At 39.5% G+C, this 72,089-nt stretch overlaps 4 protein-coding genes across 5 annotated transcripts; 1 reads left to right on the forward strand and 3 right to left on the reverse strand.

Annotated features, from left to right (window-relative positions):
• Positions 1-18: 18 nt before the first annotated feature.
• LOC135464944 (superoxide dismutase [Mn/Fe]-like) lies at positions 19-2,846 on the forward strand. The gene is made up of 4 exons (XM_064742532.1): positions 19-284; positions 1,506-1,609; positions 1,846-2,009; positions 2,264-2,846. Exons 1-4 carry the CDS (start codon positions 21-23, stop codon positions 2,515-2,517), a joined length of 786 nt encoding a protein of 261 aa, XP_064598602.1. The 5' UTR covers positions 19-20; the 3' UTR covers positions 2,518-2,846.
• A 7,933-nt stretch (positions 2,847-10,779) lies between these two features.
• On the reverse strand, positions 10,780-31,967 carry LOC135464552 (protein PALS2-like). Of its 2 annotated transcripts, none has more exons than XM_064741977.1 (15): positions 31,906-31,967; positions 29,463-29,526; positions 24,898-25,019; positions 22,809-22,958; positions 22,523-22,672; positions 20,436-20,514; positions 19,679-19,827; positions 19,245-19,376; positions 17,966-18,074; positions 17,621-17,680; positions 16,412-16,573; positions 15,871-16,073; positions 14,436-14,564; positions 13,972-13,998; positions 10,780-13,035 (listed from the first exon to the last, which is right to left on the reverse strand). In XM_064741977.1, exons 2-15 carry the CDS (start codon positions 29,491-29,493, stop codon positions 12,859-12,861), a joined length of 1,680 nt encoding a protein of 559 aa, XP_064598047.1. In that variant the 5' UTR covers positions 29,494-29,526; positions 31,906-31,967; the 3' UTR covers positions 10,780-12,858. The 2 variants fall into 2 exon arrangements, with proteins under 2 accessions (XP_064598047.1, XP_064598048.1); XM_064741978.1 differs by lacking the exon at positions 31,906-31,967 and adding an exon at positions 31,671-31,690.
• Positions 31,968-37,009: 5,042 nt separating this feature from the next.
• LOC135464563 (obg-like ATPase 1) lies at positions 37,010-52,818 on the reverse strand. Its single transcript, XM_064741989.1, has 12 exons — positions 52,688-52,818; positions 52,112-52,226; positions 50,122-50,207; positions 49,466-49,526; positions 48,602-48,729; positions 47,507-47,682; positions 47,131-47,208; positions 45,967-46,064; positions 44,895-45,035; positions 42,818-42,914; positions 41,826-41,948; positions 37,010-39,466 (listed from the first exon to the last, which is right to left on the reverse strand). The coding sequence occupies exons 2-12, from the start codon at positions 52,213-52,215 to the stop codon at positions 39,359-39,361; spliced, it is 1,200 nt and encodes a 399-aa protein (XP_064598059.1). The 5' UTR covers positions 52,216-52,226; positions 52,688-52,818; the 3' UTR covers positions 37,010-39,358.
• A 16,555-nt stretch (positions 52,819-69,373) lies between these two features.
• On the reverse strand, positions 69,374-71,525 carry LOC135464542 (serine-aspartate repeat-containing protein F-like). Its single transcript, XM_064741967.1, has 2 exons — positions 70,937-71,525; positions 69,374-70,845 (listed from the first exon to the last, which is right to left on the reverse strand). The coding sequence occupies exons 1-2, from the start codon at positions 71,523-71,525 to the stop codon at positions 69,374-69,376; spliced, it is 2,061 nt and encodes a 686-aa protein (XP_064598037.1).
• Between the last annotated feature and the right edge of the window lie 564 nt (positions 71,526-72,089).

Raw genomic sequence — 72,089 nt, forward strand, 5'->3', positions numbered from 1 at the left:
ACAAAATGGCGGCCCCCATCATGACAGCAATCTTCGCATTGACTGCGAAATATTTGTTGATTGTTCATATTTTCCTTGTCGTGATCTCGATAGCAATCGCACCCCCATACGATGGCATGAACGAATACCAGGAAGAATACAAGCTGCCCCCGTTACAGTTCGGTTATGAAGAATTACAGCCTCTTTTGGACGGAGCGACTGTTCGCGTTCACCACACTGGTCACCATGCAGCGTATACAAGAAAGATGAACGGCGCTTTACGGGAATGGAGGAAGGATTCCGAAGTAAGGGAGATGCGGATGGTTAATAAATGATCAGATCAAAAGACAAGTTAGTGAAACAGCAAAAAAAAAAAAACCCTGAAAAGCAGTAAGCAATCACATCCAGTGAATAAGTTTAACAACAGCTTATTTGACATTTGTAAATTTGCAAATTTTTTCCTATTTTACGACAACTAGTCCATGAGATAGTTGCGGCGGTGAGTAACTCTCAGTCGATGAACACAGCTCTGAGATTTACAGAGAGGAACGGCCCCAAATGGGCTGGATAAATCACACTAAGGAACATTTAAATTACCACTGTCCACACTCGCATATAAACTTTCTTAGCATCAATTATGATCCACTGAATGTTTCTACAAATTAACTAGCCCATTCTTAGATTGACCTAACCATAAACAGCCCATAACAATCACATAAATTCACTTAATAGGTACACTTTCAGTGCCACTGTCTTGATCTACATGGTTGTGACCGATCAGGTGACCGGTGTGGCCAATCAAAATGTCATTCAAGGAAGTGTAACTGCACAGTGGTAAATGTTCCTTACCATAAGTCCAGCACATGAAGCTGTTTCTCTTTGTAGCTAGATCGCAACTGTGCTGCTCGAGAACTTATCAAGACTACACATATCAAAGCCGTTCAAATCAAGTCAGATTTTCTTGTAAGGCAATGGTAGGCCTATGAACTAAAACATGCAGAATTTCTCAACGTTAACAACTTAGAAAACAAACATTTTGTAGCCCTCTAGTGCACCCTAACCACTGTTTTGAAAGTTTCTAACAGTAGCTGTGCCAAACTGATTATTCAAAGTTTATTGTATCTCAGTTACATTTCTTTAGCTGTTGATTAGTACACTGCTGGCAGATCAAATCTTGAGTCAGTTAATTTTACTTGATAGTCATTTGGTCAGATAATAATGTTAGAATGTGCATAGAAAAAATAAATCAGAAGTTGTTGTCCATATAAAAACTTTTGGATGTTATAATGTTAACATAATGTTATAATTTAGTTTAAGATCTTGGAATTTTTAAGACTAAGATCCCAACCTTTTTGAAGATCAAAATGAAAAGAATATTTTTTGTGTTTGATTTTCATGTAATTGTATCTGACATATGACCAATTTAGTTCTTCATTTTAATTTCCACTGGTTAACAACTCTTTAAGGCTCTTGTACTTAGTTTACATTTGACCTACTGAGTGTACTTAAAGATTTTCTCTTTATAGGTTGGGGAAAAAGAATTGTCTGAAAGCTCAATTCTTACTGTGTTAAGAAACATTGACCGAATTCCTGAAAAATATCAAACTGTCTTGAAAAATAATGGTGGAGGGTGAGTAATTAAGTCCTTGTTATTATTATTTTAAAACTTGAATATTTTTATATGCAGCATACATTCTGCATAGCATATTCTGTAAATATTTCTTCTAAGGAGACAAATTTCTGGCGTAAAATTTCAAGGAATCAATTTATTATGGATAAAAAACAAAAACAATTGCATCACTGCACACAAATAATTCAAGTTATGCCTAAAAACTTTACAGTAATTAAATGGCTTCTTCTTGACAGATTTGTTAATCACAATATATACTGGTCAAGTCTGTCACCAAATCCCAGTGAGAGGCAAAGGTACCCAGAGGGAAAACTATCGAATGATATAGAGAGGGAATTCGGAGATTTTCAAAATTTTCAACTCATTTTCACCCAAGAGGCTACATCATTGTTTGGCTCAGGTAAGGAAGAGGGAAGTTAGATAAGTTTGTGAAGCATCTTCTTAGATTTGATTCTTACAGATGTAGAGTGGAGAGTGAATTTGATTTCTCACTCTCACTGATTATGAGGTCTTGATGACGATTAGATCATATTGGATAAGAATCACCAAATTATTGCATTGAGTAAAATTGTGAAATCAACAAAAACTAGAAGATTAATAGGTTTAGTATTAACCAGTCAGATCTTTTATAACTGCAGTCCAATCATTTTTCAGGTTATGTGTGGTTGTCAAGAGATCCCATTGATGGCTCCTTGGTGATTTCCAAAACAGCCAATCAGGATTCAGCAATTTCATCAGGACTCTGCCCAATTTTAGTTCTGGATGTGTGGGAACATGCTTACTACCTGAAACACCAAAACAAACGGCCAAAGTACATTGACGACTGGTGGCTGCTAGTTGATTGGTCCAGAGTTTCTCAGCTTGATGATTGGTGGAGAAAAGTGGACTCTGTTCATGATGAATTGTAGTTGTTGTAGATGTATATACACTGTATTTTCTTTTTCGTTAAAAAAAAAATGTTGACGTAAAATTCTATTATGTGTTTTTTGAAGAACAAGGAGTCATCTTTCACAACGGCCATTCCAGCCGTGTTCCTCCTAAAGTTTAACATTTTACAAGTGACTCATTTTGCTTGATTCTTGTTGCTTCACCCACCTTATGAAGCTACTTAATAGATTTTTGTGAATTCTGAATAATTTCTCATCAGATGTGTTGATATCAAAGTGTCATACATTTTCACATACAAAACTGCAGGTGAAATACAGTATTTCAGTACCAAAATCACCAAACAGTAAATAAGGGGGCATCTGCAGCCGAAATGGGTAACATGCCAGCGTGGCGCAATGACCTAGGAGCCTAACACCAATGCGGTTGTGGAGAGTTCAAGTCCAGCTCAAGCTGGCTTCCACTCTGGCCGTACAAGGGAAGGTCTGCCAGCAACATGCAGATGGCCGAGGGTATTCCCCGGCACTGCCCGGTTCCCTTCAGCCATAATACTGGTCATCGTCGTATAAATGAAATATTCTTGAGTACAGAGTAAAACATCAGTCAATAAATAAATACAGTAAATAACTTAAAATTTCACTCATGACTAATTGGAACATTTTAGCAGATTCTGAGAGCTATATAGATTTTAGAAACAGTGTTTTCAGGTTTGTTGGAAAGGTGGGATGATGTTCTATTGGAAAATGTCAGTTTCAGCACTACAAGTTGTAATATATGACATTTAGTTCAAAAAATGCATTTTTTGATGGGTTGAGAGGAACATACATGTATATGGAAAAGCCTGGAAAATTTATGAAAAAGATAGTTCTTTTTTTTTTATCCAATTCCGCCCTTTTTCATTATTTTTAAACTCTAATTATTGAGGGAAGGTGGGAGCGTGGTGTTACAATGTAGATACCCTGAAACCCACACTCCACTTTAATTATTAAAGGGGATGAAATCCCTTATTCTTCTTCCCCTGCAGTGGACTAACAATACCCAACATGTAGCATGGTTCAAGGGCCCGTTTTACACTGCCAATTAAGGACACAATCTGAAACTTTAATCTTCTTTGCAGCACAAAATTCAGCAGAGAATTTGCAGTCAGTATTCAGCACAGAATTTGCAATCAGTATTAAGCACTGAATGCAGCACAGAATTTGCAATCAGTATTCAGCACAGAATTTGCAATCAGTATTCAGCACAGAATTTGTAATCAGTATTCAGCACAGAATTTGCAATCAGTATTCAGCACAGAATTTGCAATCAGTATTCAGCACAGAATTTGTAATCAGTATTCTGCACAGAATTTGCAATCAGTATTCAGCACAGAATTTGCAATCAGTATTCAGCACAGAATTTGCAATCAGTATTCAGCACAGAATTCAGCAATCGGTATTCAGCACAGAATTTGCAATCAGTATTCAGCACAGAATTCGCAATCACAATTCAGCTCAGAATTCGCGATCAGAATTTTATGTATTACAATGCTTAGGTATGAAATCACTTTGCGCCTGAGCTCTGCCAAAAAGTGATGCATTTACAGTGTACAAAGATAGAAAGTCACTCATATAAAAACGCGTGAAGACTATGCACTTTTTATTGCTCAAAATATTGGGTTACACATGATGATACCGACACATTATTTTCTGCCTTCACCTTGCTTTCAACCGCCGATATAAAATTTCCCCAAACACGTCAATCATAACAATCCACCAAAGCCTTGCCCTCTTTCAAAGCAATGATTGACAGTTCACTTGACACATTCTGATTGGTCCAAGAGTTAAAACTGACATGGTAGCACATTTGGTCCTTTAAAGTTCTTATTGGGACAACAGATCCTAGACAAAGCTTGATAAAAAATATTTACAAAATTGCTTTGATCTAGAATGATAATATTTGCATTCAAATGCAATAAGCAGTAACTGTTCCCCTATAAATACATATACTTGAGTATAAATTCATTTACTACATATAATTAGTTTGTAGAGAAAGCTAACTGATTAAGACGGATTTTCTTCACAATTATCTCCTATAATAAAATATGGCAATCTGTTGATTTTCCAAAATGTCTCCTCTTCAAGTGTCCTGAGTAATCTCCCTTTGAACGGAAACCAGCTGGTTTTGTTTTTGGGAAGGCTATCAGTACGTATCTTGTAAGCTTTATGCAGTCTATAATGTTTGGATGGATGACACACATTTTTCATTATGTGTTCTTCCTTGAGGTACAATTCACAAGGAAGGGGTTGTCCCCTGCAAGTTGAAAACACAGCACATAATCATTTTTACAAATATATTTCCCACCTAGCCACTATACATATGGTGAATGACCTAAAATTTCCCATCAAACAGTTTCCTTTTTTTTGAGACAAATAAATGTCATAAAGTACTTTTGGTACTTGCTACTTTTCAAGAACATATTTCTAAGAACAACAGGACTCTCAAAATGAGGAAAAATGAGCAACTTTGTCATCAGCAGATTTTTAGGTACTTTACTGTAATCAGCTTATAATTAAAAAAAAAGAAAAAAAAAGCAATGATACAAGTTAAGGGGAGAAGTGCCATTCTTAGCCCTTCACCAATGAGTTGACTGCAAGTATTTTACGTCTTTTCCTTAAGTGTCATACAAAAAATATCACACTTGGGTTATTCTTCCATCATTTCACTGTTTACAAGAAGTAACATTTGGCCAAAATTGAGGGACTTAAGCCTTAGCTGTGAATGTTGATCCATAAAGGCCACCATTTAAATCAATTATTAAAAAGATCTCTGAAACCCAACAATAAACAATGTTTCTTTCTGAAGTTTTCAAAAGTCTGTCAGGTGATAACCAAAACTTTAAGGGTTTTTCACCACTAAATGCAGGATACCTGTAGACCTGGCAGGAATAATTCCGTACAATTCCCCACCTACTATGACAAAGTGTACAAAAATGACTATGTAATAATCAGCAGAAGTCAGAATGATATTATTAACATGAATTCTAGATACTCTGAAAACTGAACAATACTCAGTGTACATGGAAATGAATAATGCAGAGAACTTCAGTCTGAATATAATTACTATTTCCAGAGTACATTTTTTAAAAAGTGATAAGCATCTGTGATGAGAATGCAACACAAAGTAAATGAATAGTGGAGCTCACGGCCTAATGACAATAAAGCATCTCAGCTATAGCTACTAAATATATTTGTTTAAAAAGCAAAGTGTGCAACAAACTGGGATCTCCTGAAGTTTTTACAGTTTTAAAAACAGTGAATATTTCCACCTTTTTTTTTCGAATAATCATCACGAACAATTATGGTCCAATCAAAGTGTGGTGTTTCCTAGAACCTGAAGTAAGTTCTGATGTTCTGCAAATTTATTTTGATATTGAAATGACATTTTCAAATTCCTTTTCTGTCTAAAAATAAACTTAAGGTTTGATACTCCTGTGTTTTACATTGAGGATATTGCACATGGAAGTTCACCCAGAGAGATTTCCCCTTCACAGAGTGCATGAGCTCAGACTGTAGGCTGCATTTCAGCACACTGCCCAGGCTGTAGGCTGTATTTCAGCACACTGCTCAGGCTATATTTCAGCGCACTGCTCAGGCTGTAGGCTGTATTTCGGCACATTGCTCAAGCTGTAGGCTGTATTTCGGCACACTACTCAGGCTGTAGGCTGTATTTCGGCACACTACTCAGGCTGTAGGCTGTATTTCGACACACTGCTCAGGCTGTAAGCTGTATTTCGGCACACTGCTCAGGCTGTAAGCTGTAGTTTGGCACACTGCTCAGGCTGTAAGCTGTATTTCGGCACACTGCTCAGGCTGTATTTCGGCACACTGCTCAGGCTGTAGGCTGTATTACGGCACACTGCTCAGGCTGTAAGCTGTATTTCGGCACACTGCTCAGGCTGTAGGCTGTATTACGGCACACTGCTCAGGCTGTAAGCTGTATTTCGGCACACTGCTCAGGCTGTAGGCTGTATGTCGACACACTACTCAGGCTGTAAGCTGTATTTCGGCACACTGCTCAGGCTGTAGGCTGTATTACGGCACACTGCTCAGGCTGTAAGCTGTATTACGGCACACTGCTCAGGCTGTAGGCTGTATTTCGGTACACTGCTCAGGCTGTAGGCTGTATTTCGGCACACTGCTCAGGCTGTAGGCTGTATTTCGGCACACTGCTCAGGCTGTAGGCTGTATGTCGACACACTGCTCAGGCTGTAAGCTGTATTTCGGCACACTGCTCAGGCTGTAGGCTGTATTACGGCACACTGCTCAGGCTGTAAGCTGTATTTCGGCACACTGCTCAGGCTGTAGGCTGTATTACGGCACACTGCTCAGGCTGTAAGCTGTATTACGGCACACTGCTCAGGCTGTAGGCTGTATTTCGGCACACTGCTCAGGCTGTAGGCTGTATGTCGACACACTGCTCAGGCTGTAGGCTGTATTGGCACACGGAACTTCATGAAAGACTGTCCAGATGGCATCATCATTGCTGTCAATCATTCCAACCAACATGCCCATGGCTCTAAGAGGACTGGAGGCAGGAGAATTTGTAGCTTTACATTTCCAAATGTCGGATTCAACCAACATTCAGTGTCACACAGCTGCTGAGAGCAAGCATTTCAGTGTCGCACAGCCGCTGAGAGCAAGCATTTCAGTGTCGCACAGCCGCTGAGAGCAAGCATTTCAGTGTCGCACAGCTGCTGAGAGCAAGCATTTCAGTGTCGCACAGCTGCTGAGAGCAAGCATTTCAGTGTCGCACAGCTGCTGAGAGCAAGCATTTCAGTGTCGCACAGCTGCTGAGAGCAAGCATTTCAGTGTGGCGCAGTCGCTGAGAGCAAGCATTTCAGTGTCGCACAGCTGCTGAGAGCAAGCATTTCAGTGTCGCACAGCCGCTGAGAGCAAGCATTTCAGTGTCGCACAGCTGCTGAGAGCAAGCATTTCAGTGTCGCACAGCCGCTGAGAGCAAGCATTTCAGTGTCGCACAGCCGCTGAAGAGCAAGCATTTCAGTGTCGCACAGCCGCTGAGAGCAAGCATTTCAGTGTCACACAGCTGCTGAGAGCAAGCATTTCAGTGTCGCACAGCCGCTGACAGCAAGCATTTTAGTGTTGCACAGCCGCTGAAGAGCAAGCATTTCAGTGTTGCACAGCCGCTGAAGAGCAAGCATTTCAGTGTCGCACAGCTGCTGAGAGCAAGCATTTCAGTGTCGCACAGCCGCTGACAGCAAGCATTTCAGTGTCGCACAGCTGCTGAGAGCAAGCATTTCAGTGTCGCACAGCCGCTGAGAGCAAGCATTTCAGTGTCGCACAGCTGCTGAGAGCAAGCATTTCAGTGTCGCACAGCTGCTGAGAGCAAGCATTTCAGTGTGGCGCAGTCGCTGAGAGCAAGCATTTCAGTGTCGCACAGCTGCTGAGAGCAAGCATTTCAGTGTCGCACAGCCGCTGAGAGCAAGCATTTCAGTGTCGCACAGCTGCTGAGAGCAAGCATTTCAGTGTCGCACAGCCGCTGAGAGCAAGCATTTCAGTGTCGCACAGCCGCTGAAGAGCAAGCATTTCAGTGTCGCACAGCCGCTGAGAGCAAGCATTTCAGTGTCACACAGCTGCTGAGAGCAAGCATTTCAGTGTCGCACAGCCGCTGACAGCAAGCATTTTAGTGTTGCACAGCCGCTGAAGAGCAAGCATTTCAGTGTTGCACAGCCGCTGAAGAGCAAGCATTTCAGTGTCGCACAGCTGCTGAGAGCAAGCATTTCAGTGTCGCACAGCCGCTGACAGCAAGCATTTCAGTGTCGCACAGTCGCTGAAGAGCAAGCATTTCAGTGTCGCATAGCCACTGAAGAGCAAGCATTTCAGTGTCCCACAGCCGCTGAAGAGCAAGCATTTCAGTGTCGCATAGCTGCTGAGAGCAAGTATTTCAGTGTCGCACAGCCGCTGAAGAGCAAGCATTTCAGTATCGCACAGCCGCTGAAGAGCAAGCATTTCAGTGTCGCATAGCCACTGAGAGCAAGTATTTCAGTGTCGCACAGCCGCTGAAGAACAAGCATTTCAGTGTCGCACAGCTGCTGAGAGCAAGCATTTCAGTGTGGCGCAGTCGCTGAAGAGCAAATGTTTCAGTGTCGCACAGCCACTGAAGAACAAGCATTTCAGTGTCGCACAGCCACTGAGAGCAAGCATTTCAGTGACCCACAGCCGCTGAAGAGCAAGCATTTCAGTGTCGCATAGCCCCTGAAGAGCAAGCATTTCAGTGTCGCACAGCCGCTGAAGAGCAAGCATTTCAGTGTTGCACAGCCGCTGTGAGCAAGCATTTCAGTGTTGCATAGCCGCTGAGAGCAAGTATTTCAGTGTCGCATAGCCACTAAGAGCAAGCATTTCAGTGTCGCATAGCCTCTGAGAGCAAGCATTTCAGTGTCGCACAGCTGCTGAGAGCAAGTATTTCAGTGTCGCATAGCCACTGAGAGCAAGCATTTCAGAGTCGCACAGCCGCTGAGAGCAAGCATTTTAGTGTCACACAGCTGCTGAGAGCAAGTATTTCAGTGTCGCATAGCCACTGAGAGCAAGCATTTCAGTGTCGCACAGCCGCTGAGAGCAAGCATTTTAGTGTCACACAGCCGCTGAAGAGCAAGCATTTCAGTGTCGCATAGCCACTGAAGAGCAAGCATTTCAGTGTCGCATAGCCACTGAAGAGCAAGCATTTCAGTGTCGCATAGCCGCTGAAGAGCAAGCATTTCAGTGTCGCACAGCCACTGAGAGCAAGCACTTCAGTGTCACACAGCCGCTGAGAGCAAGCATTTCAGTGTCGTATATCTGCTGAAGAGCAAGCATTTCAGTGTCGCATAGCCGCTGAAGAGCAAGCATTTCAGTGTCGCACAGCCACTGAGAGCAAGCACTTCAGTGTCACACAGCCGCTGAGAGCAAGCATTTCAGTGTCGCATAGCTGCTGAAGAGCAAGCATTTCAGTGTCGCACAGCCCCTGAGAGCAAGCATTTCAGTGTCGCACAGCCGCTGAGAGCAAGCATTTCAGTGTGGCACAGCCGCTGAGAGCGAGCATTTCAATGTCGCACAGCCACTGAGAGCAAGCATTTCAGTGTCAAACAGCCGCTGAGAGTAAGCATTTCAGCCTAACTACTTGGCCATGACCCCTAAATTGTATTACACAGCACAAAATTATCTGTGAAGGAAACCAGATATACAATCTTTGTATACAAGTAAGGCACATCATTACTGGTATTTTACTGACCTACGTGATATGACTGAGTGACCTGTAACCTAATGCACTGTATTCACTTCAAGTCAGTAGAAATGCGTTCTCAGAAGCACAGACAGACACTAAAATGATAATTTTGATAAAAATTTACCATAAAAATTAATCAAAGTTGGTTAAAACTCTTAAGTGGCCCTATAAATGCGTGTGAATTGATTAGAATCACGTAATATGCATCACTTGAAAAACACTAAACTTTAGGTAAAATAGTCACGATATACGTATCTATGGATACTTTGTTGGAAATAATAAGAATGATGAAACGGATATAAGTTGTTCCATGTCTGAGCTACAAATATTAGCACATTAACTTAGCCAATATGAACAAGGGAGTAACAATATATTGGAGCGTAGATATATAGCATGTCAGAGTAACAGCTATACTTACGATGAATGAATAGATATCTGTATCTCCTGAAAAAATTGTTACAAATTTCATACATTGGTTTATGTTCTATTGACAAAAAAAAAAAAATTTAAAAATACATTTTAATTGCAGGAATAACAAGGATCATGGTAATAATCCATGGGGCTGAGAAAAAAAAAATCTAACACATTCTGGTGATGTACAGGGAATATTTACTTCTCACATAGTAGTAGATGAAACGTCACCAATATCGTGGACCCATGACTTGTAATATCCTCCTCGAGAAGAGTGGACGTTCTCAAATGATTACAACAAACGGAACAGCACAAGGTGACTCATGGGCCTCAGTGATGTGCTGTTCTCTCACCAGGAGTAGGCTTGTACATACCCAAATCAACACATAGTGCAGTGGTGTGTGGACAGAGATAACAACAAACCGTGAAACAGAGATGCAGTGTGAGAGTTCCATAATCATTCCACAGGTGCACAAACATTGCACCAGAGGCACACCAACAGCAGGCTTGTGGCTGGCTACTTGGTTGCCTGTAGTGAACTCTTAGTGCAAAACTGTTCCGGTATTAGGAAATTTATTTCATAGACAAACATCACACAGTTTTCTTCATGCAACTAAAGCTCTCTTCACCTTTATTCGTATGACCAAAAGAAAAATGAACAGCATGTTTTTAAAGCAGCCTACATTCATACCACAACCAATAAATGCTTGTCACTCCTACCATAGAAAACAAACAATAGTAGTACCAGTCCCAATCTAGTCAAATATACTGACAATACATGAAGTATTTCATGGTAAGAATGCGCAGACTTCCAGCAGATAGAACTCACAAAAAACATCACAATATTGTTCTTGTGATTGAACATTAATCCAACTGTAAACAAAGTTCTGGCACTACAGAAGACCATCAATATCGAGTTTATAAAAAAATAACATTCTTGTGCCAGGAAATAGATACTAAATATGCTTCACAACAAGCTCGTAGAAATAACACCTCACTTTTTCACAACCATTGTAGAAAGAACAGCCATATTCCCCATGATAACCCACTAATAGCATTATTACATTTTACAGATGTAAATTTTAGCTCACAAGCATGTATTTAAATACTGAGATAATATACATATTTATGTGTGCAATAATGGATAATGGTACATGAGGCTATGTGTAAATTACATTAACTGCCTTCTCATGTTATTTGGAACAAGATATTAATTAACATTCATTTGCATAATTGCTTTTTTAATTTAGGAGGGTTTCAATTGTCACAGCCACAAGACTGTTAGACTTTTAATACATTTCATCCATTTATGAAGATTGAACACATTTCATAATAACAGTTGGTAAAATTTGTATATACAAAATGTTTCACTCACAACTTAGCAATAGAATATAGTTATATATACATCAACACCAGTTCAAACTTTCCCATCTTCATTTTCTAGTCAATATGAACCCTGTGATTTATTTTGCCTTGATATTAATAAATTACAAACCAAGACCACGTCACATTTTTCATTGTAAAATGTCGCAGAACAACATGATACTGTCATTGATCTCCGTTTAATGGTATCGGTTTTCCCATGTCTGATTGTCATGTGGCAAAGTCTTCCATCAAAATGCAGGCAAAAAATAAAACCTTACAAAAATGTCTTCACACCTATACTTTCTGGTGAAGTGATCATAATCATCATGTACATATTCATGCATATCAACTTGGGGAAGTATGGAGTTCCACTACAACTACCAGACTTCTCCTTATTCTTCAGACTCTCTAATTATTCAGACACTTTCACGTATCCCCTTGCCACACTACACCCCTCGATATCCAAACTTTAACGAAATTCTGAGCTCGTAGAAATCAAGTTTAACACATACTTATGTCCAACATTTTGCTATAAATGCAAACTAGAAACAGGGTAATAATGTTTCCTGACCAGTTTTCAACTATATAGATTTCTGCGGGTCAAATCGTCAGTCATTATATAATAATCATTTAAAATAGATAACAATTTTGTGGTCCACTATTCATTTATTTATCTGATTGTTGTTTAACGCCACACTTAAGAATTTTTCACTTAAACAATGGTGGTCAGTTTAATTGGATGGTTTGGGGGGGGGGAGGGGGCGTTGACTGGAAAGCTTAGGGTAAACAACCGACTTTTGGCAAGTCACGGACAAACTTTTCCTCTGTGGTCCAAAAACCAGTGTAAACAGCAAAGCCTGGATGAGCCAGTATATAAATATAATACATAACATTCCTCTTGGTTCCTTTTAATTTTGTGAGTGGAAAGAAAAAAAACTGTCTTCAATTTCTGGCAACACACATAATAACCCATTAAATCAGCTGCATGGTTTGTTGATCATATGACATGAAATAGCCAGTTAAACAGCTTAAGTGATAGCTACATGTACAAGGCAATGAAAATGGTTTCTAGGAAACAAGTCACATGAAGTAACCATTGGGGGTGGCTCCAGTGATGATAACATAATCCGATGGCAACCAATCAGGTGGCTTCTTGTGCTGATCACATGCCCACATGTGTCCAGTCAAACTTCAGTAAACCCAACTCACATGAAATAGTAATATGACATGAAATGTGTGGGGTTCAAAGGTGGTATGTCAAAATTTGATGGCAACCAATCGGGTGGCTTCCTATGCGGATCACATGACCTCATCTGTTCAATCAGATTTTAGTAAACCCAATTCACTGGAACCCACTGTGTCTCGTGCGTGAATTCATTCAGAGCTTTCTTTAAGGTGCGATAGGTTTCGTCAAAGTTATCATTGACGATCGTCTGATCGAAATACGTCTTGTAGACTCTCTCTATGTCGGCACTTTCCTGAATCGTGTTCAAGAAGTCTTCTTCCTGTTAAAAAGACAGAAAAAAAACCCCACCTGACTGAAAAGTTACAAATATTCAGGTTTTTCTGAGATATTCAGAAACAGATCAGAATCAGTTTAGCAATCTCCGCTAAAAATCAATGGTACATGGGAAGGTCTGGAAGGCCTGCAGATGGTCATGGGTTTCCCTAGGGTTCCTGAAAACTGTGTAAAACATCAATCCCAAAAACAAATTTAAAAAAATCAATGTAATATATCAAGGTCATTGTTTACTTTAGTAGCAGAAAAGGCTAAGATAATTTCACCCTTGTTGTGAACATTATTAAGCTTTCATGAGGTAGAAAATCCCTAATCGAGTATATATTTATATACATCCCTATTATACAGTTACCCCCATCGCCGCAACCCCCCCAACGTTTTTGCATGTGAAAGGGCAACTTTTAATTTGGATTGGCCAGTTTCAGGGCTTCTCAAAAAGTATAATTTTATCAGTCAACACAGAATAATGCCTTCAGAATATGCTTGAATAAACACCTTCCAAACATGCGAAAAGGTTGAAAAATTACATTAATGAAATCAAATTTTCTGTATTTCCACAGAATAGCTCAAATTATAATCTATTAACATTACAAACTTCAACTTCTGAAAACGTGCACAGGCTGAGATTGTACTTTATGAAAGTTACTATTTGGGCTATTCTTGAACAGCAAAAATTTTATTGGATTGGTGAAGACTGAAAAAATAGCCGGAAATTCCTCCTCAACCACATCAGTTAAGACACCCCACACCTTGTGTCTGGAGGTGCCTCCAACTCTGTCATTTTTCCATTTTACGAATCATATTTGCAAACAGATGCTGCCCGACTGCCTTGTGAACTTTCACTCCACAAAGCCAAGCTATGAGTCTAGATTTGTGGCCCAGTAGAAAACCAGTACCATTTAAATAAAAAATAAATTCTTACCGTTTTGAACTCCACTGCACCCGGTGTCTGAAAATAAAGAAAATCAGCATATGCAGCAACAACATAAAATCACAAAAAATGATTTACAATTAACATTTTTTTTTTAATTCATACAGACTATGATCTGAGCATTTAAGAATTAGTAAAACAGATAAATCAAGAGCATATGAAGACATGTAGAGAATGGAAAAGAATTCACTGCAACTTTTATGCAACTTTTCTACTTGATTAGAAAAAAAAGCATGGTTTTAACAGTCTCAGGATATGCTTGATGGAACATGCTGACAACATGCAAAAAGTTTGAAGATTTATAGTTAAGAGAGTTTTGGTTCAGAGTAGTGCAAGATCTTCAAGATTTAAAGTTGCTCCGGACTCAAACTAAAACAAGTTGTAATGTGACTTGCCACCAAATGATATTTTTTCTACTGGTTTATTTAGTTCTAAGGAAAAGATGATGAGCTTACACTGGCGCTCTTTTTGGTCATGCCTCTCCGCTGTCCCTCTTCGTACATGTCGCGCAAAGCTTCCACACTTGGGGCTGCCAGGAAAACGATGAATGGCATGAACTCAGAGGTCTTCAGCACTTTCAGAGACTGAAAAGGGGAAACTTGACACGTTTAAAAACCATTTACGTCCTTCAAATACACCTCTAGATTCTTCTAGTGACCACAATGCCCTGAATTGTAATCCTTCGTTTAAGACTGAAGCCTACTTTTTCCTTTTTCAGCTTGAGGTGTGTTTTGTCACTTTCACTATAATGTCACTCCTATTACTGCAAATACACTTGTGAATTCTTCTCATGACTTCGTTACCCTGAAATTTAATCCTTAGTTAAAACTTAAGCCTACCATTTCTTTTTTGTACTTGAGATGTGTTTTGTTGCTTTCATTATGCCACTCATATTACGTCTCCTCTTGCAGAAGTATGTTCCCTATACTATCATATACATGTATGTGCAATGCCGCCTCACTGAAAAGCTAGGCTGAAGACATGATGCCCCACCCAGTCACAGCTTACACACATGGTTGATCTGTACATGAACTTGGAATATCATCTTATGCAGAGTGCCAAGCCAGGAAAAGACCAAAATTTCCCACTTGACAGATCAAGGAATGATCCAATATTGGATTGGATTGAATCCCAACCACCTGTTTATGGACACCGATCTGCAGTTGTGGCTTGGCATTAACTTTGTCTTCAAAATGTTGTGTTAACTGGTTTGCATGATAATGTTAAGTATGATATGACAAGCACTTATACAGAAATGAACCAGATTAATACTGAAGCTACAAATGCTGGACTAACTTTACAACTGTGCTCCGGTTATATATTATACTTAATGATATGTTATATATTAGGTAACTGGTCAGGTTTATGACTAAAGGACAAGACAGTCCCAAGAAAAGACTGGTAAATATCGCCAGGTACCAGACATAAAGCTGCAAATGAACCTTATTGGTTGAAGGTTAGCGGCCTTCAGGCAAAAACCATCAGACCATGCAACCAGCCAACATAAAACTGACTTGGTTTAAATCTTGGTGCGTGTATGCTTGAGGCTGTACAGCATAATAAACAATTTTTCAGTCATATGACGACAACAAGTCCTATCTTCTTATAGCAGGACGAGTTTATGCCTCCAAATTACTCCCGCCAATGAGGTATCATGCCGAAGACACCAGACATGACACCTCACCCAGTCGCAGTATACCGACACCGGGCCAACCAGCTTCACTGCTATAACCTTTCAGTGCTGAGCACAAAGTGAGGCAGCAACAAGTCCCATCTGAAGTATCTGGTATGACCTGACGTCCCAGCCTTGATCCCAGGTCTCCCAAATTCGAGGTGGAAACTCGAACCATAAGGCAACTGAAGCGTGCATACAAGAAATGGGGTACTCACTGTGGGATTAACATCCAGCACGCACATCTTGCCAGACTTGATGACCTCGTGGATCGTGTCCAGGTGAGTCCCGTACAGATTACCATTAAACTCTCCGTACTCCAGGTACATGTCGTTAGCGATGTCCTTCTGCATGGTCTCTCGGTCCGTGAAGTAGTAACCCTTCCCATGCTCCTCTCCTGCTCGCGGTGCACGCGACGTGTCTGCAACGAGCAAAGTGATCAGATAAAAACATTTATTTCAATGGTCAAGTGGCTATGAGTCTATCAGACGCCACGACTTGTCATGTCTTTTTAAGAACAGGATTGTACTGCAGCTATTGTTTTCTGGGAATTTTGCAGCGAGATACAGCAAGAAGTTTTGAGAGTTTACTGAAAATGGAGGCGGAGACCCTCAGTTTTATAGATCACTAATTCCAACATGTCACAGCAATATTCTGAACATTTACTTCCTCATCCACGAAAGGTCACCTTGATTAATATACGAATGAAATATCCTGGAAAACTTGAACATGAACTGGACTCAAAATCCAAAAGCTTACGAGGCATGGCAGATCCAAACTTCTGTGGCTCCATTTTGATAAGCCTCTCTTTGAGCGCACGTCTGCCTACGCCCGAGGCACCGACCAGGACGAGGGTTTTTCTCTTGAATGGCGGCATCTTGGTCACCTCCTCATACACCATCATCTCACACTGGTCAAACTCTGGAAAATTTAACACATCCATATCGGTGCTGTTATTAATTATAAGAAAAGACAAAAAAAGATTTCACCTTTTTAGTTTTTCTGAAGTGAGCTCGAAACAGACATAAACGGCAACAACGAATCTGGTCTCTTGGTAACTGTAAATCAACTTTTAATCGGTATGACAAACTTGGTAACTCTGTAAATCAACTTTAAATCTAGAATTTTTACAACTCAGTAGGATGTGCCAGGTTAGAGAAACCTGAAACATGATGTCATGTCACTCGTGCCCATGTTCAAATGGTTAAAAGGCAAAACAGAGTTCGGGTGACAGAGGAGGAAACAGGGTCGTTTCTGAACTTTACAAGAATACCTTTAAGTGGCCATATAAGGTGGATGCATCAGTCAGAATCAATGAAACTGTGTCACTTGTAAAATGCCCAACTTCAGGTGAAGTATAGTAGGCTGAAGCCAAGGACAGATTCTGAGTCTAATTATGTTGTTGCTGTGTTGTTCTTCATTACGCATAGGCCCCTTACACTTGTGACTTGTCAAATAAATGGCATTACCAACTTCACTCATGATACACGCAAGTCAGAAAGTCAAATACCCAGTGTACATCCTGGCCTTAGGATAACTAAACAATGAAGTCTCCCTACATTAAAGCATTTTAAGTCGTCATGAAATTTTGGTGACAGCCCAGGATTCAGTTCTTTGTCCAGCATTATAGAAATCTCTGTCTTAAGCACTTAACACTGATATATATCTCACTTGTCGTATTTCACCTGAAGCTGATCATTTTTCAAATGACACATTTTGATTGATTCTCAGATTGACTTATTCTCCGACTGATTGGTTCATCCACCTTGTAGGGCCATTTCACTTTTCTTTTTTTTTTTTTGGACATTTGGTCAATTTCTTGCCAGAAAACCTGAACAGTTGGAATGAAAAAATTATTATCATTTTAAGGCCTTTATTTGCTTATGAAGGTTGATTTTTACACATTTTACACAACTTCAGGTGAAATACAGCATCTCAGGTAACAATTATAAATACAGTTTTACACACCTGAGTTCTGTTTGGATGTGTACATGGTCTTCTTCTTCTTTCTTCTTGTAAACCCACACACTGAAAACAAATAGAAATGCAAACATTTAGTCTCATACACTTTGTCCAAATGTTCAGTTTTAGCTTTATGCCATAAGAAATATAATTGTAACTAAACAGGCAAAAAAAATTTTTTTTTCACTATTGGAGGAGTAAAAAAAAAATAAATAACATTTTACGAATGTGAATTTTCAGTTATATTTTTATTTCATATTTTAGTGTCCGTTGGCCCATAAAACAAAATAAAGCTGGCGCGCCCTTAGCGCTGGAAGAGTTCAAACTTGAATCTCATTGGTCCATACATACACAAACTCTTGGAGTAATCATATTCCGGCCTGACAAAGGCTTTACGTCTCTCCTCCAGTGTCTGGGACGGGATTAGACCCGACGGATTGTCGCTGTCCACAATGCGCGCCTGTTGGCAGAAAGACTCGCTCATTATCTTTGTGTCAGAATGAAGGAAAATCGCAAAGCTATCGAGTCAATATATATTTACACTTAGCTCTACCAAAAGAGCTCGCCTCTTGGAGACACATGAACGCAAAACTTAAATTCAATATATAAGTGTTGAAATCATGAATTTGGTAATTAATATGAACACAGAGCATCAGCAATGGAACATCCCCCTTAGGTCATTGTATTTTATACGAATGTAAAACTTCAGGTCAATACAAACTGTGTTTTTTGAGATACCACTCCTGCCACTTTGTTGAATTTTGATCCCAATACAGAATACACTAATACAGAAGTCAATAATTTGGTAATATATAATACTTAATACCCCCACTCTGAATCGACCATGGAATATCCCCCTCATGTTACTGTGTTCTATATGTGTGCCAACCCTGATCTCAGTATGTACACACCAAATCGATGATGGAATATCCCCCTCATGTTATTGTCCTCTACATGTGTGCCAACCCTGATCTCAGTACATACACACCGAATTGACAATGGAATATCCCCCTCATGTTATTGTCCTCTACATGTGTGCCAACTCTGATCTCAGTATGTACACACCAAATCGACGATGGAATATCCCCCTCATGTTATTGTGCCCTACATGTGTGTCAACCCTGATCTCAGTATGTACACACCGAATCAATGTTGGGATATTCCCCTCATGTTATTGTGCTCTGCATGTGTGCCAACCCTTCTCTCAGTATGTACACACTGAATTGACCATGGAATATCCCCATGTTATTGTGCCCTACGTGTGCCAACCCTGATCTCAGTACATACACACCGAATCGACGATGGAATATCCCCCTCATGTTATTGTCCTCCACATGTGTGCCAACCCTGATCTCAGTACATACACACCGAATTGACAATGGAATATCCCCCTCATGTTATTGTGCTCTATATATGTGCCAACTCTGATCTCAGTACATGCACACCGAATCGACGATGGAATATCCCCCTCATGTTACTGTGCTCTACATGTGTGCCAACTCTGATCTCAGTACATACACACCGAATCGACGATGGAATATCCCGCTCAGGCTGTGACAACCGTAGAACAAATGGAGATTTGACCAAAAATTTGACCGAAAATTAAGAACAAGGAAAAGACTTATCTTACCTGCCACCAGTTTGCATCGTCCGAGCACAAGATCTCGAGGATGTCTCCATCACGGAATGGAAGCCCAGCTTCTTTACAAGGAATGAGGCGATCTTTAAGTGGGTCATAGTTGAAGTGGGTCTTCATGTAGACCTGAGGGGGTGAGAAGTTAAAAACTTTTAGATTAGCTTAAATACAAATATATGTATTACAAGGCTTTGTTTATATGTGAAAGTAATATTCCAAGGCTTAAAGGTAAACCATAACAATAGAAGACCGGTAAGTTATATGGGTGGATATACTGGTGAAAAGAGAGTAGTCTCCTTTGGAATTTATGTAAAACCCCAACAGGTCTTCTTATTACAGGTATTCAAGCTTCTCTCTGCAATATCATCTTCACACATTCAATAATGACAAACACACTATAACCCAAAGACCACCAAAAACTTGCTCACCTTGGTTTGGTATTGCTGAACGTCATAGTTAGGAATGATTTTGAATGTGACGGTGTTGGGCGAGAGTCTGACGATGTCCATCAGCTGCTCTGGGGTATGTACCTCCTGATTGTTCACTTCACGGATGATGTCACCCACGTGCAGTAAGCCTGGAAACACGGCACGTTCAGATACACAGATCGCCCAGCATTGTCATACTACCTGACTAAGGGACATATTGCCATTTTCAGCAAGTGCTCCTTCTCAAATTCACAGTGAATCTGTTACAGCTAATAAATCCAAGATGGCTGACAGATTTCATCCTGGATTACCCTAATCCTTTTTTACCTGCTCTGCAACTAATATTTTGAAACATTCTGAAAGAAGCATGGGGTGTAGAGAAATGATTCGCCCAGTTTTATGAGGCCTGTATCTTTAGTGACACGAACTTTCATGACACCTTTAAGGATGAATTCCACTGGGCGAAATATGCTTTAGAGATCAAAAAGGTTGAACATTTACAGTATACATTGTGAAAAAATCAATCCCAACTGTCCTATCAATGGCCCCAAGCCAATGTTTAAGTATGAACCTGATTGGCTAAAAACTGTTCAAAATAAACCTCATTACATAAGATGAAAGATGTGCTGTCAACTGATTCCGGCCACTAACACACTGAAGACCTGTGGCTTGTAAGCTCCCACACTCCCTAGCTAGGATTAAAGAACAATACGGTAGCGGAACCTTATTCCAATGAATAACACAGCTGCATACTCACCTTGTCTGTCAATCATGCTGCCGGCCATGATTCTGGCGATCACCAATTCCATGTTCTCATCAACCTTTACTGTTACACCCTGAAGGAGAACGTCAGCTCAAGTAAAACAAACGTGTGGACTATATAACATTAAAAGCTAACTGATAACTCAAGTTACATGAGATAAAGTCACACAAATATCATGCAGTCATTAGCATGTAAAGTCACACAATTATCAGGTAAAGTCACACAGTTATGTAAAGTCGCAGTTATCATGTAAAGTCGCAGTTATCATGTAAAGTCACACAGTTATGTAGTCACACAGTCATCATGTAAAGTCACAGTTACATGTATCATGTGAAGTCACACAATTGTCATGTGAAGTCAATTATCATATAAAGTCACACAATTATTATGTAAAGTCACAATTATCAGTCACAATTGTCATGTAAAGTCACACAATTATGTAAAGTCACAATTATCATGTAAAGTCACACAATTATCAGTCACAATTATCATGTAAAGTCACACAATTATCATGTAAAGTCACACTGTTCATTCTGTGTAGACTGATTATACCTTTTGTGAAACCATGAAATTAGTCAATCCAACCCACAAAGTTTCCAAAATCAAATGAAGAACAAGAATAAATTGCAGTTGCTGTTTCACATGCCAAGAGTTTGAGAACTGAGGGTGAAGTTCATTCCAGATCACTTATATAGGGTACTAGTTTACAGCACCACTACAGGTACACATCATGCATTTACATGTACATCAGGGAGTCATAAATGTCGATTTTAGACCCCAGTATTCGGTGGTAAAATTCAGTTAAAAATTGAAATTTAGGGTAAAACAAAAAAATACTCAATTCTGGTTTTCTTGTACAAATACTCAAATATTTGGATAAAAACTGAATTGTATTCAAAAATATATGCGTAGCAATGAGAGCTTGACTTCAATTGCCAACAGCTGCATCCTTGACAAGCCGAAGAGGTCATGTGTTTCTTGGCTGTAATTAAATTAAAATTAGGCTTTAAAGAAAATCAACTAATGGTGATATGGTTTAGTGGGTGTAAAACAAAGCTGGAGTCCATTCATATTTAGTTTGATCAATTTCTGGTATGTCAGAAAAGTGAAAGAAAAGTAGATATAACACGTGCTGGCTTCCAATGAATGTCACTTTGATACACACTATCCCATTGACTGTTGGTTTCCTCTGGACCAATGAGTGAGCTTCTACCAAATTATGAACTGTATACAACAACGCAATGGCCCTTTGACAACTACACAATATTAGCTGTTTCTGACCGGTAACAGATGATGACTAAAAACGAAAACAATTCAAAACTAATCGTGTTGCTCGACTGCATGAATGACTAGCTCCGATAATGGTGAATTTACACGTTTTACACTGAACTGCTCAAAAGGTGAGTAGTCACTTTGCCAGCTGATTAAAAGTAGGCCTACTCTCTCACCAGTGAAAGGCCGGCGCGAAAACACGACACCTCTTACTGGGTTAGGCTCTGAATACTGCTCAGAGCAGGTGCGAATGTCATCTTCTTACAAAGTGATAATCCATCCTCCATTGTTTTAGTCTCTGGTCCAGACTACGAGGATTAGCAGGATACAAACGAGGATTATAGCCACTCTTGATAATACCTGTTTGTCGTGCTTAAGTAATTTCAGCCATATTATAACTCGGGAAATCTTAGTTTTAAGATTTTTTTTCAGTATTTCCTTGATTAATTACGCAACGATTAATTCTCGCGAACCAATTTTTGAAGTTAATCCACGAAAGTAAATTCCAGAAAATGATACATACTTTACACTTGACAGTATATACCTCTGATCAGAATAACCCTTGTCTTTTGTGTTTGAACGCCTAGTTTATCTTATGTAATATTTGTTAGTTCCTTTCATTCTTCGAAAATTTATAACAACCAGCAACTAACTGAACATGCATGGTTTAAAACTGACAACTGGTCAGCCTTGGAGAAATCAATGTCTTAGCTGGGTGAGCTGAAAAATTAATATCTACTTTATAATGTGTATCCGCCAAAAAATGTCACTCGTCCCCATTCAGCATATTTTTTAAAAAGTGCCCTTACCAGGGGCTCTGTCTTCGCTTTCCGAATGCCGACAACTCTGATGTCAGTCTGGGACGGAATTCCTGGTGGAAAAGGGGCAGACAACTGGATGGTCTCTGGTTCGTACTCAAAATCTTTCTCTGCCACTTGATCGTGAGCAGTTAACAAGGCCTGAAAAAGTAAGAACGAAATTGAAACAGATGCGGAGAAATATACTGAAACAAAACACTGGTAAGCTCCAGCACAATGTTAGTGTGGAAATACGGGTACATGTAGATCCAACAAAGTGAAGGGGAATAACTCTTACATCAAAATGAGGGGAGGTAAGCAGGTCCTTGAGCTCCTCAGCATCCTGGTTGTCCATGTGGTGACGGAGGGCTTCCAACGTGTCTGACGCCAGCTGCGAGGACTCTCGGTGTGGGGTCAGGAATTCATTCTCTTCCAATTGATCATGGACCTGAAATACCAGACTTCTGATTTCTTTTTGATTTGACTTTTTTAACATAAAATTGGCAACTTCAATCATATCCATGTATATATGAAAAATACTGAAGCAGTGGGTGCAGGAAGAAATTTCACTGAGCCTCCTCTATTTTGAAAACAAACATGTACCACAAATCACACATCAAACTCAGTAGTGATAATTTACAACAAACTGTACCTATGATCTCCTTGCGCGTGCAAGTCGTTTTGTACTTGCTATTACAATCATTTTATAAATGGTTTAAAAGCTAACTCTGAAGTTACAAGTTATACATGTGATTGTGGCTCTAAAGTTACAAATTATACGTGTGATTGTGACTGAAGTTACAAGTTATACATGTGATTGTGACTCTGAAGTTACTAGTTATACATGCGATTGTGACTCTGAAGTTACAAGTTATACATGCGATTGTGACTGAAGTTACAAGTTATACATGTGATTGTGACTGAAGTTACAAGTTATACATGTGATTGTGACTGAAGCTACAAGTTATACATGTGATTGTGACTCTGAAGTTACTAGTTATACATGCGATTGTGACTCTGAAGTTACAAGTTATACATGTGATTGTGACTCTGAAGTTACAAGTTACACATGTGATTGTGACTCTGAAGTTACTAGTTATACATGTGATTGTGACTCTGAAGTTACTAGTTATACGTGTGATTGTGACTCTGAAGTTACTAGTTATACATGCGATTGTGACTCTGAAGTTACAAGTTATACATGTGATTGTGACTGAAGTTACAAGTTATACATGTGATTGTGACTGAAGTTACAAGTTATACATGTGATTGTGACTCTGAAGTTACTAGTTATACATGCGATTGTGACTCTGAAGTTACTAGTTATACGTGTGATTGTGACTCTGAAGTTACTAGTTATACATGCGATTGTGACTCTGAAGTTACAAGTTATACATGTGATTGTGACTGAAGTTACTAGTTATACGTGTGATTGTGACTCTGAAGTTACTAGTTATACATGCAATTGTGACTCTGAAGTTACAAGTTATACATGTGACTGTGACTCTGAAGTTACTAGTTATACATGCGATTGTGACTGAAGTTACAAGTTATACATGTGATTGTGACTCTGAAGTTACTAGTTATACATGCGATTGTGACTGAAGTTACAAGTTATACATGTGATTGTGACTCTGAAGTTACTAGTTATACATGCGATTGTGACTGAAGTTACAAGTTATACATGTGATTGTGACTCTGAAGTTACAAGTTATACATGTGATTGTGACTCTGAAGTTACTAGTTATACATGCAATTGTGACCCTGAAGTTACAAGTTATACATGTGACTGTGACTCTGAAGTTACAAGTTATACATGTGATTGTGACTCTGAAGTTACTAGTTATACATGTGATTGTGACTGAAGTTACAAGTTATACATGTGATTGTGACTGAAGTTACTAGTTATACATGCGATTGTGACTGAAGTTACAAGTTATACATGTGATTGTGACTCTGAAGTTACTAGTTATACATGCGATTGTGACTGAAGTTACAAGTTATACATGTGATTGTGACTCTGAAGTTACTAGTTATACATGCGATTGTGACTGAAGTTACAAGTTATACATGTGACTGTGACTCTGAAGTTACAAGTTATACATGTGATTGTGACTCTGAAGTTACTAGTTATACATGCGATTGTGACTCTGAAGTTGCAAGTTATACATGTGATTGTGACTGAAGTTACAAGTTATACATGTGATTTTGACTCTAAAGTTACAAGTTGCCTAGGAGAGTGTGAACACTCACATTTCAGGCATTACACTAGAGCACATCCCAAACAAAAACATCAAGAATCACCTATGACTGATCTCCAAAATAACACCGTACAATTCACCTCAGTATGATTATGAAGATGCGTCCAATTCATGAATTGTACTCACCTGCACCAGTGACTCTAAGGCTATGTCGTTAAAGAATTTCTTGAGGAAGGCAATATCTGCTCTATCAGCATCCACTCTCTCGCCTATGCCCTCTAGGTTAGACCTCACCTGACGAACGGCCACTGGATAGGGAGATAACCACGTCAGTCCAATTAGATAATTGGCCATCCTTTAAAACAATCTACATTTTTTGTTCATTTATTTTTAAATTGAGGTTTATTTATTGATTTACATGTACATGTACTTATTTGATTGGAGTTTTACATCTGTCAGACTCAACAATACCTCATTTGTACAAACGCGGCAAAAGAAGGCAGATTCGGGGAGGAGGGGAGGAGGGGGCAGGGGAGGAATTGAGGTTGATCGCCTTACTGAGGACTTACATATATTACACTTGAATGAATATTTTAATGCTAGAAGACACTTGAGTGCAGAAAGAAAATCACCAGCCAATGGTGAATAAATGACAAACATAGATTTAGCCGGAACTTGAAATCAGGCTGTCTCATTTACAATTTCCTCCTATTTTCCTTATCGCTCCCATGTTAACTTTGTCGGAATACGGTGTCTCAAAGACACCGAGACAGCCCTCTGGCTAAACCTATGATCACAAATGTAGAGCGCACACTTAACTCTGCGCAGCAAGTTCCGAAGTGTCCATATGTTGACATACTGCTAGATAACGAGCAATCTCCACAAAAACTTCTTTTACAAATGGCTACTTTAAGGGACACAGAAGCGTTTCTGATTGGCCGATATTACAACCTCAGTCCAAGAAGACAGCTGAGAAGATTGTTTGTACTTTTATATATATATGTTAAGGGTACTTTCATGTTAGGACATTAAACTGCATACAAAGAAAAATAAGAACAAGTCGTCTTCAAGAGCGTTACCAAAGCAGCCAACCTGAATCGCTGCCTGCAGCATCACCTGTGAGGGGCCAATCAGCCGCAGCATACCTTAGATGAATATGCCAATCTGGGGGTCATGTTCTTCACATCATGAATATTCATGAAGGATGCATGCTGTAATTCTTCAACCATTTCACATGTGTGCACGGTATTTATTTGAGCATATTCTGTGTAGACTGATGAAATGATGCATTTTGTGAAGCCCTGAAATTGGGCAATCTAACCAAAGCAATGTGGTTTTGTCTCCAAAATCAAACTAAAAATGTGCATAAACTGCACTGAAAGTTGCTATTTCATGATGGAAAAAAATTAAGGAATTAGGTTAGGTGTACTGTCCATTTCACATAAACACCCATTTATGCGAAACCATCACAGGACAAGGCTACTACAGACCCCCCTCATGAGACAGACTATCACGATATCTCCACTTTTAACAGTCAGGAAATCATGCTTCAAATTCTCAAGCAATAATAATAAAGGATTATGCTTGTCATAACTGAATCTTCTAAACAGGATGTGTCAAACCTGTGTCAAGTGGTAAGGTCAATTCTCTTACCAATCACAGCTTTTCTGTACAGACCTACACACTACCCTGGCACACTGTTTACTTACTCATATGACTGGGTTTCTAAAGCAAACTCAAGAATATTTCACTTACATTACTGGATTTTATTCATTTGTACATTACTTTGTTACTCATAAAAAGGAATACAGTATGCATTTTTTGGAAGGAAACATTGCACATATTTGTTGGAAGGGAACATTGTATACATTTGTTGGAAGGGAACATTGTATACATTTGTTGGAAGGGAACATTGTATACATTTGTTGGAAGGAACATTGTATACATTTGTTGGAAGGAAACATTGCACACATTTGTTGGAAGGGAACATTGTATACATTTGTTGGAAGGAAACATTGCACACATTTGTTGGAAGGAAACATTCTATACATTTGTTGGAAGGGAACATTGTATACATTTGTTGGAAGGGAACATTGTATACATTTGTTGGAAGGGAACATTGTATACATTTGTTGGAATATCAGTACACAGATTTATTAAAATAAACAATTTCCAGACTAATGTTTACAAAATAAACAACAGGCTAATGAATATTTTCACTTCTACAGTATGGTGGCAGTTGAGTTTTATTCATCTGCATTGCCTGTCTGTCTGCCTGTCTGCCTGTCTGTCTGTCTGCCTGCCTGCCTGCCCATCTGGTTCCTTCAGTCAACTTGTTTGACATTCTATCTTTTAACACAGTAGTCTTATATTTTAAGTTTCCTACCTTTTACTATAGACCTATCTTTTAACATGGACCTCCGATCTTTTAACACGGGCCATTCACAAAACAAAGTGCCTGACTTGCATGAAACACAAAACCCTATACTGAGGATGGCTGCTCCCAGGATCACGAAGAAACCTTAGACTTTAGTCAGACTTAAAAGTTCCTGAGATAAGTAACAATTTTAGAGTAGTAAACTGTTTTGAAGTTAACATGAAGTGCGACAAGTTGAAGACACACATTATGCTCACTTACACATACATATGTCTCATTAACACTACTACAACATGTCAGTCTATAAATGCCCAGTAAAATCTTAACCCAGGGATATTTTTTTTTTAACTCTAGGTAATGAAAAGGTAGAGATTTTAAAGACATTAAAATGGGGAAAAAATTAAAAAAAGAAATTAAAAATCTGACTAAATATTCTAAAGCAGGGCACTTTTTTTGGAGGGCCTATTGGGTAAGGTACAACGCAAATATTTGTAATGCTGGGATTGGCTCAGTCATGTGACAGGACAGAAACTTGAAACTATTTTGAAATAATAATCCTCTGAAAGCCAGGGTCAAATAAAATCTGTCAGACAGGAAACGAGCTAAAGCAATAATTCTGTTCCTGGCTGGTCACAGACTTTACTATTACCACGATGTGTCTGCAGTCGATTGAATAACTTCATCACCAAATGACACGGCTGAAACTTGAAACTGATTATAACACAGTAAACGACCAGAATTTTCGCTCGTAATTAAGCTTCACATTTTGCCTCGCTCTGAGAGTTCTGCTAATTCTTAAAAAAGGTGTTTTGAGGTTAATTTAAAAGGCAGATTAATATCCAACTAAAAAAAAATTCAGTTTCAGAACCAACATTGACTCTTTATGAATTTATTTGCATGTAAAAATTTCTTTTTTTTATGGTTGAAATTTTCGATGAATAATCATAGATGATGTAGACAAGGTCAGTCTACAAAAGTGTGTGTTAGATGTAACTAGGCTCCTGGTGTTACAGCAACCAGACAGCCAGTGACTCCCTTCATACTGCGGTACTGAGTGTTTTCACAACACTGGTTAATATTATCACAACACCAGCTAAAGATATTTGAGATTTTTCATCAGATGTTCTCATAACATGTCAATAAACTGAAAACAGGCTGGGACATCTAAATACAAAAGTATTTAAAATTCAAATGTCAAATGTCAAATGTATGATATTACATATAAATACAGCGGTCAAAATGTATGATATTACATCTAAATACAGCAGACAAAATGTATGATATTTCAAGATCTTCGGATTACTTTTATCCACAGAATTTTGTGTCATCCAAGTGATTTAAAGGCGTAAAATGGGTAAAATTCCACGTATATCTCACAGAAGTGGATGAGAAGTGGATGCAGTGCAGCAGTCATTTGAGTATCATAAATATTTTCATGATACATTTATTCATTTATTTGACTGGTGTTCACTACCTTCTCAAGAATATTTCACTTGCACTAAGGTGGGGGCAGGGGGGGGGAGGGAACCGGCCATAGTCCGGGGAAACTCACGACCATCCGCAGGTTGCTGACAAACCATCCACAGGTTGCTGACAGACCCTGGGGCTCAGTTTGAACTCAAGTCAAAATGAGTCGACAACCAAACATTTCAACCCGACATGCACCTTACACTTTTACACACTTACGATCCAGATGTAACAAAAAATGTGAATCTTTCAACTCTGTCTTGCCTATACCTTTCCTCTTTTTCTACTATACACATGTAACTGTATGTACTGTAATTCTTCAACCTTTTCACATGTTTGCCAGGTGTTTATTTAACCATATATTCTGAAGGCATTATTCTGTGCAGACAGACAAAAAACATTACTTTTTGTGATGCTCTGAGACTACTCAATCCAACCAATGTATTTTTGTCTCCCAAATCTAATTATAAATGTGTATAAAGTGCACCAAAAGTTGCTCTTTCATATGCCAAAAATTTGAGGGAATTAGGCTAAGACCACCGACACTGGTTAATGCATTAAATTTCATTCACATGCTGAAAAACTGAATATTATCATGAAATTTGTAGGAAGAATAATTGCCTAACATAGAAAACATCTCATTGCAAGCACGGGGAAATAATTTTTTCCAGCTGCTGCAGGACATAATGGCAAACTGTCCAGATATTCATGTTAATTAAGGTCTGCCAGCAGGCTGGGGATGTCGTGGATTTTCCTGGGCTCTGCACAGTTTCCTCCCAACATAGTACTGCTCGCCTTCGTATAAGTGAAACATTCTTGGCGTAAAAAAAAAAACAATCAAATAAATAATAAATGAAGAAATTGAAAGGCAAGCACTCTGCTGTATTTTATGTGTGCCTTGACTTACCCAGGCCGGTATCTGTGGTGGCAGCTGGCATGATCACAACACATCAACACACTCAGCCACAAACCTGGAAACAAAAGCATTTTGTAAACATCGACAAAATTCTCTGAAACAATGGATCTTTAAGAATTCTACACACAGGTAACTTTGGTCATAATTAATTATGTAATAAATGTCTAGTTCTGCATGGGGCCACTTGCACAAAGTGATTGCTGGCTCAGCTGACTGTCGGGGTCGTCGGGGTCGTCATGGTAGTTATAATAATCTTAGTGTCCATTCACTTCGTGCAAGCGACTCTGAAACATGATAATACCTTTTTCTGTGTGTTATTCTCATATACATATAAATATGTTCAACTCGATATAATCAAAAAACTCACTGTATTTAACTTCTCAACTCCAGTCAACTGTATAGTATGACAGGAGAATTTCTAATTATTTTTCAGAAATTTAACCACAAAAGCAACACATACAAATTATAGATCTTATTTGTAGCAACAATCATGCTGAAAAATTATGTTTGTTTCCAGGTACAAACATCTACTATGTATACTGAAGGTATTCACAAAACTGATTTACTTCCATTTACCTAGATGTTAAACGATCCTGTTTTACAGCCCTATCCCCATCTCCCCATCCCATGTCCCCACCCCCATATTCCCATTCCATCTCCCCATCACCCAATCCCCACCCCAGCAGCAATAGGGAGATAAACAAGAACAGTCCAAAAGCTACCCTATTCTCCTTAGTTAGAGAATAGATTCATTGTGGAAAATCCCATAAGCTAGTTGTAAATATCTTTACGTAAGTGGCCGAGATGGTATACAGCCATATCATAAGTAAGGTATTTAGTGGTTTCACATACTTTCTCAATGTGCCTACATTACTTCAGCTTTTTTAAGTTCCTACACAAGTCACACACATGTGTATATGGGGCAGAAGGGTAGATCACACATCTGTTGTGTAAATAATGAGCTGGTCAACTTATCCTCACCAATATGACAATTTTACCACTAACAGGAGGTTTATGTTTCTTCGCCAAAACTAAACCCTAGTCTTCACATGACTGTAAGTTGATAAACCCAATGTCCCTGATTTACAGTAACTCCTAAAATTTTGCATGTAAAAATGCAATTTGAAAAACACATAAAGACCGTAAAATGATACTTCTGATTGCAACACTTAAGATTTTCTCACTAAAATTTTATCACAAGCACATAAGTTAATAGGTGGATGAATCCAACAAAATTAAAGACAATACGTCGCTTGAAACTTACTAAACATCCGGTGAAATACAGTATATGTGATGCATATATGCAATACCTGTATGTTAATTAGGCATACAGTCTGCCATACATCTATGTTCACATGCAAGTACACATGAACTTTGAGTTTTCAGAAATTCAATTTTACATTTAAGAAAATCCAAAATTGAACTCTTTAATTCTTTGGCCTGCAACACAACACTGCTAACAGGTAAAATCTTTGTCAGAGTTGCTCAGCTAACATACAGTTCTGTGTTGAGCATCAATGTAAAAGCTGATGCTGAACTGTGTGAATAACAATAGATGAATATAGGCAACTGTCTTAACTGTCTTAACTGTCAACACAAAGAGTGAGAACAGGGGAATCCAGAATTCTTTGTCCAACACCAGGATTTCAATGTACCTCCATCATGTGCCATCATCAATATCCCTAATTTTAAAAATTATGTAAAGTTAAATTCGCCTGGTCTGTAGACTAAGATATATTTATAGCTGACAATCTTTTTGATCACGCTGAAAAACTCAAACTATACTTTCCTAACTTTTGTGTAGGGCCTAGCTTATATTTACAAAACATCTGAAATATTCTGGAACATTTTGATTGTCAACATTTTAACCCTGCTGTGCACGTGGGTGGGGTGGTTTTAACACAACAGCCAGTTTAGACCCAGGCTAGGAGCTGGCTTACACAACCCGCATACAATGTGGGTAAATTGTCTTAAAACTCTGACAACATCAAGGTGCACATTGCAAGTTGCATTACTGCAACCGATGTCATTAATCAAACATTTGTCACGTACGGCCTCAATTCACCCTGCGATCTAAATGAATACAAGAAAACTGCGCATTGTCAAGTTGTGTCAGAGTGTCAGGGGGCGTTCGAGAAGCCCTGGTTAGCTACAGCATACACAAAACCCAGAGAATGTGGATGAAATTTGATACAAAACACCTGTCAACATCAGATCGGTATTTCTCAGGACGCCATTTTGTCCCCAAAAACTGTCCCCAAAAACTTAAGCCATTAGCCGAGAAAAAAGGGGAGGTGGTCGAGCTATAGACGTAAACATCACCACGATTTCTAGCTACATTCAGCCTTTAAGTTTTTCAATTGTTGCAGAAAATCGCAGTTGTCGACAAAAGCGGGACACGATTTCACACAGCTAAAAGTTCCCACGAACTTACCTGTCGAAAAAGCCGAAGCGTAACACTTCTAAGACGCGGCCAAGCACCTGTCCGAGTTTTTCATTGGATGTAAGCTGACCTCCTTTGATCTCGCTCTCCGCGCAGCGGTGTTGTCGTTTTATGTGGGAAGGAGAATTTCGGGAAGTGACTCATTCATATGAGGCTCTCGTGGGGGTGACGCCCTTAGCACATTCACCAAATATTTGTCAAGTTAAAACTTTTCTTTTACTTTTATTTTATTAAGTTATTATATCCTCCACACATTGCTTTTAAAGTCAAATACCGTCTAAGAGTTAAATTTATCGTTCACTCTTGATTTGTGATTGGAATGTTGAGAAAACCGTACAAATATATATATATATATATTTTTTTTTTATATATAGCCTACCGGTATATCAAGAAGTATGTAAAATCTGGGACTAATATAACTCTTAAAATTATCTGTGTCGTTATTGTCAAAACATCATGAAGCAAGAGCACAAGGGCAAAATCTCAACAAAACGCCCTCCCAATTTCTGATCATATTCCTTAGTAATGTGATGAAATTTCATGGTCAAGTTTAATGGGGATCCACCAAATGCCTAGCAGTAGGGCTCTAACACTGTTTTATCGATGTCAAACGGTTTTTTCCCAAAAAACTATAATGATGTTATGCTAAATGCAGTGCAACTTTAAACTAAAAACTGATACACTGTAACATACTGTAAACATTATCAAACTTTTGACACAACAATAACTTGAGGTCCTATTTCACATTTATGTACCTCATCAGACTAAAAGAAAAATTTGCCTCCTCCCCGTTGCTTATACTGTGCATGTCAGACTGCACAGACGTTACTATAATGGCACTGGACATGCCTGTGAAGGTTTCTTTGGGGGGTAAAAGATTTATCATTTCACTCAGGGCCCGCATTTACCAAATGTATTAGACAGAAGTCAAAAATTCAAACACATCTATAGTTAAAATGTTTAGCTCTGGAGAGTTTAAATTTTGCACACCGATTCTTTACTGCAGAACAATGATAAATATGGGACATGCAATCTTGTAGATATATTTGGTGCTGCCTCACTAGTACACTGTGCTGAAGACATTAGACCTGATGCTCCACCCATCGCTGAATAAACTAGTACTTCATCCTCCACACAACAATGGATGAACTAGTACTTCATCCTCCTCCCATCACTGGATGAACTAGTACTTCATGCTCTATCCATCACTGGATGAACTGGTACTTTATTCTCAAGTCATCACTGGATGAACTAGTACTTCATGCTCCTCTCACCATGGGATGAACTGGTACTTCATGCTTCACCCATCACTGGATGAACTAGTACTTCATGCTCGACATATGGCTGGATGAACTAGTACTTCATGCTCCACCCATCACTGGATGAACTAGTACTTCATGCTCCTCCCATCACTGGATGAGCTAGTACTTCAGGCTCCATCCATCACTGGATGAACTAATACGTCATGTCCTCCCATCACTGGATGAACTAGTACTTCATGTTCCTCCCATCACTGGATGAAATAGTATCTCATGGTCCAGTCATCACTGGATGAACTAGTACTTCATGCTCCACATATGGCTGGATGAACTAGTACTTCATGCTCCACATATGGCTGGATGAACGAGTACTTCATGTTCCACACATCACTGGATGAGCTAGTACTTCATGTTCCATCCGTTACTTGATGAACTAGTACTTCATGCTCCACATATGGCTGGATGAACTAGTACTTCATGCACCACACATCGCTGGATGAGCTAGTACTTCAGGCTCCATCCATCACTGGATGAACTAGTACTTCATGTTCCATCCGTTACTTGATGAACTAGTACTTCATGCTCCTTACATCCTTGGATGAGCTAGAATTTCATGCTCCTCTCAAAAGAGGATGAACTAGTACTTCATGCTCCAGTCATCACTGGATGAACTAGTACTTCATCCTCCACCCATCGCTGGATGAACTAATACTTCATGCTCCACACATCACTGGATGAACTAATACCTCATGCTCCAGTCATCACTGGATGAACTAGTACTTCATGCTCCAAACATTGCTGGATGAACTAGTACTTCATGCTCCTCCCATCAATGGATGAACTAGTACTTCATGTTCCTCCCATCACTGTATGAACTAGTACTTCATGCTTCACCCATCACTGGATGAACTAGTACTTCATGCTCCTCCCATCACTGGATGAGCTAGTACTTCATGCTCTATCCATCACTGGATGAACTAGTACTTCATGCTCCTCCCATCACTGGACGAGCTAGTACTTCATGCTCCACACGTCGCTGGATGAACTGGTACTTCATGCTCCACACATCACTGGATGAACTAGTACTTCATGTTCCTCCCATCACTGGATGAACTAGTACCTCATGTTCCACACATCACTGGATGAACTAGTACTTTATTCTCCAGTCATCACTGGATGAACTAGTACTTCATGCTTCTCCTATCACTGGATGAACTATTACCTCATGCTCCAGTCATGACTTGATGAACTAGTACTTCATGCTCCTCTCATCACTGGATGAGCTAGTACTTCATGCTCCACACATCACTGGATGAGCTAGTACTTCATGCTCCACACATCACTGGATGAGCTAGTACTTCAGGCTCCATCCATCACTGGATGAACTAGTACCTCATGTTCCTCCCATCACTGGATGAACTAGTACTTCAAGCTCCACACATCACTGGATGAGCTAGTACTTCAGGCTCCATCCATCACTGGATGAACTAATACGCCATGTTCCACACATCACTGGATGAACTAGTACTTTATTCTCCCGTCATCACTGGATGAACAAGTACTTCATGTTCCTCCCATCACTGGATGAACTAGTACCTCATGTTCCACACATCACTGGATGAACTAGTACTTTATTCTCCAGTCATCACTGGATGAACTAATACTTCATGCTTCTCCCATCACTGGATGAACTAGTACTTCATGCTGCACACATCACTGGATGAACTAATACTTCATGCTCCTCCCATCACTGGATGAACTGGTACTTCATGCTCTACAAATCACTGGATGAACTAATACTTCATGCTCCACCCATCACTGGATGAACTAGTACTTCATGCTCCTCCCATCACTGGATGAACTGGTACTTCATGCTCCACACATCCGTGGATGAGCTAGTACTTCATGCTTCACCCATCACTGGATGAACTAGTACTTTATGCTCCAGACATCACTGGATGAACTAGTACTTCATGCTCCAGACATCACTGGATGAACTAATACTTCATGCTCCAGTCATCACTGGATGAACTAATACTTCATGCTCCAGTCAACACTGGATGAACTAATACTTCATGCTCCACACATCACTGGATGAACTAGTATCTCATGCTGCAGTCATCACTGGATGAACTAGTACCTCATGTTCCTCCCATCACTGGATGAACTAGTACTTCAAGCTCCACACATCACTGGATGAGCTAGTACTTCAGGCTCCATCCATCACTGGATGAACTAATACGCCATGTTCCACACATCACTGGATGAACTAGTACTTTATTCTCCCGTCATCACTGGATGAACAAGTACTTCATGTTCCTCCCATCACTGGATGAACTAGTACCTCATGTTCCACACATCACTGGATGAACTAGTACTTTATTCTCCAGTCATGACTGGATGAACTAATACTTCATGCTTCTCCCATCACTGGATGAACTAGTACTTCATGCTGCACACATCACTGGATGAACTAGTACTTCATGCTCCTCCCATCACTGGATGAACTGGTACTTCATGCTCCACACATCCGTGGATGAGCTAGTACTTCATGCTTCACCCATCACTGGATGAACTAGTACTTTATGCTCCAGACATCACTGGATGAACTAGTACCTCATGCTCCACACATCTCTGGATGAACAAGTACTTCATGCTCTACAAATCACTGGATGAACTAGTACTTCATGCTCCACCCATCACTGGATGAACTAGTACTTCATGCTCCTCCCATCACTGGATGAACTGGTACTTCATGCTCCACACATCCGTGGATGAGCTAGTACTTCATGCTTCACCCATCACTGGATGAACTAGTACTTTATGCTCCAGACATCACTGGATGAACTAGTACTTCATGCTCCAGACATCACTGGATGAACTAATACTTCATGCTCCAGTCATCACTGGATGAACTAATACTTCATGCTCCAGTCATCACTGGATGAACTAGTACTTCATGTTCCTCCCATCACTGGATGAACTAATACTTCATGCTCCAGTCAACACTGGATGAACTAATACTTCATGCTCCACACATCACTGGATGAACTAGTATCTCATGCTGCACACATCACTGGATGAACTAGTACTTCATGCTCCACCCATCACTGGATGAACTAGTACTTCATGCTCCACCCATCACTGGATGAACTAGTACTTCATGCTCTTCTTATCACTGGATGAACTAGTACTTCATGCTCCACCCATCACTGGATGAACTAGTACTTCATGCTCCACCCATCACTGGATGAACTAGTATCTCATGCTCCAGTCATCACTGGATGAACTAGTACTTCATGCTCCAGTCATCACTGGATGAACTAGTACCTCAGGTTTAGCTTAATAGACACAGGCAACCCAGAGTACGCCACAGGCCTTTTACAAGTAAGCCTTAAGCTTTCTTACAACACGTTCCACTTAGAACATGAAACACTCATGTTCCTCTGCTGTTTTCATGGCCACTGAATAATGACAAATTTATTTGAATTATTTATTTGCTTGATGTTTTAGGCCATACTCAAGAATATTTCATTGTTTTCTGTGGCGGCCTGCATTATGGTGAAATCATACCCGACATAGGCCTTACACTTAACCAGGATCCAGGGCCGAGTGAAAGACAAGATCAAATGTTTTGCGTAATACTGTAGCATTATTGTGTTATTGATACTGTAACTATTGCAAATTTGAGCTGGTGAGGAAACCAAGGAACCTCATTTGCCAGGGCTCACTGAGCCTGAGTAAAGGACAAACTTTACATACAAAGAATAACATCACACCAAACTCTGATAATACAGAAAATGCCCATCATAGAGCAATATTTATTTATTGTCTCTCCTCTTCTGACGGTAACATACATGTAACCAGGTAGAAAAGTCGGGAAATCAAAACAATCCAACAGGGATTACAAAGGGAGATAACTCTCTGCACTCACAAACGTTCCATGCAATTGCCTACCATAAAGACAGCATTTGTCTTAATAGTACGTTTAATTTTAGAAAATAAAGAAAACTTAGCAATTCATGTTTCTGCCTGATTTTTCACTAATATCTGAAATCTAATTTCAAATTATGGTTTCAAGCAAAAAAAAAAATTGAAAACCTTAAGCTAACACTTAACATATAGGAAAGCAACTTAAAACTACATTCAAAGAATTTTTTCCAGTGGCAACTCAGGTTCAGCCTGGATTGATAGTTGTTTTCTTAAAGTATACAACAGCAGCATTACCCGTTTGCCTACACTCTGTCATCAGAAAGCCATGAACAAACCCCACAGCATGGGCCCGAATTGCTTTTGGCACGGAGCAGTCCCTCATTACTTTGCTTTTAAACCCTGAAGTGGAAGATTTTCTACCAATGCTTACAAAATTAATATTAGTTCATGACATAAATGTCTTAATCAGAGCCAGGCACACATAAAATACAAACACACAGTATGTCCGTGTATATGGATAATCTATTTTTCATTCCCATGCAACACTTGAGCAAATTATTATAGATTTTACCTTTCTTTGTTCTTGAGAAGTAACAGCTTCAATACATTCAGTGATGATAGCAATCCAAGGACAGTTCAAGTTTTTCCACAAGAAAATGTCCCCACCTGAATTTGGCTAAATAGAAGATACTTGCACACTTAGGAATTTTTTTTTTTTGGAAATTATATTATAATTTAAATTATTAAGTATTAGTTACGTGAGATAAAATAACTTCCATATTGAAATGGAAAAATTCAGTTAGCATTCAGTTAGAGAGTAGCACCTTTGTGGTTGCGAGGAAACTTATAACCACCAAAATTTTACATAATGAATTTTAATTAAAGTTTGAATTCTTTCTTATTCTTTATTGTGCTTTCTGATATTTGACTTATCAGACTGCTGTACTATTCATGGCAGGAAGAAACCAGACTGACCCAATTGAACAACTTGACGCAGGTACTTATCCAGTCTGTCAGTAGATGCAAAATAGATCTGTTAGGCTGAATTTCCTGCTTGGACCACTTATTCTGTAGCAGTCAGCTTGGAGGTGTGCCCGGAGCGTGCCCGGTGTGTGCCCGGAGTGTGCCTGGCGCGTGCCAATGCCGTTCTGTCAGTTACCTGGTAAACCTTAGCATTTAAACTCCCTAAGGTACCATGGAACAAGGAATATGGGGGTCAGGAAAACGATGAAAAAAAAAAAAGACAAATCTTTCTTCAGTTTTGAGGTGTATTTAAATTTCTTAACAACTCTTCTATTTTATGGATATTTTCTGTCAATGTTTAGAAATATTCAGAAATGATGTCATGGCCGAACACACTAGGAATCCGAAATGAGCTGGGAGTCCCCAATTCAATCCACCACGAAGTTGTTTTGACATCGATATCACCGCTGACGTCACCACAGGGGGCGACTTAATTTCTGGACTGACCGCTGGGGCCTTGGGACAACTGTGGTTTACAGCCATTTTTCTGGCTGAAGAAGTAAGCTGACCTAACAAGTTTTTTTTATATACTTTCACGTATACCCCTGTATTTTCCCACATCATGAACTCCACATTCTGGCATAAAAACCAAGCAGTTAATGTATCCTTTAGGCCACAGCCGAATTAGCCAGAGCCAACTTTGAGCGAGCGAATCTCATTCAGTCAGCTGTGGTGAGAACACCTCGCACAAATCAGTCAGGCGTGGCACCCTCTTATACATAGATTACTTACTTTTACTAAATCAATCTTTTTAACTCCCTAAATCAGAAATTGTCCTGTCTAAATCTATTTACATATTTGGTTTCCAAAGAATGGTTGAATAAGACTTTCTGAAATGTTTCTTTACCCAAAAAATCCAGCAAATTTCTGTCAACGTACAGGTACTTTAAACGAGCACAAACACAATTCCCTGAATTCACAAAAAATTCTGTCACTCCTGACAGATGTCAATCAAAGTCAATGAATATTCATCCATAAACATTCATGACTGAAACCATGGTGACAGACTTCCCTTTGATACCAAAGTTCCGCCCCCTTACAGGACAGAGGCACAAGCTTTAAGAGTTTCATTCTTCGCATACACTTGGTAATGTTACCAAGGCAACCAGATATCCATTTACAAATTTGTCATTTATTGAACAGTACAACACCCTCACAGTTATGAAGTCATATTTTCTTCTTTTTCCAAAACTTTTCTCGAGCAAAACAAGTGAACATTTTGACACATTTCACTTTTTCTTTCCTTGGAGACCAGCACCAGCATTGAATTTGAAGAAAATTATGTCCCCGTCTTCAACAATGTATTCTCTGCCCTTCTGTTTGTATTTTCCGGCCGCCTGCAGAACAAAGTTACCTTTTTGCAGTTTAAGTCAAATTTTGAGGGAAAACAAACAAAAGTATTTCTAAAAACAATATTATTTAAACTGATAAGCAGGTCCTTATAAAAACAGTGGTAAAGTCACCATCTTTTGTGGGAGGGGGGGGGGGGGGTGCGTGGAATCATGAGAACACATAATCTAGGGCCCAGTTTATCAAATTATGTTCAGTACTTCGTAACTCTCATTTATGACCTCATTTATGGTATTTGATAAGATTTTAACTCCAGAATATTTCACCTCTGTGACAGAGGCCAGTATTATAGTGGGAACCCCGGGGGAACCCATGGCAATCTGCAGGTTGCTGGGAGACCTTGCCGCGCACGACCAGAAAGGCAGCCAATACCAGCTGGTCTAGAACTCCTAGCCATGGCAATGCTGAGACAGTCCAGCACATTGTGCTATGCTAGCATGCCAACCACTAGGTTATTGTACTCTCAGGGTCAGGAAAACTGGCAGCGATGGCAATGCTGAGAGGGCCCAGGATCATTGTGCTATGCTAGCATGCCAACCACTAGGTCACTGAACTCTCAGGGTCAGGAAAACTGACAGAGATGGCAATGCTGAGACGGTCCAGGATCATTGTGCTATGCTAGCATGCCAACCACTAGGTCAATGAACTCTCAGGGTCAGGAAAACTGACAGCGATGGCAATGCTGAGACGGTCCAGGATCATTGTGCTATGCTAGCATGCCAACCACTAGGTCATTGTACTCTCAGGGTCAGGAACACTGACAGCGATGACAATGCTAAGACGGTCCAGGATCATTGTGCTATGCTAGCATGCCAACCACTAGGTCCCTGAACTCTCAGGGTCAGGAAAACTGACAGAGATGGCAATGCTGAGACGGTCCAGGATCATTGTGCTATGCTAGCATGCCAACCACTAGGTCAATGAACTCTCAGGGTCAGGAACACTGACAGCGATGGCAATGCTGAGACGGTCCAGGATCATTGTGCTATGCTAGCATGCCAACCACTAGGTCATTGTACTCTCAGGGTCAGGAACACTGACAGCGATGGCAATGCTAAGATGGTCCAGGATCATTGTGCTATGCTAGCATGCCAACCACTAGGTCCCTGAACTCTCAGGGTCAGGAAAACTGACAGCGATGGCAATGCTAAGATTTTTTTTTTTTTTTTTTTTTTTTTTTTTTTTGATTGGTGTTTTACGCCGTACTCAAGAATATTTCACTTATACGACGGCGGCCAGCATTATGGTGGGTGGAAACCGGGCAGAGCCCGGGGGAAACCCACGACCATCCGCAGGTTGCTGGCAGACCTTCCCATGTACGGCCGCAATGCTAAGACGGTCCAGGCTCATTGTGCTATGCTAGCATGCCAACCACTAGGTCATTGTACTCTCAGGGTCAGGAAAACTGACAGCGATGGCAATGCTGAGACGGTCCAGGCTCATTGTACTATGCTAGCATGCCAACCACTAGGTCATTGTACTCTCAGGGTCAGGAAAACTGACAGCGATGGCAATGCTGAGACGGTCCAGGATCATTGTGCTATGCTAGCATGCCAACCACTAGGTCACTGAACTCTCAGGGTCAGGAAAACTGACAGCGATGGCAATGCTGAGACGGTCCAGGATCATTGTGCTATGCTAGCATGCCAACCACTAGGTCAATGAACTCTCAGGGTCAGGAACACTGACAGCGATGGCAATGCTGAGACGGTCCAGGATCATTGTGCTATGCTAGCATGCCAACCACTAGGTCACTGAACTCTCAGGGTCAGGAAAACTGGCAGCGATGGCAATGCTGAGACGGTCCAGGATCATTGTGCTATGCTAGCATGCCAACCACTAGGTCACTGAACTCTCAGGGTCAGGAAAATTGACAGCGATGGCAATGCTGAGACGGTCCAGGATCATTGTGCTATGCTAGCATGCCAACCACTAGGTCCCTGAACTCTCAGGGTCAGGAAAACTGACAGTGATGGCAATGCTGAGACGGTCCAGGATCATTGTGCTATGCTAGCATGCCAACCACTAGGTCACTGAACTCTCAGGGTCAGGAAAACTGACAGCGATGGCAATGCTGAGAGGGTCCAGGCCCATTGTGCTATGCTAGCATGCCAACCACTAGGTCATTGTACTCTCAGGGTCAGGAAACTGGGCCACTTACTCTCAGTAATGGACTAAATTTTAAAATGGAATGAATTTACAAATCACTTATATGTATCCATAAATACGAATAGTATAATACAGTCAAATTTATCTGACGGTTTTCTCATTCAATTTTGGTAAAATTAGTTTTTTAATTTCGTAATACAAATGGGGGGATGGAGCAGGAAATCCTGGGGAGCCCACCTTGCAGGCAGCTTCTGAGCCTTGTTCCTTGAAGTCTTCGTAGGCCATGACTTCTGCCATGATGAATCCTTTCTCCATGTCAGTGTGAATCTTTCCTGCTGCCTGAGGTGCCTTAAACCCTTTCTGCAAAAGGTGATAATGTGGGAGTTAGTTTTGCTATTTAGGCAACTTTAGGAAAAGGTGATAATGTGGGAGTTAGTAATGCTATTTAGGCAACTTTAGGAGTGAGTGAGTGAGTGCTTGGGGTTTAACGTCGTACTCAACAATTTTTCAGTCATATGACGACGAGGCAACTTTAGGAAAAGGTGATAATGTGGGAGTTAGTAATGCTATTTAGGCAACTTTAGGAAAAGGTGATAATGTGGGAGTTCGTAATGCTGTTTTAGGCAACTTTGGGAAAAGGTGATAATGTGGGAGCTAGTAATGCTATTTAGGCAACTTTAGGAAAAAGTGATAATGCTGGGAGGTTTGTAATGTCATTTAAGGCACCTTTAGGAAAAGATGATGCGGAAAGTTTGTAATGTTATTTGAGGCACCTTTAGGAAAAGGTGATAATGTGGGAGCTAGTAATGCTATTTAGGCACCTTTAGGAAAAGGTGATAATGCGGGGAGGTTGTAATGCTAAACCTTTTCTGAAGAGGTGAAAATGAAGTTAATTCATTATTAAAGACAATTAAGGTATCCTTAATGTGATGTGAAGATATGAAAATGAAGTTGATTATTAAAGGCATCTTTATAAAAAAAAAAGGTGATAATGCTTGGGTTTTACTCAAGTCCTACTCCTCAATCTTTCAGTCATATGATGACGAGGAATCATATACTGTGTCTTCTAGTGGCTGGGTGAGTCCATGAACAGTTGAGCCTGTGAGGAAATTTAACTTTAACATGAGAAATCTTTCAAAAATAGCTCAAGGTCAGTAAAATTTAATTGAGGATGTAGCAGGAGGTACACTTCTACAGATGTAGACACAGCCGTCTTTGATCAGACTCACCTGTATAGTCCAAGCTTTAACTTCGTCTTTCCCACAGGTGAAAAAATACTGAAGCTGAAGAGCCTTGTATCCCGTCACAATTATTTTATCCAGGGCACTAAAATTATAAATGGATCAAATTTCATCCTTATTTACTGATTTAAATTGTTTGATTCATTTCACTAGAATAAAGGAATAGGGTTGACTTACTTATTTTAGATATTTGATCGCTGTTTGAAGTTTTGAGCGTCCGTGTTCCTAAACAGCACCGAGCTTAACGGACGAAATGCTGCTAATTACACATTCCTAGAGCTAAAAGTACTACAGCACACTGAAACTATCATATTTGAAGTCTATTTTATTCTGGTTTCCATAAATATGATTCAACATAGCATAATAGTGAGAAAAACCAGAGCAGCGACAACACTGTAATAGCTGGCAAATGGTCACACATAACCCGTGAAATACGGCCTCGTCAATTTACCTCAGTCAGGGTTTTATTCGAAATGTTCATATAAATGCATAAAAAGTAGCAAATTAAATACCCCCTAGCACCATGGCTTAAAGGGCAAGACAGTACCTGGCTAAAACAATTTCAATCAAAAGCAGGATACTCAACCTTTCTAAAAAGACTTTATTATTTTAATGAGATTTCACTGAAAAGCAAGCAGAACAAAATGACAATACTGCACAAATGGCTGGTGTGAATCGAGGCAACCATCTTGAGAATTTTATGCAATCAAACATGTGGCTATCAGGTCGCGTGACCTAAGCTTTGATATAGCCTTTACACATTCACTCCATCAAGTGACATATGATAACATAGTACCACTGCATACAACATCATTTTAAGACCGCTCAGAAATATTTATTGTGGTGTAATGAAACGGCCATTTCACAGGGCAATGTTGTGGGAGAGGTATGTAACATTTACAGACCACCACAGACGTGAAATCAGTAGATTTACAAACGGTGTAATATTCAACGACGCTATCACAAATTATGTCAGACAGCAGCATACGGTCTGGGCCCAAACCGCATTCATCTCCCCGGTAGACATTAGGCCTACTTAGACACGCTGTTCAAATTATACATGTACATTTTTTGTCGTTCACATCAGCATTTAGTCAGCATGCCGGTGCTACATAACAAATATCAGTGTCAGTGAAAAATTCATTAAGGATGCCGAAGGTTTATGGGAATGAGAAGACGGCATCTCACTGGACAATGCTTAAAATTAATTAAATCTTATGATACTATTTATTTCTCTGAATTTATGAGAATTAAAGAATTTAAATTTTGCTCTTTGTCTTTCTCGCATAAAAGGGATGTTTTTTTTCGTCACCTTGCGGTCAATAATGGAGACGTGTTGAAGCTGTGACAAGCCGAGGATGGTAGTCTTTCAGTGGGCATACCTCCTGTGATTGCAATTTACGAGTCCTCACTGGTCTAGAATTACCCACAATGCATTGCTGTCATCACATTTAATGTACAACAGTACTGACACAATGCAAAGGCACTTTATTGCCTGTGTTTGCTTTGTTTTCACCTCCATTATTCTAGTCTTAGTGACCAACGAGTGTGCTGATGACTGGCTTAAAGCAGCTATGACATTTTTTTCAATTATTTTTTTTCAAAATCACAAACCTTCACTAGGAACATGAAAAACCACAGGTATTTTAAGATTTATTAGACTGGAGTTTTACACCTTACTCAAGCAATATGGTGGGAGGAAACTGGACAAGTCCCGGGGGAAAGACACGACCATCCACTCGTTGATGGCAGACCTTCCCCCATACCAACAGAGAGGATACCAGCATGAAGGTATTTATTTATTTATTTATATATTTCACTTAAACAAAGATGGCCAACATTGTGGTCAGAAGAAACCGAGCAGGTTCCGGAGGGAATAAAGGTGTTTCAGCAAATATTAAGAATATTTTTCTTACATGACAATGGCTTCTGGCTTATCAGATAACTGATACTAAAAGTTGTAAAAGAGGATCCAGATTTATGAAGGAATTACATATTTAACAACCTTTACAGGTTCTCCTTGAAAAGAGCAAGTGTTGCCACGTTAAAGGTAGACAACTCTTACCTTGTTGCACCTTTCTCTTTGAGATAAGCTTCTCTCTCTGCTGGCTCCATGTGTTGTAATGTGAGCTCTAGTTCACCACTGAACGGGATGATAGCAGAGCCGTTGTCATGAGCGTCTATCCACTCCTTGATCTTCACTAACCTGATCAATGAAGGCAAAATCAGAGAACTTTTAAAACAAATGACTATAAAAAGTACTATAAAACAGAGAGTACATTTTACGGAAAAGTTAGATATGCCAAAAAATGAGAAAAAAAAACAATGCATTTTTGAGGCATATCTTACACTTTTTAATAACCCGTCTAATTTGTACATATATTCAATAATGACAAATATGCGGAGATGACAACACGGACGAAGAAAACAACAGAACCAGTAGTAAAGCACAATGGCTTTTGTTTTTAGGAAAAATTTGTTTTAAGAATAGAGATATTTTTGCACTTAATATGGGTAATCCTACTGTAAGCTGAAAGAGAATCTTATTTCAAACGCGATTTTCACAGTGCCACAAAGCTCAGACAACCTGTGTCGCATTCGAGTTACCAAAACATAGTAAAAATTTTGTGCAAGGATTTAGTACAATCAGTTTATAGATATAAAAAAAGCTTTATGCCACACCAATTTAAATGTTTACCAGCAGAAAAAATCATTTTTTTTCAGTTTCAGAGGAAAACTTGAAAATCATCTAATCTGTGGGAAATGTGTAATATCCCAACAATTTGTCCACGTATGTACAAGATCGATCAGAAAGGAAACTCATAAAAACTTCAATAATGGACAAAATAAAAAGGAGGAATTAAAGTTTTGTTTTATTTTTGGATTTTTTGTGTCAGCTTGTCCGTAAAACGCAAAATAAATGGCATTATTAGCGCTTCACAATGATGTTACTTGCTTTTGTAACAATGACCCCGATCTTTCCTACGACCCTGGCGACTTTTCCCACTTTAGTAACAGGCAAAACATATTTTTAAACACGCAACAAAACATGAGGAAATTGTATTTACGTGGTAGGTACACCTATACGATAGAGAAAAAACCTTCCCAGAAGTCATCGGCTATTCAACCATGCTCACCATTTGTTTTTCTTTCGGATGTAGTCTTTTTCGGACAAGTTGATAAGATATATCACAGGTTTAGCTGATAAAAACAGGTGCTGGTTAAGAATTTCAATCTGAAATGGAAGAAGAGAATACACAAATGAGTTTTCTTATTTAGTGGTTCTTTCATCTGATGCTACATTAAAAACATTTTCAGTTACAAAATGGCCGTCTATAATACCATAACACTCTGCGCTACTCTTCACGAACAGAGTAAATACAACACTGCTTCCGAAATACAAAGATCGTAGTTGTGGAAATTAAAGCCAGTTATCAGTTTGACTGTGCATCATAAGGTAGACAAACAAAAGCGCAGGGCAATTTATCACCGTCAAGACAATGTCTATGTTACAACTTTGCAGACTTTGTGAGGCCTGGATACAGTCCGTTTAGGTGTATTTATTTTTTCGACATGAAGTTAGCCCCATTAACTCGGTAAGGTCAGCACCGATGTCATTTGTGAAAATTTGCAACCATTAACAGAAAATATGCATATAACTGAGGGGTGATAAGGAGAGAAAAAAATGCCTCAAAGTCCTAATTTTTAATAAAATTGTTTTGATTTATTTATATGTGTATTTGAGAGTAAGTCAGCATGAGCTGGACATGAACTCACAGCGCCCCCTTGGTGAGAGGCTCCTGGGTGACTGTGGCGCTAACCACTTCAGTCACAGAGGCCCCCAAAATTGTCTTGATACACATAAACTTTCTCCATTTTTCGTAAAACTATAATCTTTGTTTTGAGAGTTCCTTTTCCAGTATTCTCTAAAATGTGTGAAATTTGCTGGGTTGTGTATGACTACTGAGGGTTACAATGCTTCAAAATGCAAATAATGTGTTATTTATCAACCCCAAGACTCGAGTGAGTGAGTGAGTGAGTGATTGAGGTTAACGTACTTAACAATTTTCAGTCATATGACGATGAAGGAATCCTTAGAATGTGTGTAATGTGCCTCCTTGTTGTAGGACGGATTTCCACCAGTCTTTTACCTAGTCCTTCCACTATCCCCTTCAAGCTGAACCCCAAGCGAGGACTTCTTCCTTTAAGGTGGTAGGTGTGGCTCGAGCCAGGATTGACCCTGGATCTAATGCTCCCATAGCGGACGCTCTATCACATCTTACATATGGTGCAAATCTTACCTCCTTCGGGTCCCATACTGCATGGCGGACTGGCTTTTTCTCTTCTGACAACAATGCTCTAACTTTACCTAAAACATCCTACAAAAATAACATAATAAAATAAAAAATAAATTCACCCAACATACATAAAAAGTAGAAGCGGCTGCTGGTTTACTCTGTAAAGTTGACAAATACATCCACTCCATGATACGACTCATTTTCCATTCACATGTATTCACCAAGAAGTGCACATAATTCTACAATGTTACAATGTATCAGTTTCTATGGCAACGTCCTCATGATGAGCTGGGAAATGAACAGGAGATGTCAATCAGTTGAGATCAAGGTCCTGCTGCCTGGCATTTGACAGGTCCCCAATGACTAGAGAATTTCTTACATATTCTGGTTTCTTCTTCTTGTCGCCTCCCCTAGCGACCGCCCTCTCTAAACCATCCCACTGCTTGTTGATGTACTCCAGGTCCTTTAACATTAGTTCATCATTAATGATCTCCAAATCACGCACAGGATCCACGTCCCCTTCAACGTGAACAATGTCATCATCCTCAAACGCTCCTGAAACATCAACAACAAACAATGTGAACAACGTCGTCATCCTCAAACGCTTCTGAAACATCAACAACAAACAACGTGAACAATGTCGTCATCCTCAAACGCTCCTGAAACATCAACAACAAACAACGTGAACAATGTCGTCATCCTCAAACGCTCCTGAAACATCAACAACAAACAACGTGAACAATGTCGTCATCCTCAAACGCTCCTGAAACATCAACAACAAACAACGTGAACAACGTCATCATCCTCAAACGCTCCTGAAACATCAACAACAAACAATGTGAACAACGTCGTCATCCTCAAACGCTCCTAAAAGATCAACAACAAACAACGTGAACAATGTCGTCATCTGCCATGACTTTAAGCACTGAGTGAGTGAGTGAGTGCGTGCTTGGGGTTTAACACTGAACTTAACAATTTTTCAATTATATGACGACGAAGGAATCCTTAGAATGCATGTAATGTGCCTCCTTGTTGCAGCACGGATTTCCACCACTCTTTTATCTAGTGCTGCCTCACTGAGACTCCTTACTGAAGGCGAGTAAACTGACCAGCCCGAGCCATTTTACTGATATGGGTCAACCATTCGTTGCACTATTCCCTTCACCCTGAACGCCAAGCGAGGAAGCTGCAACTTCCTCTTTTAAGGTATTAGGTGTGACTCGACCCAGGATTGACCTTGGATCTACCACTCCCCAAGCCGACGCTCTACCAACAGTGTTAGCAGGGCCGGTTTTAAGCACTGTGGGCTTACGTCTCAGGTATATTGTCAAGAGCTCAAGGCAGTTAGTTTTGATGGTGTGATATCAGAATGTCAGTCTCCACTCAATAATTTGGATAGGTTGTTAACTAAAAATTTTTTCTGTACAATTCTTATGCGGAGAAATACCACTTTTTAAGTTTGCAGTCTACGTACTTGTCACATGGAACAGAGCATCACAGGCGCTGATGTTGGACAAAAATGCATTTCCGAGTCCCTTTCCTTCATGAGCTCCTTTCACCAAACCAGCGATGTCAACCACATTCAGAAATGCGGGCACTTTGCTAAAAAATTGTAGAGCGAGTAAATAAACTTCTATTACACTAAGATGATGAATAATACAACATTTGTCTGTGGAAATATAATAAAGAAGACAGCCAAAAAAGCGTTGATAATTCAGTCCAATATAACATACCATACTATGAACAATCATTTAGGAATCACATGACAATTTGAGAATGTAAGTCAAAAATGGAAAAAATGCCTCTGTCCAAATTAAGGGGAAATAATCCAAACAGTAAAACATTGTGAATAATAAAAGTTACAAGTCAGCAGATTACTTAAAATCCATACACACAACAATTGAATTGAGTCAAGGACAAAAAATGTGTCGCCATAATAAACGAGGGGAGATAATCCTACGCAAGCCAATATACAATTACATATGATTATTAATCTTTATTAGATGGCTGCAATTTATACTGATATAATGAAATTAATGGTCATTCAAAACTTTAGTGTTAACTCAGAGTCTTGTTAAAACATAAATGTTCGTTCATATACATAACTTTCCACACTTCGCTTCAACACTAAGACAAAAACAACCTGGATGTTTACCATGTGGACTAAAGGGAGACAATTCGAAAAATCTGAAAAGCCTGTTAAAAGGTATAACAATCATTCAAATGAGATCAACAAGTACATGTACTGCGTGTACATGACAGCTAGTCAGTATTATTTTAAAAATCATAGAAAAAAAACAGAAAATACTTACATTGACGACAGTGATTACAAACGTACCTTAAAGGTTTGTGGAATTCACACAAAAAGTCAAACCGTTCATCTGGTACAGGAACTCTGCCTGTATGACAAGTTCAATAAAATAATATTTTAACAGAGTGCATAAGTTACAAATCTTTATCACATTTTCGTGCAACATGTTTGTTAAGTTTTTCACAAGTTGTCAAATGGTCGTCACATTTGGGGTGAAAGGGTCACAAATTGTCACAGAAATGTATATCTCTCTCTATTAAAAAAAAACTGTCTTTCTCATGGAAATTATTCTTTTTGTACGGTATTACACTGTAACACAATTTAATCAGTAAATCCAAAAAATCAACTGCATATCTGTGCTTCCAACTACTTTGCCTTGAGATGCATTCTGTCTTGTCTCAATTTAAACTGCTGTAAATTCACCTAAAGAAGCATTTCTCAAATGACACATTTTGCTTGATTCTGGTTAACAGATCCATCTTATAGGGACTATGAAGAGGCTTCCTTGTAAATTTAAATTAATTTCTTATCAGAACAATCTTAGTGTCCGCCTCAGAAGTATCATTTATAGGTTTTTATGTTCTTCTGAAAGTTTATTTTAATATTCCAAATATTAGGCGAAATACAGTAATTAATCTTCATTAAGAGTCATACATTTTTATCTTCAGACTCAGAGCACTTACTTTCATTGGGATCAATTGTACAAAAAGGGAAGTTTTCAGCAGCTGCTGTCATGGTTTTTGTCAGCACGTTGAAAAAAGTACTTTTCCTGAAAGTTAAAATGAAACCTACATGTATACACGATATAACAGCCTCAAGTCTGGAGGATTTGTCACGTACCTGGTATCCTCCACCCACACACCTGACAGCCTAAACACAACCAATAACAGCCTTAAGTCTGGAGGATTTGTCACATACCTGGTATCCTCCACCCACACACCTGACAGCCTAAACACAACCAGTAACAGCCTCAAGTCTGGAGGATTTGTCACGTACCTGGTATCCTCCACCCACACACCTGACAGCCTAAACACAACCAGTAACAGCCTCAAGTCTGGAGGATTTGTCACATACCTGGTATCCTCCACTCACAAACCTGACAGCCTAAACACGACCAGTAACAGCCTCAAGTCTGGAGGATTTGTCACATACCTGGTATCCTCCACTCACAAACCTGACAGCCTAAACACGACCAATAACAGTCTCAAGTCTGGAGGATTTGTCACGTACCTGGTATCCTCCACCCACACACCTGACAGCCTAAACACGACCAGTAACAGCCTCAAGTCTGGAGGATTTGTCACATACCTGGTATCCCCCACCCACACACCTGACAGCCTAAACACGACCAATAACAGCCTCAAGTCTGGAGGATTTGTTACGTACCTGGTATCCTCCACCCACACACCTGACAGCCTAAACACAACCAATAACAGTCTCAAGTTTGGAGGATTTGTCACGTACCTGGTATCCTCCACCCACAAACCTGACAGCCTAAACACGACCAATAACAGCCTCAAGTCTGGAGGATTTGTCACGTACCTGGTATTCTCCACCCACACACCTGACAGCCTAAACACGACCAGTAACAGCCTCAAGTCTGGAGGATTTGTCACGTACCTGGTATCCTCCACCCACAAACCTGACAGCCTAAACACAACCAGTAACAGCCTCAAGTCTGGAGGATTTGTCACATACCTGGTATCCCCCACCCACAAACCTGACAGCCTAAACACGACCAATAACAGTCTCAAGTCTGGAGGATTTGTCACGTACCTGGTACCTCCACCCACAGCCTCAACTCGACCAGTAACAGCCTCAAGTCTGGAGGATTTGTCACGTACCTGGTATCCTCCACCCACAAACCTGACAGCCTAAAGATTACCAGTAACAGCCTCAAGTCTGGAGGATTTGTCACGTACCTGGTATCCTCCACCCACAGCCTAAACACGACCAGTAACAGTCTCAAGTCTGGAGGATTTGTCACATACCTGGTATCCCCCACCCACAAACCTGACAGCCTAAACACGACCAATAACAGTCTCAAGTCTGGAGGATTTGTCACATACCTGGTATCCTCCACCCACAGCCTAAACACGACCCGTAACAGCCTCAAGTCTGGAGGATTTGTCACGTATCTGGTATCCTCCACCCAAACACCTGACAGCCTAAACACGACCAATAACAGCCTCAAGTCTGGAGGATTTGTCACGTACCTGGTATCCCCCACCCACACACCTGACAGCCTAAACATGACCAGTAACAGCCTCAAGTCTGGATGATTTGTCACGTACCTGGTATCCTCCACCCACAAACCTGACAGCCATCAATTAAGAAAACAATCTTGAGTACAGTTTTAAACGCTAATCAAACTAAAAAACTTTGTATAAAACTGAACATATTAAACAAGGGATCGTGGTGAAGGAACTGGGAGGATCATGAGAAGTTCTAGTAATTATCATTACTTGCTAAGTACCGTATCATATTAATAGCAAGTGTATGCGGCCGCCACCACCACCACCCTCCACCCCCCACCCCCCACCCCCCAACGTGCCCAACCTCACATCACCTTATATTCTCCTTGATGCGTTGTCAAGTTTCTGCAATTCCCTGCGACGAGTAATACGATGAAATTCCTATACAAATGGTTTTATCAAACACAGAAATATTTACCCAACATTTGGCAATCCCACAATGCCCACTTTTAGATTTGTTCCAATTCGTCCAATCAGTGGTGGGCGTTGATTTGCCTCTGCTCCCTTCTTCTTTGGCGGCATAATTTATGAGTCTGAAACCAAAAACGGGAAGCTTAAAGCAAAATTGCCATAAAAAAAATAAAAATTCATTCGGCTATCGTATCTTACTCTTATTATCTTATCTACAGTTCTTTCAAATTAAAGTACGTCTGCACTATCTGGGACGGGAATTTTCAAGTTGAGGGTGCTGTTGAGTGACGTCAACTGACAATCTTTTCAAAATGAACATCTGGCAAGGCCCATTGACTAACTTAAGTGTCAACCTAGTCTTTACAACTGCCGTTTGATGTACGTCTTTCGGTGTGTGCAAGAAATAATTAATTAACGAATACGAAATAGCGGGGCGCGAAAATAAGATATGGCAATTTCCTTGCTATGGAATGTCTGATCTTAAACATATTGTTGTTGTTGTATGAAGTAAATGTCAATGGAACCGGCTTCTATCATCGCTTGAAACAGAAGTCAGCAACACATTTTACAAACAGGAATTCACCGTTGATTCGTCTTAAGGTAATCTTTGCACGCGTGGTCTCTGTCCAAATCGCTGTCTCACTTCATCCAAAATGTTCTCAGCTTGAAAAAACTTTCAACACAGTCTAAACTATTGCATGAAACGTGGGTAACACACCGGAAGCAGCAACCATCCACGCCATCTTGTGTACGTGTTGGAGTAACACAAAAGGGAGGAAATATATGTATTAGTTTTGTCAATCTGAGTTATTTCCCCTATATCACGAAAACCTAAGCAAACTACATTCTCGTCGGTTTAAACTCGAAATGTTTTTTTTTGCCTCTTGCTTTGACTTCATAGTTCCCGGATAACGAAGCGATCTTAAACTTAAGTTAAAATTTCCGATCACTCTGAAATTGCTATTTCTTATGTAACAAAGTACAAATTATGCTTAACAACATAAGTCCTGTGAAGGTCATGCTAAAAACTTCAGCGAAAATAACGGAAAGGAACACAACAAGTTTAATGACTGAAATTTTGACTCAAGTCTAAGATCGCTTTGGACCAGGGTGTCATCCGTACATACGGTGTTTATTTTGTTACAATGAACATCGACGGGCACCTGCACAGTTCACCAAATCATCATGGTATTTTTTATTAAAGAACTAAAGAGCAGCCGAGAAGTCCTCACCTGATAAACACTCAGAGAATTCGTCACATTGTTACCGTGTACCGTAGTACCCATTTGTCAGTAAGACCCGGCTCGGGTTTGAACTCCGACTCTCTGCCATGTAACACGTAGCAACGTGGTGATGGTTTTGTAAATCAACATTTCTACATAACATTGTATTAATATCGAATTGGCCAGATGTCCCAAATGACCAACGCAGGACGTACTGTGTTCTAATCCCGCATACATACAAATAGCTTAATTATCAAAAAACCCAGCTCAGGCTGGCTTCCTCTCCGGCCGTACGTGGGAAGGTCTTTCAGCAACCTGCGGATGGTCGTGGGTTTTCACCTTGCTCTGCCCGGTTTCCTCTTACCATAATGCTGGTCGTTGTCGTGTAAGTGAAATATTCTTGAGTAGGGCGTAAAAGACCAATCAAATAAATAAATAAATAAATTATCAGAAAACTAGTAATTAGTCGCTTGGCCCAAATGGGGCCGATTTTGATTTATTTATTTGATTGGTGTTTTACGCCGTACTCAAGAATATTTCACTTACAGAACCCGGGATAAGCCCAAGACGATCCGCAGGTTGCTGCATGCATTAATTGTTTTTTTGACTTAAATTTTCGCTTTGGGGAGTCAGCCACAGCTTTATGCAAAAACAAGGGCATCATGACATAGCATCGTGAGTATAAATTTATATATATGACCTAAAATTACTCGCAACTAACCATGCAAGTAACCAACCAACAAGTCAACCAACCAACCAGTCAACCAGCCAACCAGCCAAGCAGTGAACCAGTCAACCAGCCTACCTCCCAGCCTGTCAACCAGTCAGCCAGCCAACCAATAAGATAACCAATCAGCCAACCAACCAGTCAACCACTCAACCAGCCAACCAGTCAGATAACCAATCAGCCAACCAACTCTGTGCGGTTCTCTTTACCTGAACCCCGCCATATAAATACAATATTTTCGAGAACATGGAGGGCACATGAAGCAACAGACTCAAATGGACCCAAATATTATTATTTGTTAACATTGAATTTTGTATTTAGAGGAATTTCTCTTTCAGTTTTTCGATTTCCCCAAAATGGCATTACAAAATCATTTTATCTCTTTATTCTATAAGTCATTAATAATTTCTAACATTCTTAGCATTCCAATGTAGGCAAATGTAAATCTCGGTCAAGTAAACCTCAATCAATTCGCACGTGAATGCATTCGCGAGCGAATACATCTATTAGCGCAATTCCGATTTGCAAAAAAAAAAAAAAAAATTACGGAAATTTAGTATATGTTGGAATGTCACTGTAAAGAGGCCTGAAAGGCTATAGATGTTTTTCAAAACCCTTTTTGTGTCAAAAGTGTATCAGAAGTAACTTGGTTTTGAGCAAATTTACATAATTTATGTACCGGTACATGTTGATCCGTAATGATACTCCATACCACGCACTTAGCCTGTATATAACTAGATCCTTTCAGATTTGAAAGGAAACTGATGCCTTTTGATTGGTTAATGAAGTGAAAAAGGGTTGAAAGCTGCGGAGACATACTTATCTTGTAAAGGTATGAAGCGATTTCCAGGGTACAAAGTGTGCTAAATAGTTGTGGTTAACAAGGTGAAGTAAAATATCTACCTTGCCTTTTGGCGTGCAAATTTATGCACGGCGTTCAGTGCATTATCGAGTGGTGTTGGACTGTATTGAATCATATATATCTATATATTCATATATTTGTGTGTAGGTATCTCATGGTATGTTTACATACCCATGTTATTGTCCACTCTGCGTTACTAATGGCGTCACTAATGTTATATGCTAATCCTTTACTCCCATCAAACCATGTAAAGCTTTAGAATTATATGCACAATACGTATAGCTTTGACTATATTCAGTTGTATTTGATACATTTGAAAGGTGAAGTAATATTCCTTTTTTTAACTTTTTTTCTGGTGCGGCCGTGGAAACATTTTTTAACCAGATTTACCTATTTATTTGATTGGTGTTTTTGATTGATGTTTCACACAGGTGTCATGTATGTTTCATTGTCATTACTTCGACCTTGTTCTATGACATGGCTCAAAATTATTTCTGAGGAAAATAATGACCACAGCTCTGATAAAAATAAAGGGCACATTTTTAGAATAATGCCGTGCGCTAGAAATCTTGGTTATGCCTTCGTGTGTGCACGATCTTTGTAATGATGTCGTGTGCACAAGATCCTTGTTATGATATCGTGTATACAAGGTCTTCGTTATGATGTCATGTGCGCGAAATGTTTGTCAGCTGTCATGCGAACGAGATCTTCGTTATGATGCCATTTACATGAGACCTTCATTATGATGTCGTATGCACTAAATCTTGTGTATGATGTCATGTTCTCGAGGTCTTCGTTATGATGTGTGGCCACAAGATATTGGTCAGGTTATGCTCTCGATACAAAATTCTGTACTACGGTAAGTCATTTATCTTCTATGCCCATGCAGCATAATTTTTTTAAATCCTGAAAGTTATTTCTTTTTCCCTTTTTTTTCATTTCTTTTTTGTTATTTCTTTTTCGGTTTTTGTCTGTAGCCTAAAACACATTACAAACCTTTATGAGATGTTCACAAAAACTCAAGAAAGGTACGGGTGGTCTCTAGCCATAGAATGACATTATCTCTTCAACGCCTTTTTCTGTCTGTAGATACATGCCATATGTTGACAAAGGCATGTACGAGAGTATACCAGCAACGGCTGATAAAGTTTTATACATGTCTGACTAAACTGAAATAGATTATTTTCTTTATTGTTAAGCATACTTAACCAATAGGCCAATAAATCTTGTGGAATTTTCAAAATGTTGACAGAATGGTTAATGTATGGTTATTAATTCTAAGGTGAATATAGCTTCGAATGCTTTGGGCATTGTGTTTTTGAAAGTCATGTGTTTTTGAATGGATGTGGAGAATTAATACGTTGAATAAATGAATGATTTCACGCAGTATAACGCCATTTATTAAACAGTTTATTGGGTAATATATCACTGTAAAATTTGAAAATTTACACATTTTGAGGTAAATTTATTTATTTGGTTGGTGAATAGAGTCTACGACTATCCTTCGTCAGGTACCGGACAAATCTCAAAAATAATTCCTAACAACCAAAACAGCGAGAACTGGAGCCAACGCTTTAATGATCGGTATAGTGGATTCTAACCCTTTCTCCACGTCGGGAAAGTAAAACATTCAGCTCCGCGTGAAACACGTATAAGATAAATAAATAAATTTCCTCACTGAGTGCGCTTCCTATAATGATGAAAGCGAACTAAAACCCCTAAAAGAGCATAGACAAATGATATACCTCCATGAAAACGCTGTTTGGAGATTCATTAACCAGTTCCCTTTAAGAACGTCTAATGGACAGCGTGTAAGATCCGCATATATTCATCTTACGAATAACCGAAGGCTGTATAGTTGATAAAAAAATATTCACTTTCACTTTCGGTTTTCAAGTGATATACACATTCGTATGGCTGCATGTAGTTTACACGTTATACCCATTCATTTGATATTCTTCAGTACGGCGTAAAACACCAGTGAAGTAAATAAATGAAAATAACCATTTGTATTTCCAACTAAGGGTGGATTGTCGCCGAATGGTTGATACTTGTTTTTCGGTCGTTCTGACTACAGGTGAGGAAGCAAGCTAGCATGAGCTGGACTTGAACTCACAGCGATCGCATCGGCCATGGAAACCCACATTCAACCTATAAGTTAGACTTAGGGCTTTCATCTGTGCCCCACAAGTTGGGGAGTTCGTCAGTTACTTGCCAAAAGGCGGTGACTCGTCCACTTCTGGTACTGACCGCCGTCATATAGGCCTAGACGTGAAACATTCTACAGAATACAGATATAAACCCTATGTAAATAATCAAGTACCGTTAGGCCTGTATTAATTTACAGATCTGCTGTGGTTCTTGGTGTCGTGTATCAGCTATCACAGAGCCGAGAGAAACTAGGTCACATGACTATCACGTGACTGTTATGATGTAATGTACGAGTTGCGCATTAAACAGCTGTCTTTGTGTCAGTCGGCTGCGTGGTTCAGAACTCGAAGCTGTGGTGTGTTTGTCTGAGATTTAATTCTGATAAGTTACTCGAATAATGAAATACGAGAGCAACGCAACACTTGGTTTCAATTGAAAACGATAATCTGAAAGAACGAAGCGAATCTCAGACTGAATGACATCTGAAACTGGCGCATGATCTTTATTACTGATGTCAACTGAATCCTTTTATACGGTGACCACATGCAGACGAAAATAGCTTTATCGAAATGATTTGGCATGTGTGTCCTGAAATAGTTTTAAGAAATTTGAATAGTCGGTGATGAGTCTGTAGCGCGTGAGGCTTGTCAGTAGAGACGCAGTTAAACTGCAGAAGAAAGTGATATAATTTAAAACGAAAAAGGCTGAATTAAAGCACGTAAAAGTCAATGAAGGGAAAATGGCGCGCGTGCCTCTTTGGCAACACGAGCGGCTGCGACGACGAGGGCGTGCTTTGTGGAATTTGTTCGGATTTGTACCTCCTTTGACATTTAGGAGAATTTCCTAATCTCGTCTCGAGCCCACGCGCTTCAGACGGGAAGACGTCTTGTCGTTTGCTTTTCTTAAATCCCTCTCGCCGGTGTAAGAAGCAAATGCTAGGAAATGAAGGCTGAAAAGCAAACTTTGACTTTCCCGAGCTAAATAGGCCGGCTGGAACACCCGCTGCTAGGTGTGTGTCTGGGAGTCGATTAGCCACGCCCCTAGCAACACCCATCCCGTCTGTTCACGTCTGACGAGAACAACGCACGGGTCAAGGGTCAGTTCCGTCAGCATCTGATTGACAAATTCATGACTTTGTTTATTGTTGTGATAAAAAAAAAAAAAAGAAAATCCGGCCTATAGAACATGATTAAGTTTTTTCTCTGTTTTTACACTCCTATTCATCGGGCATATAATAAATGAGGTTAAGCTTTTCACATTTTCCCTCCCCGCTCCCAAGAGATTGGCCACTGTAAATGCAAATGTAAGCTGGTGTAATATACTCTGCTCTGTAACATGTTCAAACTGTGCAGACCCTCACGTATAAGCCCAGCTGATCACCCCCTATATGTGATGCAAGTGTTTTATGAGCTTACATACCTAGCAGACCATCCTGTCGGTTGTATTTGTTGAGCTGAATAAAACGTTGTTTGTTGCAAATCGTGTATTTTCACGAAAACTTCTTTTTAATAAAACTAGGGACTATCTGGAATGTAGCAAAATATAATGTACATATACTGTGTAAGTGAACTAGGGACAATATGGGATGTAGCTGAATATACTGTATATATACTGTATAAGTGAACTAGGGAAAATATGGAAAGTAGCTGAACACACTGTATATATACTGTATAAGTGAACTAGGGACAATATGGAATGTAGCTGAATATACTGTATATATACTGTATAAGTGAACTAGGGACTATATGGAAAGTACCTGAATATACTGTATATATACTGTATAAGTGACTGTATAAGTGAACTAGGGACTATATGGAATGTAACTGAATATACTGTATAAGTGAACTAGAAAAGCCTTCAATAGCCTCTGCATACGGATGTACCTTTTGAAATCGTATGTAAAATTACAGTTATTTAAATTTTATCACAGAAATCTTTTTCACAATCTATTAAATGTTGTGATTTAATGAATACCTGTAACCATTAAAAAAAAACTTTTTTCGTATAAATGCATAATGTTTTATGAAAAGATTTTAAATGCTTTACTTCACGTGACAGACATAGTATATATAAAAAGAGACGAATATAAGGTTTGTTCACATAAGCTAAATGCGTAATAATACTGTTCTTCAGAGGATTATATCTGCAATGTTAACACTCAAATTGTGTGTGCAGCAGGAGTGAAACAGAACACTGGTATTGTACTGAATAAAACCTTTACAGAGGACAATTGAAAAGAGGCCATATTTCACTGGTAATGGGAAGGTCTGCAGCAACCTGCTGAATGGTCGTGAATTTTGTCGACGTGACGCTTATATTCACTGGGTCCGGCCCGATTTCCTCCCACCATAATGCTGGCCGCCTTCGTATGAGGGAAATATTCTTGAATATGGCGTAAAACAGCATTCAAATAAATAAATATTTCACCGCTTGGAAGTACTTCAACTATTGCACTATCGTCGTGACCACACCGGTTGCCTAATGGTTACAGCGTCCACCTCGAAGTCGGGAGGCGTGGGATGAAACCCGGGTTAGGTCAAACCAAAGACTTTAAAAATGGTACTTGCTGCGTTCAGCTCCGAGAAGTTATGCCCGGTGTCAGTATAATGTGAGGTGAGGGGTATCAATGTCTGACGTCTTCGGCGTGATACTTCAGTGACGGCAGCACTTTTGCGACATGGGCTCGCCCTGCCACATGAAGACACAGTAAATGTACACACACCTAATGACTTCTCGTCGTTATATGACTGAAAAAATGTTAATTACGACGTAAAACTCCAAGCGTTCATACACACTTTCGTCGCTGCCCTGGTTTCACTCTATCAGATGTGGTTAAGTCTTTCTACATTTTGGAAGATACGATAACCAGCTTACGTACGTTACATGTCAGCATTAGTGTCACGATATACATGTACACATGTACAAAGACTATATATACAGAATGTACTGGTCGAACCCGCGCACTTCTGCACCTACTAACCCACAGCACTATTTGGTGGTAGGCCTATACAATATAGAGGCTTTTGTGTGTGGGTCACGCGGTTAAAAGGAAAAGACAACACCCTATATGTACGTTTTCAAGCGATTTCGTTAAAAGGATGTCGATTCAAAATTCCAACAACTGAAAAAAGACATTCCGGTTTTACAGCTATGATGTATATATATATATATATATATATATATATATATATATATATATATATATATATATATATATATATATATATATATATATATATATATATATATATATATATATATATATATATAGCTGTATATTTTCTTTTCAGTGTTGAAAATATAAACAGTTAACTAAATCATTCTCGAATTGATGTTATGTCCATGGACTTTCTATTTACTATTTTAATAACAAAATTGAGACATGTTTTGAAAGTGGAATATTAGGTTTTTCCATTTGTAGTATTATTTCATTACTAACACAAGCTAATGTGGAACATCAGTGAAATTTATATTATTATTTTATTGGTATTATATAATATTTTTATCGTTAAGTTTAGTAGTTCACTTACTCCATGTACCTCCTGAGTTTAGGCCGCAGACAAACCAACAGGAACCAGACTGAACCACCCACCCCACCCCACCCCAGACCACCCCACCCCACCCCACCCCCTCCCCCCGCCTCTCCCCACACACACTCCCCATTAAAGATAAAACCAACCCCTGATGATTTACCTGCGTACATCAACAATCAAGTCAGCATTATTATAGTGAAATTTACTTCAGCAATTCGTTACAAATATGGTCACAATATGCTGTTGGGCGTCGTTCACAAGGGTTTTCATTATACAGGTATGTAAGTTTTTAAGCAGTCTAAGTGTGAAACCGTCAACTCTAAGTAACGGTGTACTCTGTCTGATAGTATAATCTGTTTTAAATGTCCAACAATTATATATTAGGAGGAACTATTTTCTAAGACGCCTGTCTCTTTGGATGCAGCACACTTCAGTCAAAGGGGGTCTACAGATCAAAGGTTCACCGACAGAGGCGTTAGCCCGTTGTCTGTAAGATGAACGTGTTTGTGTCGAGTATCTGGGAGATCAGCGCGCGCCTACGAGTATAAGAGCTTGACGACCGGAGCCAGTTCTCGTCTCGACGAGATCACGTATTGACGAGATGTTGAGGGCACGTTCTGTGTAGGCTTCGAAATAAGCCAGGATTCTCCGTCTTACGCAAATATAACGGATAGCCATCGACATATTTTGTGATTTTCGCACCGATGGATTTAGGTTTCTCTTTCCAAAAGTTTATTGACTTTTGTTCATGTACTATAAAAGTATGATTAAATCTGACAGAAAACAATAAGCTTTGTCAAGGTGAAGAACATGGAATAATTTTAGTCCTAATCATAAGGTTTTGAATCAAATTCTTTTACTTCATCAAGTGCCGTCAGTCTTCGAATTTCCTTAAGTGTACAGACAAAAAATGCGCTGACGCAGACGAGTTCAAAGAGACTTAGGGTTCATGCAGAGTTGGGTCACTTTAAACTTTAAAATTTGTATTCCGGTTGTACATATTTCCCTGCTTGGCAATGAATACACGAAGATGGGCCAAGTGCTCGTCGCCTCTGTGTCTTTATTGGAACTCCTCTTTGCATGGTATGGACGTCAGATATTTATTCGTTTGATTGGAGTTTTACGTCAAACTCAAGAGCATTTCTCTTATTCGACGGCGGCCATCATTATGGTGGAAGGAAACCGGGCGGAGCCTGGGGGAAACATACAACGATCTGCAAGTAGCTGGTCGACCATCCCATGCACGTACGACCGGATGGTCTTGAGTTTCCCCCGGACACTTGGCGGATTCCTTCCCACCGTTATGCTGGTCGCCGTCGTATAAGTGAAATATTCTTGTGTATGTAGTGAAACTCCGATCATATAGATGAATATATCCATCAATAACCCAGTCCTTCTAAAGTCACATTATTGCATATGGCCCCTCCCTACAGATATACATAATACTGTATTACTCTTGACATCCGATGACCCCTAGTTTAATTGGCTTAAGAGGTTAAACGTTAACTACCAGTCAGAATCGTTGTTTCACCTGAAAGATGAGTGAAAAATATACTTCACTGATCAAAACATACGGAAGTGAAAATTTGACTGATTTATAGACGATGACAAGCCAGTAAATGCACGGTGCACATACATACATACGTGCTGAATACAGACTTTAGTTACATTGGCAATACACCTAGTGGTCAATGTATTATGTGAGAAGAAATGTTTCTTAACACGAACTTATAAAACTTATAAATTAAAAAAAATAAATAACAGTTGTTTGGACGTAATTCTTATTATTATGCAATCCTCATACCTGACCGCCATTATATTTGTGAAATATTATTTAAGTACTCCATTTTATCGACAAGATGATATACAACAGGGCAGTTAAATATATTTTCTAATTTTTTTCCCTGATATCAGGTTTTAAAACTCATTATTTTGTACTGAATGTATTTAGAAAAATTTTCTTATACGGATTTCTGGATTTCTACCTACCTGTCGCGTGTTAATTGCCTACCGCACCTGGGATGGTCTTTCAGCAACCTGCGGTTCGTCATGAGTTTTCCTCGACCCGGTTTCCTCCCTCCATAATGCTGGCCACCATCGAGTAAGTAAAATATTCTTGAGTCTAGCGTAAAGCACCAGTCAAATAAATAAATGAATAATTGCCAACCTGGAGGGAAATAGGCCGAGTTGAACGGCTCTGACTTCACCTCAGCGCGTATGGTTAAGAAACCTGTGTTTGTTCCCCTCTTTAATTTCATCGTTCCTTGGGCAAGCAATAGCGGTCTTTTGTGTGATCTTGCGTGAATTTCACTGGGTATCTAGCAATATAATGACCAAGGTCATTATGGAAAAACCAGTATTATAACTTTAACCCATTAGCATACTTGATGATTGTGTCGAGCTCGTCCAAATGACGACTCCTCAAGCAATCCATCGTATAGACATGAACGCTCTGCATAAGGCCAATCAGCATCTGAAAGTTCCGAATGTGCAAGTGCATGGGGTTTAATGAGCTCCTGAGAAAATATGTAAAGGTTCCAGCGGACAAAGCTCCTAATGATATCTTTATTTGCAAGAATTATTACTATCAAATTCTTGTACAGTAGTTTAAACACGTCTGTGCACTGCAACATCTATATTCTGCTACAACATGCACTCTGGAGGGATTGCTTAGCAACCACAAAACCCATACACACACGTGCACTGTAGACTGTTAAGCACATAAACTTAATCTAAGTGGATCTAAGTGAAACATAAAAAAACCCATAAAACGATTTAAGGGCATCTCCACCCGTCTAGCATTCTGAAGCTTCCGGGGCCAAGGCGGCCCCTGGATCCTCGCCTTTTGTGTTGGATAGTCGACCGATGACCGTACCACTTTCACATTGCTTCAGACGTACCTGATATTTATGTATATTCTTTTGGGAACTACAGTGTTCTACGTTGGTTTAGAGGCCCTATTATCGTGCACTAGGAGCACCATCACGGTTTACAAGTGATATAAGTTTGTCGGTCTTGCGGCTTATATACGACCAAAGATTTGCATATTAGCTGTCACCAAACTGGACGCTCCAGGTCAACAATTGCAAGGTCAATATAAAAAACAACAAGGTATAAAAAGTAAATAAAGTACGAAATTAAGATGGATTCATATAAAAAAAGAAGCAGTCAACGTTTTCAATGATTTTGGAAAGACGCAACGAATGTCCTTGATGAATGAATGAAATCTGTATCCAAATCGTGTATCACGCTTGTTGATTTAAGTTGTCAACAATCAAAATATGTCTCAGATAATAGCAACTGTTCATATATCCTGAGTGGGGATCTTATTCAGTTAGGCCGAGGGGTTAGTTTCCGTAAGCCAACGGCACCTCGAGTCAACAGACAGATGTATATTTAATCTAGCAACCACCGTAAAATAACGCCTTTTTTTCTACGTTAGTATGCGAGAGCCCCAGTGTTGTCTCCCTGATATCTCGGGACCCCTGAAATGCCAATTCGGCTTATTGCGTTAAAGAACAAACATATTTAATATTCACTACCCATAGTAAAAGTGTAGCGCCTAATCCAAAATGGCCAACGAATGACAATGTAACGATAATGCGGGCATGATACGCTCTCAAAAACCGTCTAACAGAAGACCCTGGATTAAGCAGTCAGCTCTAAGAAAGGGGAAAGTTTTCACAATAGGGAGGGCTGGATCTCGTTCAGAAATAGATACCCCATCTGTGGCGTCCGCTAATTACAAATTATATCAAACCGTCAGCCATAATTGCAGCGCCCCCTAGAGGCGTTAGCTTTAATTACCCGAAGCATCTGTCATGGTGTTATCTAGTTGAGAGAAAGACGCCGCGGGCCTTTTTATAGTGTTACCCTTAAATTGGCCGGGCTTCCTCCAAGAAAGCTCTTGATCATTTCTTTTATAACACGGATCAAACAATCTCCGGCAAGCAAATGAATAGACTGCAACCGCTCTTTACATCATTAAGTGGGCTTGTGTTCGCATGTGTTGATGTAAAAATCTGAACTGTGAATCGAAGTAGAAAGAAACAGTGAACCACCAGGGACTGCTTCCATAAGCTTTAATACTGCAGTTAAACGGACACGGACTGTGTTTCGCTCGGCCGTGAAAAGTCTAAGGTAACGCGACAACAGTTATTTGTGATTAAGTGGCATGAACGTGATCTTATATTGATAAAATAAAAAACAAAATACAACATAATTACCAAAACAACAACAAAGGAAAGAAGAAGACAGAATAAAGCGGGAAAAGACATATATAGCTTTTTGTGATTTAGAGTCCTAATTATTTTGAAAATTAAATTTATATATAGCAACAATGGAAATAAGCTCTTTGGTTTTATTATATACCAGTACACTATATATAGTATGCCCCTCATTTATACATCATATATAGTATGCCCCTCATTTATACATCATATATAGTATGCACCTCATTTATACATCATATATAGTATGCACATCATTTATACATCATATATAGTATGCCCCTCATTTATACATCATATATAGTATGCCCCTCATTTATACATCATATATAGTATGCACATCATTTATACATCATTTATAGTATGCCTCTCATTTATACATCATATTTAGTATGCACCCCATTTATACATCATATATAGTATGCACATCATTTATACATCATATATAGTATGCACCTCATTTATACATCATATATAGTATGCCTCATTTATACATCATATATAGTATGCACATCATTTATACATCATATATAGTATGCCCCTCATTTATACGTCATATATAGTATGCACCTCATTTATTCATCATATATAGCATGCACCTCATTTATACATCATATATAGTATGCACCTCATTTATTCATCATATATAGTATGCCCCTCATTTATACATCATATATAGTATGCACATCATTTATACATCATATATAGTATGCCCCTCATTTATACGTCATATATAGTATGCACCTCATTTATTCATCATATATAGTATGCACCTCATTTATACATCATATAAAGTATGCACCTCATTTATTCATCATATATAGTATGCACCTCATTTATACATCATATATAGTATGCACATCATTTATTCATCATATATAGTATGCCCCTCATTTATACATCATATATAGTATGCACATCATTTATACATCATATATAGTATGCCCCTCATTTATACGTCATATATAGTATGCACCTCATTTATTCATCATATATAGTATGCCCCTCATTTATACATCATATATAGTATGCACTTCATTTATTCATCATATATAGTATGCACCTCATTTATACATCATATATAGTATGCACCTCATTTATTCATCATATATAGTATGCACATCATTTATACATCATACATAGTTTGCACATCATTTATACATCATTTATAGTATGCCTCTCATTTATACATCATATATAGTATGCCCCTCATTTATACATCATATATAGTATGCACATCATTTATACATCATATATAGTATGCCCCTCATTTATACATCATATATAGTATGCCCCTCATTTATACATCATTTATAGTATGCCTCTCATTTATACACCATATATAGTATGCACATCATTTATACATCATATATAGTATGTCCCTCATTTATACATCATATATAGTATGCCCCTCATTTATACATCATATATAGTATGCCCCTCATTTATACATCATATATAGTATGCACCTCATTTATACATCATATATAGTATGCACATCATTTATACATCATATATTGTATGCCTCATTTATACATCATATATAGTATGCACTTCATTTATTCATCATATATAGTATGCACCTCATTTGTACAATATATATAGTATGCCCCTCATTTATTTATTTATTTGATTGATGTTTTACGCCGTACTCAAGAATATTTCACTTATACGACGACGGCCAGCATTATGGTGGGTGGAAACTGGGCACAGCCCGGGGGAAACCCAAGGCCATCCGCAGGTTGCTGAGAGATCCTCCCACGTACAGCCGGAGAGGAGGCCAGCATGAGTTGGACTTATCGCCTCATTTATTCATCATATATAGTATGCACCTCATTTATACATCATGTATAGTATGCACCTCTTTTATAGATCGTATATAGTATGCACCTCATTTATATAACTTGTATGCCTTCCACTCAAATGCTCTAATATTTAGCAGGAAAATTTCCAAGCACCAGACACTGAAGGAGAAAGCGAGACGGAGTCCAAGGGGAAACCGATTGATCTTACAGGAAACCAAGAAGAGCCCTGGGGAAACCAAGAGGAGGAAACCACAGAAACTCGTCAGGTGCCTTAAAAAGCCTCCTGGTTCATAATGGTGCTACCGTACTTATTTGTTCCATTTGTGTTTTACGTCGTACTCAAAAATATTTCACTTATACGACGGCGGTCAGTATCACATGGTAGCAGTAAACCACCCACAGCCCGATCCGCAGATTGCTGGCATAAGTTGGACTTGAACTCTAAGCGATCGCATTGGTGGAAGACTCCTGGGTCTTTGTGCTGCATTAGCACGCCGTTTTGTTAGAGCAATTCGATAAAGGTGTAACTGAGGGACTAATCATGCATGGCCTTATACGAGTGAGTGATCTGTCAGTCAATCATTCATTCAATCATCCTTCCAAACAAATCAACCCTTACATGTATGTATCCCTCAGTAAACCGACAAATCGAGCAAATAATCAACTTTTCCCAGTCACTCTGTCAATCAATCAGTCACCTATGTTACAAACACACATGCGCTCTCCTTCAGGCTAATAAGCCCTGTTCTTCTGACGGACAGCTTTGCCGGAAGTATATTGGATGTAAGTAACGCGGTGAACATCATTAATCCTGTTTCTTGGGGAACGACAGCTTGGCTGGAAAATCAAAAACGTGTGTCGGACTTCAGCTTCTCTCTCCAAGAACTTAATTAAATGAGTTATAAAAAAAGGTTCGCCAGTCACGACTTGGTTTTATCGGCTGTAAATGCAGAGGTAACAAGATTGAGGTAGCTAGAGTTTGCCAACAGTTAGTTTTAGACTAGTAAGCCCATAGGTGCGTTCACCTATAGACTGCGGTTGTTCTGTCCAGGCTTCACAATTAACCCTGCTTATGTTCCCGTATATAGTTTTTATTGGTGTACATCTTACCCTTTGAAATGTATGTGATGTACAGAAATGTAAGAGTTTGCCGTTGTGATACGAGATGAAAGCTTTTCGTTTATATATATTTTATTGTCGTGGGTTTTCCCTGGGCTCTGCCCGATTTCCTCCTACCACAATGTTTGCCGCCGTCGTATAAGTGAAATATCGTTGAGTAGACGGCGTGAAACACCAATCACATAAATAGATAAATAAATTCTACCCCACTTTCAGACTGTAAATACAATCACCATTATAATGCATGGCTCAATCATGGCAACTGAACCCAGTTCTAGATATAGCTGTTCTACTGAGATTATACAGGCTTAATGTTCTAGATATAGCTGTTCTACTGAGATTGTACAGGCTTAATGTTCTAGATATGGTGATTTTACTGAGATTGTACAGGCTTAATGTTCTAGATATAGTGGTCCTACTGAGATTGTACAGGCTTAATGTTCTAGATATAGCTGTTCTACTGAGATTGTACAGGCTTAATGTTCTAGATATGGTGATTCTACTGAGATTGTACAGGCTTAATGTTCTAGATATAGTGGTCCTACTGAGATTGTACAGGCTTAATGTTCTAGATATAGCTGTTCTACTGAGATTGTACAAGCTTAATGTTCCGGTTCTAGATGTGGTGATTCTACTGAAATTATACAGGCTTAATGTTCTAGATATAGTGGTTCTACTGAGATTGTACAGGTTTAATGTTCTAGATATGGTGATTCTACTGAGATTGTACAGGCTTAATGTTCTAGATATGGTGATTGTACTGAGATTATACAGGCTTAATGTTCTAGATATAGTGGTTCTAGTGAGATTGTACAGGCTTAATGTTTTAGACATAGCTGTTCTACTGAGATTTTACAGGCTTAATGTTTTAGATATGGTGATTCTACTGAGATTTTACTGGCTTAATGTTCTAGATATAGCTGTTCTACTGAGATTGTACAGGCTTAATGTTCTAGATATTGTGGCTGTACTGAGATTTTACAGGCTTGATGTTCTAGATATAGTGGTTCTGCTGAGATTCTACAGGCTTAATTTTCTAGATATGGCTGTTCTAGTGAGATTGTACAGGCTTAATGTTCTAGATATAGTGGTTCTACTGAGATTGTACAGGCTTAATGTTCTAGATTTGGCTGTTCTACTGAGATTGTACAGGCTTGATGTTCTAGATATAGTGGTTCTACTGAGATACAGGCTTAATGTTCTAGATATAGTGGCTGTACTGAGATTGTACAGGCTTAATGTTCTAGATATGGTGATTTTACTGAGATTATACAGGCTTAATGTTCTAGATATGGCTGTTCTACTGAGATTGACAGAACTGAACTAAAGCTTATAACGATCGCAATGGTGATAGGCCACTGGGTCGTTGTGCGGTGTTAGCACGCTAAGCACGAAGTTAGGGCCCCCCCCCCACCCCCCACCCCCCGCCAAGTTGTATCCAAGTAAGGCGTTTTTGAGTGTACGGTGTCAAAGATAAATGACAGTATTGGTATCGCGAGTCTTACATCTAAACCATTTCCGACAAATTGTTACCTCGTGGTAAGAAACGTAACCATGGCAACACCAGTCCTGTTATAGATGTGTATACTGGCATAATATTGTTACCGTCAACTTAACAGACTAGAGTACTAGTATCTTATTCATGTCGCTGTCTGTATTCATGTTCATGTTTCTGTCCGTAGCCTTGTTCATGTCGCTGTCTGTATCCATGTTCATGTCGCTGTCTGTATCCTTGTTCATGTCGCTGTCTGTATCCTTGTTCATGTCGTGGTCTATATCCATGTTCATGTCGCTGTCTGTATCATTGTTTATGTCGCTCTCTGTATCCATGTTCATCTCGCTGTCTGTATCCTTGTTCATGTCGCTGTCTGTATCCTTGTTCATGTCGCTGTCTGTATCCTTGTTCATGTTGCTGTCTGTATCCATGTTCATGTCGTGGTCTGTATCCTTGATCATGTCGCTATCTGTATCCTTGTTCATGTCGCTGTCTGTATCCTTGTTCATGTCGCTGTCTGTATCTTTGTTCATGTTTCTGTCCGTATCTTTGTTTATGTCGCTCTCTGTATCCATGGTTATGTCGCTCTCTGTATCCATGTTCATGTCGCTGTCTGTATCCTTGTTCATGTCGCTGTCTGTATCCATGTTCATGTTTCTGTCCGTATCCTTGTTTATGTCGCTCTCTGTATCCATGGTTATGTCGCTCTCTGTATCCATGTTCATGTCGCTGTCTGTATCCTTGTTCATGTCTCTGTCTGTATCCTTGTTCGTATCGTTGTCCGTATCCTTGTTCATGTCGTTGTCTGTGTCATTGTTCATGTCGCTGTCTGTATCTATGTTCGTATCGCTGTCTGTATCCTTGTTCATGTCGCTGTCTGTATCCTTGTTCATGTCGCTGTCTGTATCCTTGTTTATGTCGCTGTCTGTATCTTTGTTTATGTCGCTCTCTGTATCCATGGTTATGTCGCTCTCTGTATCCATGTTCATGTCGCTGTCTGTATCCTTGTTCATGTCGCTGTCTGTATCCATGTTCATGTCTCTGTCTGTATCCTTGTTCGTATCGTTGTCCGTATCCTTGTTCATGTCGCTGTCTGTGTCATTGTTCATGTCGCTGTCTGTATCTATGTTCGTATCGCTGTCTGTATCCTTGTTCATGTCGCTGTCTGTATCCTTGTTCATGTCGTGGTCTTTATCCTTGATCATGTCGCTATCTGTATCCTTGTTCATGTCGCTCTCTGTATCCTTGTTCATGTCGCTGTCTGTATCTTTGTTCATGTTTCTGTCCGTATCTTTGTTTATGTCGCTCTCTGTATCCATGGTTATGTCGCTCTCTGTATCCATGTTCATGTCGCTGTCTGTATCCTTGTTCATGTCTCTGTCTGTATCCTTGTTCGTATCGTTGTCCGTATCCTTGTTCATGTCGTTGTCTGTGTCATTGTTCATGTCGCTGTCTGTATCTATGTTCGTATCGCTGTCTGTATCCTTGTTCATGTCGCTGTCTGTATCCTTGTTCATGTCGCTGTCTGTATCCTTGTTTATGTCGCTGTCTGTATCCTTGTTTATGTCGCTGTCTGTATCCTTGTTTATGTCGCTGTCTGTATCCATGTTTATGTCGCTGTTTGTATCCTTGTTTATGTCGCTGTCTGTATCCTTGTTTATGTCGCTGTCTATCCATGTTTATGTCGCTGTCTGTATCCTTGTTCATGTCGCTGTCTGTATCCTTGTTCATGTTGCTGTCTGTATCCATGTTTATGTCGCTGTCTGTATCCTTGTTCATGTCGTGGTCTGTATCGTTTTTCATGTTTCTGTCCGTATCCTTGTTTATGTCGCTCTCTGTATCCATGTTCATGTCGCTGTGTGTATCCTTGTTCATGTCGCTATCTGTATCCTTGTTCATGTCGCTGTCTGTATCCATGTTCATGTCGCTTTCCGTATACTTGTTTATGTCTCTGTCTGTATCCTTGTTCGTATCGCTATATGTATCCTTGTTCATGTAGCTGTCTGTGTTCATGTTCATGTTGTTGTCTGTATCAATGTTCATGTTGCTGTCGGTATCCTTATTCATGTCGCTGCCTGTATCCTTGTTTATGTCGCTGTCTGTATCCTTGTTCATGTCTCTGTCTGTATCCTTGTTCGTATCGCTATCTGTATCCTTGTTCATGTCGCTGTCTGTATCCTTGTTTATGTCGCTGCCTGTATCCTTGTTTATGTCGCTGTCTGTATCCTTGTTTATGTCACTGCCTGTATCCTTGTTCATGTCGCTCTCTGTACCCATATTAATCTGTATATAGATGTAACAGTGTTGCGTTCTCACGTGGAAGAAGCAATGGAGGGAATTGATCCCGATGCACTATAAAGTCAATAAACACAATTCATTTTTCGAAAGGATAGTGTACCTGAAATGCGAGGGATCTCCGTGGCTGAGCATGGTTAGCATGCTAGCGCAGGGCAACAACCAGGGAGCCTCTCACCAATGCGGTCGCGGAGTTCATGCTGGCGTCCTCTCCGGCCGTAAGTGGGAAAGTCTGACATCAACCTGCGGATGGTAGTGAGTTTCCCCCGGGCTCTGTCCAGTTTCCTCCCACGATAATGCTGACTGCCGTCGTATAAGTGAAATATTTTTGAGTACGGCGTAAAACACAAATCAAATAAATAAATAAATAAATAATCAATTGAAATGTGTTAAAATATATGAGCTAATTAGGGCTACTCTCCTGTCGGCTATACGACGAACAGTAATCATTGAATGGTTGGTGTTTCATGCCGTTTTGAGCAATATTTCACACTTACATGCTGTGGTGTTGAACAGCAGGCCCTATGGGTGACTGTATAAGACTGA

Source organism: Liolophura sinensis, chromosome 4, assembly GCF_032854445.1.
Source record: "Liolophura sinensis isolate JHLJ2023 chromosome 4, CUHK_Ljap_v2, whole genome shotgun sequence".
In the NCBI taxonomy this organism is placed as follows: domain Eukaryota; kingdom Metazoa; phylum Mollusca; class Polyplacophora; order Chitonida; family Chitonidae; genus Liolophura; species Liolophura sinensis.

Coding starts and splice junctions, on each gene's coding strand:
- LOC135464944 (XM_064742532.1), top strand. CDS start 21: ATGACAGCAATCTTCGCATTGACTGCGAAATATTTGTTGATTGTTCAT. Junction 1,610..1,845: donor TTGAAAAATAATGGTGGAGG/GTGAGTAATTAA, acceptor TCTTCTTGACAG/ATTTGTTAATCACAATATAT. Junction 2,010..2,263: donor TACATCATTGTTTGGCTCAG/GTAAGGAAGAGG, acceptor ATCATTTTTCAG/GTTATGTGTGGTTGTCAAGA.
- LOC135464552 (XM_064741977.1), bottom strand. CDS start 29,493: ATGCCAGCTGCCACCACAGATACCGGCCTGG. Junction 25,020..29,462: donor CACCACAGATACCGGCCTGG/GTAAGTCAAGGC, acceptor CTCCCTATCCAG/TGGCCGTTCGTCAGGTGAGG. Junction 18,075..19,244: donor ACGATGCAAACTGGTGGCAG/GTAAGATAAGTC, acceptor TTCTGCCAACAG/GCGCGCATTGTGGACAGCGA.
- LOC135464563 (XM_064741989.1), bottom strand. CDS start 52,215: ATGCCGCCAAAGAAGAAGGGAGCAGAGGCAAATCAACGCCCACCACTG. Junction 45,036..45,966: donor ATCCGAAAGAAAAACAAATG/GTGAGCATGGTT, acceptor TTCATTGATCAG/GTTAGTGAAGATCAAGGAGT. Junction 39,467..41,825: donor GCTCAGAAGCTGCCTGCAAG/GTGGGCTCCCCA, acceptor TTTGTTCTGCAG/GCGGCCGGAAAATACAAACA.
- LOC135464542 (XM_064741967.1), bottom strand. CDS start 71,525: ATGGGTACAGAGAGCGACATGAACAAGGATACAGGCAGTGACATAAAC. Junction 70,846..70,936: donor CATGAACAAGGATACAGACA/GCGACATAAACA, acceptor ACATGGATACAG/ACAGCGACATAAACAAGGAT.